The sequence below is a fragment of the Fundulus heteroclitus genome, unplaced genomic scaffold (assembly GCF_011125445.2).
Source record: "Fundulus heteroclitus isolate FHET01 unplaced genomic scaffold, MU-UCD_Fhet_4.1 scaffold_68, whole genome shotgun sequence".
NCBI lineage: Eukaryota > Metazoa > Chordata > Actinopteri > Cyprinodontiformes > Fundulidae > Fundulus > Fundulus heteroclitus.
In genome coordinates, this window is record NW_023397121.1 from 1,474,344 (window position 1) to 1,546,432 (window position 72,089).

Sequence of the window (72,089 nt, forward strand, 5' to 3'; positions counted from 1 at the left end):
ACGCCTATCACCAACATAGGCCAATCAGCTAACCAGTATTTTCGCCCCTTCCCAAAATTACTTCAACGGAAGGTTGAAGCAAATCTATCTGGCGGAGTCAGGTAAATCGGAAGGCGCAGGGACCATGGAGAATTTCTTCGTAAAATTGTTCGTTTACAAACCGCAATCCCACTCTCGAATAAAACCTACACCCCGCTATAATTACTTTAGTAAGTTGTCCAGACCAATCACAATGTTTTGCGCAATTGTGCAAACGTTAAACCAACCATGTATAGTGACGTCATCAGAAGGCGCAGGACCCTAAGTCAATCTGACCACCCGAGTCGATCTGGTACCTGCACCGGAAAAATGTCCAGGGTGCAGCAGGCATCACTGCACCCTAACAGGGGCTTGACTGCATCGTTACATCTCTGCACGTCACTCACCTGTCAAGGCAAGGCAAGGCAAGGCAAGGCAAATTTATTTGTATAGCACAATTCAGTACAGAGACAATGCAAAGTGCTTTACATGATTAAAATACAGGAAAAGAAAACAGAAAATGTAGAAACAAAATAGAACATCAATAAACAGTTGGACTAAAAAAGTTGAACTAATGCTGTTTCAGTAGAACAGTTAAACTAGAACAGTCAAAAACAGTCCTAAACAAATGTGTTTTTAATCTTTATTTAAAGGAACTCAGGTTTTCCGCACTTTTACAGTTTTCTGGAAGTTTGTTCCAGATAAGTGGAGCGTAGGAACTAAATGCTGCTTCTCCATGTCTGGTTCTGGTTCTAGATATGCAGAGAAGGCTGGAGCCAGAAGACCTTAGTGCTCTTGAGGGTTGATACACTGATAACAAGTCTGTGATGTATTTAGGTGCTAAGCCGTTCAGGGATTTATAGACTAACAGAAGGATTTTAAAGTCTATTCTCTGAGATACAGGGAGCCAGTGTAAGGACTTTAGAACTGGGGTTATGTGCTCTACTTTCTTAGTCTTAGTGAGGACGCGGGCAGCAGCGTTCTGGATCAGCTGCAGCGTTCTGATCCACTTTTTAGGCAGACCTGTGAAAACACCGTTGCAGTAATCAATTCTACTAAAAATAAACGCATGGATTAGTTTTTCTAGATCCTGCTGAGACATCAGTCCTTTAATCCTAGAAATGTTCTTCAGGTGATAGAAAGCCAATCTTCTAATTGTCTTTAGATGCTTTTGGAGGTTCAGGTCTGAGTCCATCACTACACCCAGGTTTCGGGCCTGATCAGTGATTTTTAGCTGAAGCGACTGAAGCTGTGTGCTAACCTTTGATCTTTCCTCTATTGGTCCAAATATTTGACTTCTGTTTTGTTTTCATTCAATTGAAGAAAATTGTGGCACATCCAGGCATTGATTTCTTCTAGGCATTTACTCAGTGCCTGAACTTGTTCATAGTCACCTGGTGACATGGTGATGTAGAGCTGTGTGTCGTCTGCATAGTTATGGTAGCTGATGTTATTTTTTATTATCTGAGCTAGAGGGAGCATGTAGATATTGAAGAGGAGGGGACCCAGAATGGACCCTTGGGGAACCCCACATGTGATTTTTGTCATTTCTGATGTAAAGTCACCCACTGATACAAAAAAGTCCCTGTCCTTTAAGTAGGATTTAAACCAGTTAAGAGCTGTACTAGAAAGGCCGACCCAGTTCTCCAGGCGCTCTAACAGGATGGAGTGATCAACAGTATCAATGCTGCACTGAGGTCCAATAGAACCAGCACGGTGGTTCTTCCACAGTCTGTATTTATATGGATGTCATTAAACACCTTGATAAGGGCGGTCTCTGTACTGTGGTGAGGAAACCTGACTGGAAAACATCAAAGCGGCTGGTCGTTGTTAAGAAGGTGTTTAATTGTTGAAACTCAGCTTTTTCAATAATCTTACTGATAAAGGGGAGGTTTGAGATGGGCCTGTAGTTCTAGAGTAGTAGTTTGTCTAAATTGTTCTTTTTCAGCAGTGGTTTGATAATTGCTGTTTTTAGGGACTGGGGGAAAGCACCTGACAGAAGGGACGTGTTTATTATCTGAGTCAAATCAGACGCTATGACAGGTAAAACTTTTTTAAAGAAAGCTGTGGGTAGAACATCAAGGCAGCAGGAGGAACTTAGCTGCTGAATGATCTGCTCTAAGCTTTTGTGGTTTATTTGGCTGAATTGGGACATTTTGTCAGGATAGGTTCCTGCTGGATACAGCTTTGGTTCTAGAGCTGGTGTGGATGTACAAACTGATCCTCTAATTTTTAGGATTGTTTCAGTAAAGAAGTTAGCAAATTCATTGCAGGCCCTGGTGGAGTGGAGTTCAGAAGCCACGGACACAGGAGGATTTGTTAAGCTGTCGACTGTGGAAAATAAGACACGAGCATTATTGTTTTTCTTGATGATCTCTGAGAAGAAAGATTCTCTTGCATTTTTCAGTTGTAAGTTATATCTGTAAAGTCTCTCTTTATAGATGTCATAGTGAACCTGGAGTCTCGTCTTTCTCCACCTGCGTTCAGCTTTTCGACACTCCCTTTTTTCACCTCTAACTACTGGAGCATTTCTCCAAGGAGATTTTTTCTTCCCGGAAAGAACTTTCACTTTAACTGGAGCAATGCAGTCAATGATGTCTGAGACTTTAGAATGAAAGTTATCTTCATGAAACAGGTGGCTGTTTAACATGTTGAGTTAAACCAAAGTTTCTAAGTGTGTCACACAGTTCTTTTGCACTTCTGTCTTCAGGGTTGTCAACGTGAAAGTTAAAGTCTCCCACAATAATTAAACAGTCATAATCAACACATATCACAGACAGCAGTTCACTAAAATCATTAAAAAAGTTTGATGTGGACTTAGGAGGCCTGTAAACATTCAGAAACATAGTTCGTACTGGGCTCTTTACCTGGAGAGCCAAATGTTCAAAAGAGTCGAATTTTCCCAAAAACACCTTTTTACCCTTTAGTGAATCATTAAACAATGTTGCCACTCCTCCACCTTTCCTTTGTTGTCTGCTCTCACAAAGAAGAGAGCAGTTTGGAGGTGTTGACTCTATTAGTATAGCTGCTTCACTATATTCATGCAGCCATGTTTCTGTTAAAAACATAACATCAAGATTATTGTAAATAATGAAGTCATTAATTAAAAGGGATTTTCCTGACAGAGATCTAATATTTAATAAACCCAGTTTATATGACTTAGTGGTTGATGATGTCTCTGTGACAGGTTGCATCTGACAGTTTATGACTTTTAAGTATTTGTTCCTGTTTATCCTTTTGTTTTTCTTATTTCTGCCACGTATTATCACAGATATTCCTAAATCTCTGGCGAAAGGCCCCGGCTGATGCTGGAAACTGTCATGTCTGATAAACGTGCGGCCAGGGCCCGATCTGTATCACAGCGAAGTAATCTGGAGGTCCTGAGCACCTGAATGTTCTGTGATACGTAGAGGAGGAGGATCTGAGGCTCTGAGGCCTTTGGAAAATGCTGGTTTATTCACAGCAGAATGGCTATGTGGAGAGTATGTCAACTGTAGACCAATCTTAAAGACTTTGTTCATGTTCTGAGAAAATTCCAGAAAAGGAACTTCTGGGCTTTGTGGAGAAGAAGGGGAGGCGGGTGCAGTCTGGACCGGTGTTTGTGGGGATGGAGGTTCTTGGTCCTCTCTTTGTCCTGCTGGGATCTGGGATGAATCCTCCTGTAGCTCTGACGAAGCCTCTTTCTGTGTCATCTTTCTGGCCATCTTTATCTTGGCTTGTTTGGGCTGCACTGGGCTTATCATTTGTTTTGGCACTGGTTGTGCTTTGTTGTGGGACAAAGCTGATGGCGCATGGTTCACAGAATAGAAGATGTTTGAAATCAGTCGTTTTGCACCTGACCTATTTAGAGAGAAACCATCTCTGTTGAACAGAAGTCTCCTCTCCCAAAAGATGTTAAAGTTGTCTATGAAGGTTACAGTTGTTTGTTTGCATGTTTTTTCCAGCCATTTGTTTAGCATCAGAACTCTGGAAAAAATCTCGTCTCCACAATTAACAGGCGCTCGAGGGCCGCTGAGAAATACCTTCACATTAAGGCCATCAACTAAGTTCAACAGACGAATGTAATCCTCTTTCAATACTTCTGATTTTCTTATCAGGTTGACGTCGCCCAGGGCTGCAGCTTGTATTATGAGTTTTTCCAAGGTCGGGCGTTCTTTCAAGATCCTTGGAAGGATGTCTGATATATCAGACACCAGGCCACAGTCCAAAGGGTTGTAAATCAGCACCTCTGTGTTTTTCTTGTTACAGAAATGTTTAATCCCGCTAACAGATTGATTGCCTAATATCAGGGTCCTTGGCCCTGTGGCATGTATTTTCTCTGGTAGCTTAGTGTTGACATACCTCTGAGTGTTGTCATGATCCTCCTGGGTCACATTTTGGAGCGGAGCGAATCTGTTTCGTAACGGAATTCCAACATTTCCAGCAGGCTTACTCCTATCTATTGTTTTGAGAACAGCCCGTTGTTGTTTCACTTGTCCTGGGACAGTTCTCTGTAGTATCCGCCAGTTTCCTTTGCCTAGGTGTGGGGTTCGTTGCTTTGGTCTTGCACCCAGAGTGGTCCAGGGATTCTCATTTTCCTCAGGGAGTTTCTGGGCTGGTGGTCGCCGTTCTGAGTCACAGGCAGGGTTGTTTCATTTCCATACGCGCCGTTTACATCATAATTCAGTTCGAGTCGGCAGATCTTCTGTTCCATAACAGCTATCTTCTGTAGAAGCGTGTCAAAGTCCACTGTGTTGAGGGTAGGCATCTTTACAAAATCAAAAATAAATAAAATAAAATAACTAAATCCAACTTTCTGTGGTTTTGGCTAAGAGATAAAAAGGAGATAAAAAGTAAAAAAGTAAAAGGCAGGAAAATGCAAGCAAGCAGGGAGCAGAGAAAAAAGCGTCCCACTCCTATCAGAGCGCAGTGTGTTAGTTCAAGGCTTAACATTCATGTTTCTACAACTTAGATTCTGAAGTTCGCTGTAGCTCAGTCTGAAAAATTAAACAAATTAAAAAACTTGTAATGTTTTTAAGCCAACTAAAAATTAGCTACTAGAGAAATGCTGAAACTAGCAGGTAAAGGCCCTGCGACAGACTGGCGACCTGTCCAGGATGTACACCGCTTCTCACCCATTGAAATGCTGGAGATAGAATCCAGCACCCCTCGCAACCCCATGAGAGAAAAAGCGAGTAAGAAAATGGATGGATGGATAGCAAGTAAAGATTGTTGCCTTTCATGACAACAAACATCTCTCAGTAAACAACAGCTGTGCGGTTTAGGGGGTTAGAGCAGTGTGCTTGCACTCAGAGAAGGATGCAAGTACCCGGTTCGATCCCAGTGCCGGCACTCTGGGTCCCTGAGCAAGACCCTTAACCCCCAATTGCTCCCCGGGCGCCGCACATGGCTGTCCACTGCTCCCCAAGAGTGATGGGTTAAAAGCAGAGAACAAATTCTGTTGTAATGTATGTTTCAATGACAATAAAGATGATATTACTATTATATTTTTATTATTGAGTAAATATTCACAGCTGAGTAATATTCCCTCCTGTGTGCGTCGTCATGTGTTTGTTTAAATTAGGTTTGTTGCTAAATCTTTTTCCTCACAGATCGCAACACAAAGGCTTCTCTCCTGTGTGAATTCTCATGTGTGTGTTTAAACCTGATTTATCGATAAATCTTTGTCCACATAGATCACAACAGAAAGGCTTCTGTCCTGTATGGATTCTCATGTGTTTGTTTAAACCTGATTTATTGATAAATCTTTGTCCACATAGATCACAACAGAAAGGCTTCTGTCCTGTGTGGATTCTCATGTGTGCGTTTAAACCTGATTTTTGTCTAAATCTTTTTCCACATAGATCACAGCAGTAAGGCTTCTGTCCTGTGTGGATTCTCATGTGTCTGTTGAAAGTAGATTTTTGGCTAAATCTTTGTCCACATAGATCACAGCAGTAAGGCTTCTGTCCTGTGTGGATTCTCATGTGTCTGTTGAAAGTTGATTTTCGGCTAAATCTTTGTCCACATAGATCACAACAGAAAGGCTTCTCTCCTGTGTGAATTCTCATGTGTGTGTTTAAACCTGATTTTTCGATAAATCTTTTTCCACATAGATCACAGCAGTAAGGCTTCTGTCCTGTGTGAATTCTCATGTGTCTGTTGAAAGTAGATTTTTGGCTAAATCTTTGTCCACATAGATCACAGCAGTAAGGCTTCTGTCCTGTGTGGATTCTCATGTGTCTGTTGAAAGTTGATTTTTGGCTAAAGCTTTGTCCACATAGATCACAACAGAAAGGCTTCTCTCCTGTGTGGATTCTCATGTGTCTGTTTAAAGCTGATTTTCCAATAAATGTTTTGCCACAGTCTTCACAGCTAACCTTCCCTCCTGTGTGGCCTTTCCTAGATGACTCCACATTTTTCTTCTTTGTAGAACATTTCTTATGTCCAGAGTCTGACAATTGTTTCAGCTCAGAGAGAGGGTGTTCTACATCACTGTCCTCTTCATCCTCCTCAGTGTCTTCAGTCTCTGAAGAAGTGGAAGCATCTCCATGGTCTTGTATCCTGATGGATTCTTCTCCATCCTTCTCTTCTGGAAGCTCTCTGCCTTTAATCTGGTCTGGATAAAGCTGTGAGAGCAGCAGAGACTGTTCATCATCCAGACTCTTAATGGGAGGAGCAGAGACTGGAAACCTGATGGCATTAATCACCTCCTTCCCATTGAGCTGCTCTCCTGGCAGACTGATGTAGACTCCCTCCTGTTCCTCCTTAATGTGGGGGGGCTTTGGGTCATGCAGGTCATCAGGAGGTCTGTGGTCTAAAGAAGCTTCTTCTTTAACAATCAGCTTCTTAACATCTGCAGGAAACATTGAAACAAATTATGCACATTAGAAAGTGTTTTGATCCCAGCTTGAACTGATGCACATTTTAATAAAGAGATATTTAGGTAATTTAGTTAGAATTAATTTTTTTGGCATTTACAATGTTCTTTTGCCTAACAAACTGCCACGTAATATGGATTGTTGGATGATTTATTTTACACCATTTCATTTAAAGAACATGCAGCAGAGTAAAACACAGAATAAAACAAAAGAAAACGTCATTAATATAGAGATATAACGAGCAGTTCACCTTGATAACAATTAGTGGACGATAAAACACAAAAACCACAAGCTACTTTTTTTTTTTTTTCTCCGTGTCTTGTCTAGCAATGTGGCTATAAGAATTGATGTTTTATTGCCAAATGAAGCTTGACAGCTTTTGCTTTCACAAGTGGAGCAGTCAGCTATTGACCTAGTGCTCCGCTTGATTCATGCTTGCAAGTAGCTTTATTGTAATTTATGTAATATGTAATCAACTTATGTGGACAATGGGAAAGTGAAATAGTAAAGGAAGAACAAGAAGAGAAAGAAAAGAGGTGAAGGAAAGAGTTTAAAAAGGGAGAGATTGACAATACGGCTTCAGTCTGCTTCGTAACCTGCAAAGAGATATGTAAAAGGAACAGTAAACAGATTTAGTACAACAGAAACAGTGAAGTAACACCACAATGTTGCCGCTGAGTTACATGTATTATTTTAAACTAATTATTAAAAAGGATGACGGGCATTCTGTATAGAAGTGAACACCAAGTACCTGGAGCCTAGCCCCCGTAGGTGTTTGAGAGTGTGTTTGTGTATGTAAAATTTATACAAGGGAAAGGTGCTCAAAAGTGGATGTTTAGAACCAAAGAACTGCCTTCCTCGAGCGCAGAGGACTGCCCCGGGGGACCCATAACCCCGGACCCCAGAGGGGCCCCCAGAGCAGAGCGCCCAGGAGGGTCCAGCCCCGAGGCACTGCCCCCCCCCAATCCGAGGCCGAGGAGAGACGGCCCCGAGGAAAACCCACAGCCGCCGCAGTGCCGAAGCCCCCCAGGAGTCGCAAAGGCGAGCACCCGGGCCCCGCGGCAGCAAGCCCCGCCGGAGCGGGACCGGCCATGGGCCCCAGAGCCCCCAGGCCCCAGGGGCGCTCCGCCCCCCGCCGGGAGCCCCGACGGAGCCCCGGAGGGCCAGGCCCCAAGAGGCAGCCACCAGGAACGAACCGGCGCCCTCCCGGAGATCCGCCCCGACCCCAAGGGCCACCAATGCACCAGCGAGCCCAAACCCCAGCCAGCAGAGGGGGCCAGGACAGGGGAGACTTGAGATGTTCTTGGGAGGGGGAGCGGACCCGACCCAAACCTGTCAAAAATAAATAAATAAATAAACCACAAGCTACTTCAAAGCCAGGGATATTGATGGTATAATCCACCTTGACAATCATGGCGACTGCCCTTGTCCCATCTTAAAAAATGGTTTGGGTCACACCGCAGTTCATTCCTCCTCCAGCAGGGTTGGAATGGCCCCAAAAAGCTAAAGTCCAGACACCAGAGAAGAGAAGGAAGCTAGGAGGCTAGGAGAGGAGCAGCAGAGCAGGGGCCTAGGACATCAAAAACTGTTTCTTCTGTGAATGGTGAGAATAAAACTACAGAGGGCAGCTGAAACAATTAGCCTAGATGTTCATTTTATCTCTAACATTACCAGAGGACGAGGAGGTTATTGTTCTAATAAAACATTAGAACAATATAAACTAATACAAAATAGATACAATGATAGAACAAAAATAAATAAAAAAACTTCTCAAACTGAGTTAAAAGTCAAGGAGAAATAATGTGTTTCAAGAGTCGATTTAAAAACATTTGTAGCAGCTTATTCCGCAATTTGGTAGTAGATTAGTGATCTAAATGGGTCGTAATAAACTGTCAGGTACTGAGATTGGTGAACCAGAATTCAGCCGCACACAGAGTTTGGTTTTCAACAGTTTATTAAAGGCGATGGTTGGTGGGGAAGGAACTGACCCAGACTGGAGCAGGTGGGAGATGATGGCAGGAGCAGGCAGACGTGAGGCCAAGGAGACGGCGAGGCAAACGACGAGGGACGAAAGACAAGGAAGAAGGCTGGTGAAAGGTAGAATGAAGGGAGAAGACGTTCCAGCGGGGATGAGCAGACTGAGGAGGGATTATGTAGGCAGGTTGACAGGTGGACTGAGTCTGACTTGACTGACTGAGTGGCAGGTGGCAGTGATCAGGCGTGGAACCTTTATTCTCAAGGATGTAATTCTCCTGAAGAGGACCCACTTTTTAAGTCTTTGTTCCTTCATGATCTACATGAAAGTCTACGATATGATATGATATAATGTGACCATGCATTGCAGGGAAAATAACTTTTCCATGCTGGAGACGTGCAGATATGCTCAGTTTTTTTTGAACACTTGTTGGCATTTAGACAGAAAACAAAGCAAGTTTAGAGACTTAGACATTCAAACAGGAAAAAGGCCTAAGAAAAGACACAAATTCAGTTCTCCAGTGATCCAGCAGACTGAAAAGTGTGGAGACAGGCTGCAGCGAATGCCTAAAGAGTCAGATAAATATCAACCTTATCACAATGCAAAACCAAAAGGTAACATTGGTAAAAGGTGGAGCCATTCCAGAGAAGTGATCACCAAGGAAAACCTTGAAAGTATCTGCAGAGATTTTCTCACAGACTTTGACGTGTGTTTAACAAAAATCCAAAAGCAACCCCAAACTCATCATGCCCCAGCGTACGATAAGGTTGAAAATAATTTCTAACACGGTTTATCCTGTTTTAACCCTTTCTTATCGTTTTGGGACTTAAGACATGATGAAGGTTATATTGCTCAGCTGGAAAAAAGCTGCCCCTCCAACTCAAACGGTGGATGGAAGATGTTATGAACCATCTAAAGCTTGAAACATACTGTCAGCGACTCTGTTCATAGATTTAGAGTAAACTGTATTGAGAATTAAAAAATATATCTTAGTAGGGGTGTCTCCCTTCTCTGTTGCTGGATAGAATAACAGGGCGGTTTATTGCCCTGAGGGGGATGGTCAGAAGGAGAGAGTCATCCTCCCCGTGACCGAGCAGGAGGAGTTTTAAAGTTGATAAAAAGAGTCTTTGTTCAGAGTTTAATTCAGACAGACTTCTCGACCGCGCAGTGAAATCATCTTGATTCTCTGTCTCCGTATTTAATTTCTATGAATTAAATATGCATTTAAACTGATCTACCTTATGATTAATGTCTTCTCACTTGCAGCCAAATCCGGAACTGGGGAAAGATGGGTTTTCAATAGACATGTAACAGCAGGCCAGTAAACCCGATCTTCATCACCTGGCAGGCATTTATTTCATATTTTGGGACTTAATTCTCTTAAGAGTAACATCTTACCCAGCCCCTCCTTTTTACCTCTTTGTTGAACCTGATAGCTGAATCTCATCTGTCAGCACGTGCTGTTGGGATTGTATTACCCTATTTATTATGTTCTTTAGGCTGTTTTTGAATCTTTAAAATCAATAAAAATTATTTGAATATTTTTTTCTGTTTCACTTTTCAGTTTGTGTCCATTGAATGTGAAATAAGCCCAAAATAACCCCTAATAAAGTTTTTATCAAAGGTATCACACAGAGCACTATAGTGAAAGCAGTAATGCTCCACTTGTGAAAGTAAACCTGTTGGCCTCTCCTTGGCATCAAGACAGCAATTCTTGGTGCTCCACAACCAGACAGGACACGTAAAAAACTGACAGAATCAAGGCTGCCAGACAACCGGCGCCACCGGGTCCTCTGACTACCACCAGCAACCAAAGCAGGTGGAGTGTCTTGCTCAAGGACACAACGACAGAGGATCGGTGTGGGGCTTCAAACTGCCAACCCACCAGTTAAAGGAAAAACTCCTAGCTCAGATATTTTGTCTGATGAATCAGAGAGTTTTGGCCCTTAGCTGCAACACAGGACCCAGAAACAAAGTAAAGCAATCCTTACTGTTGATAGGAGCAGCAGTTAATGGAAAGCTGCTATCAGTCTCCTCCTTCACAAGGAGCTGCTCTCCTTCCTGACGGGCCCCGGGTTCCTCCTGTTCCTCCTTTATGTGGAGGGGCTCTGACTCCTGCTGCTCCCCCTCAGGACTCTGTTCTTCAGGAGCCTCTTCTTTAACATCTGCAGCCAACACTGAAACACATTACATGCTTTATCAACAACTAGATCTTTACAATGTTACAACCATGGGAAAGATTCAGTTTAGAGAAAAAGATTTGATCAGCAGTGTAGAGAAAACTGAACCTCAGGAACTGACAGTTTCACCCTAGAAATGATCACCAGTAACTTTAGGGTCATTCTGTTGTGGGAATTTAATGTAATTATTCCTTTAAAACGTTTAATAATGGCTAAATTGGATAAAATATGACAGTTAAACATTGATTTATAAGTATATATTTGTTATATGAATAAATATTTGTAGCTGATTAATTGAACAGTTATGTCTTGTTATTGTTTTGTTGCATTTAATGACACACAGTTTTATATTATTAGCTACTTTTGGCTCAGTATTTAATTAAGTGAGTCATTGATTTATTTGACCCTCTTTCTAAACAAGATAAACCAAAAAGCGTTTTTTGGGGGCATTTTTTCAAGCACAAAGAAACGCTTGATACTGAACGTTGCTTCATGCTAAGCTAGCATTAGCTTTCCTAAGCTACATGTTAAACTAGCATTAGCACCTCATGTGTCACATGCTAAGCTAGCATTAGCACCTCCTATGCTACATGCTAAGCTAGCATTAGCACCTCCTAAGCAGAGCTGCAGGCTTAGCCAGTTTTCTGGGGGAAAGCCTGCAACGAGTTGTGATGAAGAGGAGGAATCCATCAGCTGCTGAAAACGGCTCCTAAACTTTAGCTCCATGCACACAGTTAGCATGAAGAAGGAAATCTCCAAACCTGATGGGTGCAGCAGAACTCTGGGCTGGAAAACATCCCCCATCATTGGTGTCTCCTCTGCTGCGTCCTGCCGCTCTTTGAGCTCCTGCTTCCCTCCAGTTTCTCCGCTGTGCCTCCAGCTGCTGGACTTCTTTCCAGACTTCATCACCTGCAGCAGCTGCTGCTCTCTTTCAGCCTCACCAACACTCCCGCTTCTGGCCTCACAGCAACACAAGGACAAACAACCCGGAAGTGATCAACGTGGCTACGCTTTGGGGAAGAGGCGCATAAACACGGCCGCCATCTTGGTGCGGTCATCCTGCAAACAGCACCAGGATGCCAGAGACGGATTCTCAAGATTTCTCATCAACTTGTTTGTAAAACGAAAGATAATTATGTCAATGATGTCCCTTTGCTTTAATCTAAATGTTGTTCTTGAAAATAAAATAAATAATTTAGCTTGTTTTTGTAGTGTTTTTGAGTCATTCTGTTAGAATGGGTAAAATTGGACATAAAATTGGAGATAAAAGAATGGAATAAAAATAAAATAATAAAAGGAGGGGAAAATAAAAAATAATAGATAAGTAAAGATAAATAAGACGCATAATATATAATATTAAATAAATCAAATAAAAATAAACAAATAAATGTAAATTTACTGCATTAGTATGGTTTTGGCAGGTTTCCACCTATTAACAAATATGTCTTTTTGAAGCCTCAGGCATTAAGTTATTTGTTCCATATGATAGATTTCCCAGACTTTTTCAATCCACATTTTGTAGGTTGGCGGGTCGGGCTTGAGCCATTTAACTGTTATGCATTTAAGAGCCGCAATCAGTAATATATGTAGAAGGTATTTTTTTTCTTTTCCAGTAATGTCAGTTGGTAATAATCCAAGCAGTACCATCTCAGGATTTTTGTTAAAGGGTTTCTGAAATACTTTTCTAAGTGCCTCGAATATCTCGTCCCACATTTTTCTCAATTTATGGCATGTCCAAAATATATGAGTTAAATTACCAATGTGTGAGCCACAACTTCTCCAGCATTTATCTGAGTGTATGGATCCCATTTTAGATATGACCGCTGGTGTCCTAAAGAATCGTATTATTACCTTCCACCTGAATTCTGGCCGTGTATTAGAGTTAGTGACTTGATGTGCTTCAGTACATATTTCCTCCCATCTGTCTTCCTGTATATCTATATTCATTTCTCTTTCCCAGTTTTCTTTGGTCTTCAGAGTTTTGTTGGGATCCATATCTATAAATAGTTTGTAAAAATGGCTGATAATTTTCTTATTCCCACTACCTGTTTGTATTTTATCAAACATTCTTCCATTGGGGTGGGCTCTAGGATTTTAGTCCACTCTCTGTGTTTTATTACAAAGTCCCTTAGTTGTAAATACGTGAAGAAATCTTTATTGGGGAGTGTGAATTCAACTCTTAATTGTTCAAATGATTTAAAGCACCCATCTTTATGAAGTTGGTGTAGATTTGTAAGGCTGCGCTTAGACCAGTTTCTGAATCCTGAGTCCATCTGTGAGGGGACAAAGTCATTTATAAAACCAATGTTGGTTAGTGCTGAAATTGCTTTAGGCAGTCCATAGGTTATCTTTATTTTCCTCCAGATCTTCAATGTGGTCCTAGTCAACTCGCTCATCTGAATCTCCCCAAGCGGGACATCCAAAAAAAGCAGAGACTGTAAGGAGCGTTTGCATGTGCCTTTCTCAATATTTAGCCATCTTGTGTATACAGAATCCTGCAGCCACGCTATTAGGGGTCTCAGCTGCTCAGCCCAGAAATACAATCTAAAGTTTGGAAGTTTGAGACCCCCGTGTGATTTAGGCAGCTGAAGTATTTTTAGTCTGACCCTCGGGCGTTTTGATTGCCATATAAACTTTGTAATCAACTTGTCTAATTTATCAAATATAGATTTAGGAACGTCTACAGGCAGCATCTGGAATGGGTAGAGCAATTTAGCTAATACATTCATTCGTATACGTTCAACGCGGCTTATCATGGATAAGGGAAGTGTCGACCATCTGTCCAGCTCCTTACTAATGTTTTGAATTAAGGTTCTGTAATTAACATCAAGTAGGTTTTTGTAACTTTGGGGGGATTCTGATACCCAGATATTTAATTCCCTCTTTGGGCCATTTGAAACCACTCTGGGCCTTAACTGTGTGGGACATTGTATTACCTATATCCATAGCTGTTGTTTTGTCTATATTAACTTTATATCCTGAGAAATACCCAAATGTGGAAATAATGTTCTTTATATGTGGGATTGTTACTGTAGGTTCAGCCAGGTAAAGAAGTACATCATCCGCATATAATGATAATTTGTGTTGCTCTCCATTTATTGTCAGTCCTTTGATGTTATTATCGTCCCTAATAATCTGTGCCAGTGGTTCAATACTCAAATCAAACAATAGAGGTGAAAGAGAACAACCTTGCCTACATCCTGGCTCTGATAAAAAGCCGTTCACTTTAACAGCAGCACTTGCAGATAAACTGCTGACGTGTTGAACTCATGCAACTTGCATCCAGAAGCATCAGTTCTCCTGGAGCCAGAGTAATGAGCTGCTGGATTCTCATGGTTCCAGGAACAGCCGCTATCTTTGGCATTTCTCCATTGCTTCTTCAACATCTTTTCACAAAGAAGAGTTTAACTCTTGTGTTTGCTTCAGACAAGGTCCTGAATAACTCTTCTGCATCTGGGATGTCACGGCCTTTTGCCACCATCTTGTCAGCTGCTCTTTTTAAGGCTCCCCCAGCACCATCTGCTCCTTTTCCATGACTAGCCTCAAACTGACTGTTCTAAAAGTACTTGCCAGTTTGCCAAACCTACCGAGCTCATTCTCCAACAGGTTGTTCGGTATAAACGGTGGAACACGGATGGGCGTGGATGGCACTGACAGCAGGGAGACCTGCAGGAATAAATCCCTGACAACCACCCCAGCCTCCATCAGCTGATGGACAGTAGGCTCATCTTTCAGAAACACCACCACTGCTTTGTTCATTGGTGAAGCATGAGACAGTTTATCATGTCCTACCTGCTCACCAACAGCCACCAACACCTCCTCCACAGTTACAGAGCCATCCGGAGGGACTATCCGCACTCCCTGCCTGATAGACGGAGGAGGAGGACGCCATGCCTCCTGGAAACAACTAACTAACCAATCCACCGTTCACCTGGCTAAACCTCACTGAAAAACAGGAATAAAACTGCCGTCATGGAGCTTTTCCATGACGCCAGAGCCACCAGGAGCATACGGGCGATCACTGAATACAACACGCCCTCCCCCCCGGTGGGTGAAGTTGATGCTGACTTCCTCAATGGACTAAATAACTTCTTTGGAGGTTTGAGGCACTAAACAGACTCCAGCAGTGAAAGCTGTCCCCCATCAGGAAGAGGAGGTCCTCTGCTTTGACACTGCCGACGTGAGGAAGACTCTGAGGAGAGTCAACCTGCAGAAGGCCCCAGGTCCAGACAACATACCTGGGCAGGTGATCAAGGAGTGTGCAGGTCAGCTGGCTGGTGTCCTCACAGACATTTTAACAGCTGCTGGACCAAGCCACAGTGCCAGCATGCTTCAAGTCTGAGCTCAGCTTTGGAGAGCAGCTTAGAGCAGCAAGGCTGAGATGGTTTGGACACGTGTAGAGAAGGGAGAGATTTACTTGGTAAAGATGATTAAGATGGAGCTGCTAGGCAGCTGATGAGGCAAAAGCCCATGGAAAAGATTCCTGCATGTAGTGAAGGAGCAAATGCAGAGGCTTGGTGTGATAGAGGAGAAGCTCAGGGATTGGTTGACATGGAGTCACATGATCTGCTGTGGTGAGCCCTAAAGAGAGCAGGAAAAAGAAGAGGAGCTCCTCATGTGGAAAAGAAGGATTTATTCTGCTGCCTAGTAAAATAAAGTCAAAGTCTGAAAGTCCTTCTAGTTTAAGCAGGAGAGGTAGGATGTTCTCTGGAGGAGGAGGATGAAATGATGGTAGATAAAGAGTTTTCTAATGATCCTAAAAAGAGGAAAGCAAATGAAGAGCGTCAGTCTGCTTGTAAAGTGCAGAAAGTTTCTCCTAATAGTGAATGTCAGCAGTCAGGTGAGAGTGAAGGTGATGAGGAGAGTGATGTGGAGTCTCTGGCCTCCTCACCAGAAGAGAGGCGACTCTTTAACCAGGATTAAGAGTTTCCTGCAGGACACAAAGGCAGCCAGAAAGCTTAAAGTGGACAAAGTGTTTCCTGACTGCAGCTCTTCCTGGACTCACTGAAGGTTTTTCTGACAAGTCCTGGAGTCCTGGCAGAGAAAGCTTTCACTGAGCAGCAGATCTACCGTATTAAAAAACTAGAGCAGAAGGTCAAGAAGCAGTTAGAAGATGATGAAGAACCTTCAGAATCTTTCTCTTTTCTTTGCTTTGCTCTTTGCTTTCTGTGTCACTACTACTGTTCTCTGCTATGGGAGATATACGGATAGGCAGCTAGAACTTAAATGGAGCAAAGGATGCTGGGAAAAGAGCTTCTCTCTTCAAGCTGTGCTCTCTAAAACAGTTGTATATTATTTTAGTCCTAGAGACTGACAGTAGTGCTGATAATGAGGCTGACTGGAGGAGAGAATGGACTGGTGAGTCCTTCTGAAGTCATCAGACTAGTAACAGTGGTGGGGTTGGAGTTCTCTTTGCTAAAAACTTTATTCCTCAGTGGCTGGAATCTGAGGAGCTCATTAAAGGCCGTCTGTAGAAAAGAAGAGCAGTGGATGAGAAAGTAAAAATGCTGTTTATTACTATCTATGCTCCTGCTGTGGGAGTGGAGAGGCTGGTGTTTCTAGATGCTTTGAATAAAGTTGTAGAGAAATGTAGCAGTGAGGAATCTTTCTTTCTTGGAGGTGATTTGAAGTGTCCTGAGGACAGCAGCTTAGACAGGAAGCATGCAGAGCCTCATGCCGCCTCTGGCACTCGCCTGATTCAGCTTCTGGAAGCTCAGGAGCTGTGATGTGTGGAGAGCTTTTCATGGTGAGCAGCAACACGTGGACTCATGCTGCACATCATTTATTCTCTATGGCCAGGCTCCATGCTTTTATTGTTTAAACATCATTTTAATAGTTTAAAAGTGGTTTAATCAGCCCTGTTGGTTTTTCTGATCACTCACCTGTAACAGTCTCTGTCTTTATAAAGTGAGTAAAAGCCAGTAGTGCTTATTGGCATTTTAACACAGCCTTATTGGAAGAGAGGAACTTTAAAGATACATTTGCCTTTTTTAGGAAAAACCACCAGAGCACTAAATGTGATTTTATTTCTTTCCAACAATGGTGGATTTTGTCAAAGTGCTGATCAGACAGTTGTGTCAGCAGTCCACTGAGAATGTGACCAAAGCCTTGGTGGTTCAGTCAGGGCTCTGGAGTCTGAGGTGGAGGAGCTCAGAGACTTCTTTGAAGCCACAGCAGACCAACGCCACACTCACATACTTGAAGCTAAGAAGTCTGATTTAGCCAACTTGCTGGCTGTCTCAGCTCAGGGGGTCTCGTTAGGTCCCGTTTCCAGCATGGAGCCCACATGGATGTTCCATCCAGTGTTCCCCCTAATTTTTCATGTGTCTTAGCAAACACACAGACTCCCTGAGCGATCACCTGACCTCAGTGAGCAACATCACACGTGCACTGAGGCTATATCAATGTTCCGCCTGTCAAAAACCTGAGATTGTATGATTAGAACAAGTTACCTGTAGATGGCCTATAATAATCAGATTAAAGCAATCATTTCTTTTAGATTGCTCAGTTTAGATAAAACTGATTTAGACCGATTACCTGAAAAAGACTAAATCTTCTTTATGAGCTGTTTGGTATATTTTATGTCAGAGTAGGAGACCTGCTAAGGAAGAACTGACAGACATGTCTTTCAAAGTTCAAATTTTACTGCCATTAAACTGTTTACATTTTGGCCAATGACATTTAGCACAAGCACATGGTACATAAAATAAGAAAGGTATAGACAGCTGCTTTTGAACATGGAGGTAGAATAGAAGAGGAAGTAAAAGATTCTGTGATATTATTCCAGTTTGATGCCAGCTCTTCTACAACTTCTAACTTATTAACAACATTTAGTGATTAATATCCATAAATGAAAAGCCCTTATTAACACAAGAACACAGAATAATCTGGACTGTAATTTCAAGTTTGCCTTATTTTTCTCGTCTGTCCTTCTCACTTCTCCAGTGGTTGTAGACTTTGTCCAGGTTGATGGCTTCACCTGCTTCTTCTGTTGACTTTATGCGCATCAGCTGCTCCAAATGTTCTACTTCAAGACGATTTCTGGATGCTGTTTTGATGCGATTCATCAAACTAAAGCCTCTTTCACAATCTGCACTGGATGCTTGAAAAGTGGCACAAATATCCAGAAGCTGTGAGGTTTCTGTTAGCTCCTCACATCTAAGTGTTGCAGCCACCATATGTGAGAATGTGCTGATTGAGCCTTGTTTAAGTTGTTGCTTCACTATGTACTTGAACTCAGCATATTCACTGTTCATGGTCTCTAAGGAGCATGAGAGGCAGAATGCCCTCATGTTTCTTTGCCAGTGTAGCGATGCCTGCTGATCCATACTCACAACTGATGTCTGAGCTTAGTGCTTCAATGTCAAATGCAGACCACTCCCTTAATTCACCTTCAGGGAAACCAGCATCCAAGTGATCACAGAGCTTAGGAATGAAAAGAATAATCTGACTGGTGTTTATCTCATCAGCTGATGAGGTCCTCATCAGCTCTTTGACACGGTCACTCCACTGCACATTCTTCTCATCATTCAAGTATTGAGAAGTCAACTTCTCAGTCTCTGTGTCCTTCCCTCACAGATCAAGTCTTTGGAAGGAAACACAGAGATGTGCCAGCTCCCCTAAAACATCTCCCAGAGCTGTTAGAGTAACTTTGAACCACTCAGCTTTTTGTAGCAGTAATTTGCCAGCGGATCCCTGTTGTCATTGCTTTCTCTTCTGCAGTATTCCTCAAGCACCGTGTCGTTCCTCAGAAGAGCATTCAAAGCTGTGACAGCCATCACACTTCACTCAGAGGCCTGGATGACAGTATCTTCATGGAGAATCTTTGCTAGTTCCTCCATTTCTTCACAGTGGACAGAGAGAAAGTGGAATATCCAGTTGTAAGAAGAGTTTGCACATCTGGCATCAAAGGCACATCTTTCCAGGCATCATCAATGCCCAGGTCCTCTCTATGGGCCACACAATGTTGTTCAGCTAGGTGTGCTATATGTCTTTTTAATAATGCTGCAGCTCCATTGTGCTTCCCCAGCATTACTGAGGCACCATCACATGTCAGCATCACCATCTTCTGCAAGTCCATCCATGGTTGGAGTAGAACTGGCTGATAGGCTGCACAATATCAGCAGCAGTGCATGCTGGTAGCTGGATGATGTTTTATAGTTGACATCATTTTCCTCCCTGGATTTAATAGACAAGACTAGCATCTTGTGCACCGTTATGTCTGTGCTCTCATCTACTATCAGAGTATGCCAGGGTGCATTTTAACACTCTGCATAGTTTTATTCTGCATTTATTCTCATTGATCGAGTTCACAAATTCAAAGGAATCATTTTTGCTTGGCCAGCTTTCTGGTCCACTCACATACTCTGCCATGTGATCATGTGTTTGCTGCACCGATAGCATTGATGCATTTATTTTGATGGCCAGTAGAAAGTCATCAATGAGAAGTTTAACTTGCTCAGGGTCAGATTTCTTTTTCTGGGACAGCTCATTCCTTTTTTCTCCATCTTTTGAGCTCTCCTGCAATAATCTGCTGATCTCCATTCCATCTTAAATCTTTGTAAAATTCCAACAGCATTCAGATGAGTTTTATGCTGAATGTGACCTTTAAGGAAGTCCAACTTCCACTCAGTCCACACTTTTCCCTCTGAAAACTCGCTTGCTACTTTAGCTTGGCAGCATCCTTTGCAGCGCAGTCCTTTCTCACCTGAAACAGAAAGAATCTCCCCCAGTTTCACCTCTCCTTCTTCTATTTGTACATGCTCCAACAGCCATTCCACTTTAAATGTTCCGCATTTCTTTTTAGCTTTCCCTTGATCAGCGGATGCTCCACAGCCGGCTCGTTTGGCCATAATTAGAGTGGCTTACCAGGATTTACTTCCTTCATCTCGTCTTTAGCGTACGCTTCACAAAAAAGCGGCACATCCGCCTAAAGTTCTGCTCATGACAGTGATTGGCTGCATAAGTTTAGGCATGAAGCGCAGCGTATCATTGGCTGACAGAGACGCACAGCGCCACAGGCCTAGAGTCTCTTCTCCACCTGATCAGCACCTGGCGCTCACAAAGCGGGAGGGAACAGCATCTCAGCAGAATTACTAAATGGTCAAAAATAACCTGCTTCATTATTATTTAGTTTACAGTTCATAGTGGATTTTATTTACTGCGCAGCATAGATTTGCTGTGCGCTGAAGCCAGATGCCGTGCAGCTTAGAGGGAACACCATCTCACTTTTTCTTTGCTCTACAGCGTAAGAATGGACAGAAAAAGTTCCTTCACAGCTTAAAGGGCGACACTGGGCAGGTGCTGACTGATCATCCAGCAACTGGTAAGCATGCTGTGACTTTTTACAGCAAGCTGTTTAAATGTGAGCCCAGAGAGGAGCAGGCAGTGTCCCAGAGCTTCTACACTGGTCTTCCTCAGGTGGAGCAGCAGAGGAACATAGAGCTGGAAGCAGCTCTGTCTGCTAATGAACTCTATGCAGCTCTGCAGAGCATGCAGAGTGGCAAAGCTCCTGGAATAGATGCTCTACCTGTGGACTTCTACAAGTCTTTGTGCTCAGTAGTGGGGGAAGATCTGCTGTCAGTACTGAAGGACAGTCTGGCTGGAGGCCGTCTGCCACTGAGCTGCAGAAGGGCGCTTCTTACTTTGCTGCCCAGGGAAGGTGAGCTGCAGTTTATTAAAGACTGGAGACCTGTTTCACTGCTCTGCTCACATTACAAGCTCCTCTCTAAGGTGTTGGCAGCCAGGCTGAGCAAAGTGGTGGAGAAAGTGATCCACTGTGATCAGACATATTGTGTAGCGGGCAGCTTGATCTCTGATAACATTGTCTTGATAGGAGATTTTTAGAGATCTGTGAGCTGTATGGCCTGAAAGCTGGAATCATGTCTATTGATCAAGAAAAAGCCTTTGATGGTGTTGAGCATGACTACTTATGGCTCACTTTGAGTGCTTTTGGCTCTGGTCCTGGTTTTATTGATAAAGTTAAGGTTTTATACTGTGACATTCAGAGTGAGCTAAACATTAATGGTGGTCTGAGCGCTCCTTTTCAGGTCCACAGAGGAATTAGACGAGGGTGTGGCCTTTCTGGCATGTTCTATTCTTTAGCTTTGAGCCCTTGTTACATAGACTCAGATGTGACCTTCAGGGGTTGATCATTCCAGGTTGGAATAAAGCTTTAAAGCTGTCGGCCTATGCAGATGACCTTGTCCTCTTAGTGAATACTCAGAAGGATATTGACATGTTGGTGAGAGATGGAGCTCAGTTTGGCTCTTTATCCTCAGCCAAAGTTAACTGGGACAAAAGTGAAGCTCTGTGTGTTGGAGGTGACCTGGAGAACCAACTAAGATTGCCTGGGGGGTTAATTTGGAAGAAGGGAGGGTTTAAATATTTAGGAGTTTTTCTGGGTGATCAATCTTTTGGTTTGAAAAACTGGGAAAATGTTCTAGATAAGGTGAAAGGTGGTTTAACAAGGTGGAAGTGGATTCTGACAAAGATGTCCTACAGAGGCAGAGTTCTAATTGTTAATAATTTGGTTTCATCCACTTTCTGGCATGGCCTGTCATGTGTTGACCCCCCACCTGACCTGCTGTCAAAGATCCAGGCTCTTCTTGTTGACTCTTTCTGGGACAAACTGCACTGGGTGCTGCAGAGTGAAGGACGATGGAGGACAGGGCCTGATCCAGCTCAGCAGCAGGGGGGCTGCTTTCCGTTTCCACTTCCTACAGAGGTTCCTGTGTGGTCCTACTGATTTAGTGTGGAGGCCGTTGGCTTGTACTATCCTGAGTGGGTTAGGTGGACTTGGACTGAACAAATCCTTGTTCCTGATGGACTTAAAGCAGCCTAACGCATATTTTTTACCGGCCAAAATATTCATTCTGACGAGAACTCTCAACTTTTATCAAAAGTTAAGAGTGAGATTATGTTAATTTTCGGGGGGCGTGGCTGACTGGACCCTGGAAGAGAAATCTTTGTTTCCTGACTTTAAGAAATAATTGTAGTTGATTATAAAAGGCACAATATGAATTATCAGATTCACATCCAGGCAATAAAAACACTACAGATTATCATTATTCTATCCATGTTGGTCTCATTTGTGAATGAGGCAGAGTTTCATCAAGCCTATACGGTCCAACATTTTTCCCTCAGCTGCCACACTTAAAGCACACAGGGGTTCACGCTGCGTCTTTACGCTGATCCAGCTGCTGGATTTTAACCTCATGGGCTGTGAGGGATAAACAGTGAGGAAAATTCATAAAGGAAGACTGTAAAGGGCTCCTTTAGAGGGAAGAGAAGGAATAATGGGTCTGAGCTAAAGCCCCTGATGTTACAAGTTCCTTAAAATGACCCTTAAAAGTGCGCACCTAAATTACATGTAACGTCATTTTGCGCACCTGAATTCAAGCTCAAGGGACCACGCCCACCGAAGCACCGCTGGTTCTGTGTGGTTAGAAACAAAAGAGCATGAAACACAGCTACTGACTCTCCTATTGATTTTAATTGGGACATTTTGGTACGAGTGGAAGGACATTAAACGTAGTGATTCACGTTTTAAAGGCTGGCCGCTGATAAAAGCACCTGGCTCCTAGGAGGGGAGGGGGGCAGTAAGAGCGGTGAAGCACAGAAACACGGCGCATGTAGTTAAAAAATGCAGAACAAATGAGAAGAAAACTTGTAAAGAGACTAATTGGCGTTTTAGACTGCATCTGGTTAGCAGAAGTGATCCAGCGTGCAGCCATGACTGCTTCTGAATGAAGGATTTATCTGGGAGCTGCTCTCCCCCTTTGCCTCCTGCTTCCTACTTTCACCGCTGGTTAAGACCAAAAAAATCAGGACTCTGATTGTTCTTACTGCTGCTCTGTTAACTGGATCATCCATGCATTTAAATTTTAGTTGTAGTTCTCTTAGCCTAGCGCTTGTGCTCAGTTACGCACTCTATCTGCACCATACACTGTTGCCAATTAAGACACTATTTTCTCTCTGTGAAGTATTTGATAGAGTGCAGGTCAGAGAATCTGGGCGCTGTTCATAGGGAAACTAGAAACGTGGTTCCAAACACATGCAGTGTTATTGAGGAAAACTAAAATAACTGCGCTCATTCTTAGTCTGTCATCATGGTCCCAAAGGCAGCTGCCATGTGCCTCAGCGCTGCGCACCGATGGCAGGACGCTATGTGGAGAAATGCAGGCAGATGGAAAGAATAGCAATGAGCTTCTCTGTTCATGTGAACATCTTTAAAATAATAGAAGAAAAATGGAAGGAGGACCTGTGGCAGCCTGGGCAGGTTATGGTTTCATTTTCTGAAGGCAGTCTCAGTCAGAAACGGCTCCACATGATCTCTGCAGAGACCCAGGAAACTGTTTTAATGGAGAACTTCTGCTGGTTGACCTTTTCCTTTATTAAAGACATTATTTGGTATTATTAAAATAAAGGAAAACGACTGTTTTGTCAACAGAAGTTTAACACAAACTGTTTTAATGGAGAACTTCTGCTGATTGACCTTTTCCTTTATTAAAGACATTATTTGGTATTATAAAAATAAAAGAAAACGACTGTTTTGTCAACAGAAGTTTAACACAAACTGTTCAACAACATTTCAACAAAGCAGAAGAAAAACTTTTCATTTTATTTTTAATTTTCTGAGTTTAATCAGAAAATATTGCAGCTGCCAAATCCAATGAACAAAGGCAGTGAAAAGGCATTTTTCTCCTTATTCTAGCGGTTGGTGGATCAGTGACGGTCCTCATGTCAGACCAACAGCCTCCGTGGACTAAAGAGCTCCTCTGGTCTCCAAAGTCCAACCAGCGTCTTCATCAGCTCTTCATCCACAAACTGCTGCCTGACAGCCTGGAGCTGAACAAAGATCAGCGCAGCTGCTGCTTTGCCTCAGAAGGAAAGAAGGGAAGATTCTGAGCAGATGTGGACTTGGTAATAGTTCACAGCTTCATAGTCACTTCCCACATCACTTCATAGGCCACATAGTTGCAGACTTGAAGAAGTGGGACAGAGGCCTTGATGGTAGCAGCATGTTTGTGAGGATGATGAAGATGGAGAAGAAGATCTGCTGTCACATCCTGATGGCTCCAAACCAACTGAAGGGAGAAAATATTGTCATATTTCTGCTGTCATTGCTGTCATTAGTCCTCATTGCCTCTAAATGATGTTTCTGATAGAGAACAAACTGATTTCTGCATTCAAAGATGTTCAGTGTTGGGATCCTGAGTTTCTTTGACATAATCTGCATTTTGTTCCAGTTCTAATAGCTTGACTGACGACCTCTGTTTTCTCCATTGATCAGGACTGTAGCAACTTCAAAGCTGCAGATTTACTCTGATCCAGAACCAGCAAAGCAAACGTGACGTAACTGGTGGATCTGGAGCTGCTGCTGCCATGAAATACCATTAATGTTGTTGAACTGGTGGAGAAAGGTGCGTTCATTAATCTGAGCAGAAGTCATTACCTGTGGTTAAAGATGGAAAACCCTCAGATGCTGTCCAGAAATGCTGAATTCTCTGTTATTTTCATATTTTCTCATGTATTTATCAGTTTTTTCTTCTTGAAACAGGCTTGCAGATCCAGAATGTGTCATCAGTGAGCTGCTGAAAAGATGTCAGGACAAAAACATTCATCTGCATTTCATAGACGACGCTGCGTGGGAACTTTTCTCACAGATGCATGTGAGCATCTTCCTGAATGTTTGACTCAATATTTCTGTTCATATTAATAACTCACTGTATTGTGTTGATTAGAAAACCAGAGAAGCTCTTCCTAAAGGTTTCTCCATGGCTGTAGCAGCATTTCATGTTTACGGACATAAACTGCTGGCTCAGCTTATTTTTATTTGCTGGGACTAAAACTATTTAGCCAAATTGTAGCAGATGTTTCATCCTAGGTACATAGCTGCACATGAAGAAATGATTCACTCCATTCTTTGTGCCACAGTTTCCAACAATGTGCTCCGAGCTTTTCTCTTCATCCCAGATCATGTAGAGAACACGAAGGCTGCCTGGATCTGGCCTAACAGTTTGGATCCATTTAAGGTTCTGCTAATGTGGCTCCATAGAAAGCTGAAGCTGCTCAGCAGCGCCACCTGCTGGTCTCCTATCCTGATGGAGACAGAATGAAGGCTGGAAACCAGAGGAAACATCCAGAGAACAAATGTTTCAGAACAAATGAACAGAGAAATGTTCCTCTAAGGTTCCCACGCTTCCATCAGAGGAATGGTCTCTAAAGCTGCTCTGACTGAACCACACTGACAGTCCAGCTTTTCATTTCCACTCAGGGATTTTTAGTGGGAATCAAGTGAGACACCACCTGCTGATCTTTGGTTCTAATGGATGTTTTAAAGCTAGAAACTGAACCAAAGGATCCAGATAACTTGTTAAACTTCTGCTTTTAAACTCAGTTCTGACTAAATCTAGTAATCCCTGTTTGATGCAGGAATCATTTTAATAATTCCTCATTTTAACCCAACTTTAACTTTAAAATTCAACACATCTAAAATGATTTTCTATCTTTCTGCCTGTCTGCTGGGATGCCAGATGTCGTCTTTCTCAGGTTCTAAAGTTATTTATGTAACAGGGAGACGATCTGAGGATCCAGGTTCTGTAGATTCTGGTTCTGGTCCGTCTGAAATGTCCAGGAAACGAGAAAAAAGGAAATGATTCATGTTTGAATTTCTGATGAAAAGAGAAAATCTCTTTTCCTTCTCCAACGTCCACAGTGGACTTGATGAGGAGCTGCAGGTGAAGGTTTTACCCCCACAGTCCCTAAACAGGATTAAAATCTATGTTCTGACCTCAGCAGAGCAGAGCTGCATGATGAGCCTCAGATCCAACAGAACCAGAACCGTTCTGCAGGAAGAACAGAGAAAATCCTCCAGAGAAGATCTGAAAGTCTCTGAGCTGCTGCAGAAAGTGTTTCCATGCTCACCAAAGGAGAAGCTGGAGCAGATCAAACTTTATCTTTACTCACTTTTAGATTTTACCTTCAGAAAGAAGGAAATAAAAAGATTTGATGTAAAATCCTGAAGAAAAGCTTCATCCTCTGATTGAAGAAACCATCATTTACTCACTGAGCTGTTTGCAGCAACAGATAAAAGGAGCAGAGCTGCCCAAACATTTGCAGAAAACATCTAAAATATGCTGAAAAACCTGCAGAAACTGCATCACAATGAAGCAAACATGCAGCCTGAAAACTTTAGAGTTGAGCTTTATTTCAGATTTCTGGCTTACAGGCTGAAAATGAAGCAGAGAGAAAAAAGATCAACTTTGCAGTTTCATCAGATTCAGATCAAAACTCCATGGAGCCACTAAATGCAGCTTAGTTTTCATTTGATCCTCATTGGTCCACAGAGACAAACAATATCAGACACTAAATGACAGACATGATCAGATAAACAGGATCAACATCTCTAAGGTCAGAGTTCATCATCAGGATCCAGTCAGAGTCTCTTTAAAGTCAAACTGCTGCAGCTTCAACCTCTGGATCATCAGGACAGCTCAGCTTCTCTCCTCCACTAAGATCATCAGGACCTCCACTCCCTGCAGAGAGAAGAAGGAGCAACAGAGGAGATCAGTGAGTGTTTCAGCCTCTGGAAGCTGAACATGAACATCTGTTCCTGAAACATCAGCTGACTAAGAAACATGGAGGCTGTCCCTGAACACATCTGGATGAAACTAGTGAGAGAAGGACACATGTCCAGATGTGCTGAGTGGACTTCAGCAGAGCTTGTGCTCTGTAGAAAGACCACATGGTGACTAAATGGAATGATGGGCTGTGAAATCAGTGATTTGCAGGCTGCAGTCAGACTGATCTCAGAGCTGTGACTAAGATGAAACTGATCAGCTGTTTGCTGTTGAAATGAGAGAACAAAGAGTCTGAGATCAGATCTGATGCTCCACAGCTTGATGAATGAGGACCACTGTCTCTAGACATGGTGGAAGGCTGTCAGCTGGAAGACATGAACACAACAACAACAGTCATCTTCACATGGACACAAAGACAGGAAGACAACAAGCTGCTGGCTCCTCTGATTGGCTCATTGTTGTCTTTGTGTCCAATCAGGAAGCCTGTCACCATTCTCCTCCCACTGAGAAGCTGCAGCTTTACTGGAAACACTGGATCTTTGCTTTGGTACCAACTGGGTTCAGAACAGTTCTGCTGACAGCAGCTGGACTCACTCCAACCATCTACTTACAGAGTTTTCAGTTTGTAGTCTGGACTCTTTACAAGATCCTGCAGCTGCTGAACATCTGACTCCTTCAGGTTGTTCTCTCTCAGGTCCAGGTATGTCAGATGGGACGGGTTGGACTTCAGCGCCGTTACCAGATGTTTACAGCTGATCTTTGACAAACTGCAGCCATACAATCTGAATAAAGAATGAAAGATGTGAGCTGAAGCCACCAGGATGCAGGTTCTAACAGTCCAACAGAACCAGTTAAAGAACTCTCATTAATATTAATGACAACAAGCTGCTGCTTCAATAAAGACCTGCTGACTTCAGCTCTTCAACAATCAACAATATCAGAACTTTCAACAGTTAAAACTTGTTTAGCAGTTTTTACAGTCCTGGCTCTCATTTAGAAACTTTGTGTGGAATCCGTACTAAAAGTGAACGCCAAGAAAAAGAAAATGGAGTATGGTAAAAATATTCAGATGAATCAAACCATGCTCAGACACAGCAGCAGCCATTTTCCTTTCTAGATCCCAGCTGTAGCGATACATTTGGTACCAGGTTCTGGCTCAGGTTCTGCCCTCTACACGCCAAGATTCAAGCAGAAACGCTCGATGCAAAGCACCTCATGAATGTTAATGTGTAGAAAATGTGTCAGCTGATCATTTTTTCATCATGGTGACGTGGCAGCCACGGAGAAAAAGCAAAGAAACGTTGGGAAAATTTCCCAGAGAGGCGTTTATTAAATGTGGAAATCAGAGGTAAAAGCTCAGATGTTGTCCACATTAAAACAAGTTGTTAAGAAGCTGTTAGAATAAGTTGTTAAAAAGTAAACCACGCTGTGCTCCGTGTTGAAATTCCCCTGTGGCTGTGGGTTCAGATCCACATTCAGAGGAGAGAGGCCCCCCCCCCCTAAAAAGGTGAGCACTGCCTGGGTGTGAGCAGAAAGCCTCCTTCTCTGCTCTCTGGGGGGTGGAGAGCTGCCTTTCACCTCCTCACAGGGAGGTGGAGCCACTTTCCCCTGTGGGGAACAGCACAATGCATGCTGGGAGTCAGAAGCAGGATATTGGCCAGTCCTCATTATTGGCCAGGAAATCTTTGATCCCTGAAAGCGCGTTTCCTCAATTCTCCATCTGCACGGTCTTCCAGCAGTGCCAATGCATCCAGCCAGCAGCATTACGCACGAGTGTGTTTGACTGTTTGCAGCAATTAAAGTGATTGCTGCTCACCTGGTCACAATAATCTGTGGAACACGTCACCCTGGTGATGATTGGAGAGAGGAATGTGAAGGTAGAAAACCCAGAGAAGATGTTAGCAGACTTTGATTTAAGATTTAAGATGGCTTATGGGCATTTAGATTTATCTGAAATGTCCCAGATGGATTTAAGAGTCACCAGCAGCAGAATGAATAATACTGAGGTTTTAATGCTTCTGATCAAGATGATCTCTGATTAAAGTCTGATATGGAGTGAAAGTGAACGTCTGAGAGGAATCCTCATGCAGGTTGGCTGTAATTCACCACTTCACCATCTGCGTCTCCAGTTTCCCCGTCTCCAAAATGAGCGTACGCCTGGGTCAGAGCTGGCATGAGGACCACACATTTTCCCCTAAGTTCATTTTTAGAGATCCTAACTTCTGGTGGAAAGTGGCGTACGCACATTTCAGCTCCATTTAGTGTCAGCAAGCTTTCTAAATGACAGCCCTGCTGACTTCAGCTCTTCACCTCTGTCAGCTCCACCAGCAGCTCCATCAATACAAACTCAGCTTCTGCAGCCAAATTATTCAAGTTTCACAGAAAACAAACAAGTCAGCAGCAACTGTGGAGCAAATATGAACAAATGGAGATTAATGCAGATAAATGAACTATTTTAATGATTCCACAGCCATAAAAACATGATGTGATGGAGAATATTTCATGTAAACTGACTTTAGGAGCTGAAGCTCCCAGAAGCAGAACCTGCTACTGTGACATGTTGTGTCTGAGTGTTTTAGTCAGTAAAATCCTTGCAGAGCTTCTAAAAGTGCTGAAGCATCAATCAGGGATTATAGATTTGTTCCTGTCACACAGATTCCAGGAGCTGAAATTGACTTTTCTAAACTGGCTTGAATCCCCTCTGAGCCGCTTCACATGAGGGGCATTTCTACACACTGGGGGTCCCAATGCTGTCCGCTTCTGACCTGAGATCAGGGCTCAGACTCAGTTACACAGAGAGACAACATTAAAAACTGGCTCCAAGTCCAGGAACAAACTCAGCAAAGATTTATTACAATACAAGATCTGAACTTTGCTTTTCAGCTCAATTACATCCACTTATTCAATTATTTTAACATCATCCTGTAGAAAATGGAGAAAAACTGACCTGATGAAGGTTTAAAGAGATTAAAAACCTTCAAATAAATGAAACATCAGCATTTTATTTCTTCTCTCTTCCTCTTCCTCAGTTCTGGATAAAAGCTGCAACTCTAAACTGAAATTCAGCTCATTGTTTCATGTTTTCTGCTGATTATTGAATAAATGCTGACAGGAAGTTAGAAAAAGAAAGAAACTTTAAGTGGAGCAAAGCAGTGAAGAAGAAAGCAGACTTTACCATGAAGATCCTCAGTGTGGATCAGTAGAATATCAGCCAGATGTCTGCAGTTTAGTGTCAACACAACTTTCACATCACAGATATCAGAACTAAAACATGGAGTCTGACCTCAGTGTCTGTAGTTTGCAGAGGGGAGTCTGGAGGAAACCACAGAGCTCCTTCACTCCACCATCTTTCAGGTCGTTTCTGCTCAGGTCCAGTTCTGTCAGATGGGACGGGTTGGACTTCAGGGCAGAGACCAGATGTTTACAGCTGATCTCTGACAAACTGCAGCTCCTCAATCTGAATAAAGAATGAAAGATGTGAGCTGAAGCCACCAGGATGCAGGTTAAAACTGAAACATGAACAAATAAATGATCAAATGTAGAAAATGAATGTCCCTGAATGTAAAAGTGCCAGAAACATGATGAACTGATGTCTGATATGTGATCCAGTAGAACTGATTTAAAGAGTTAAAGCCAGCAGAACCAGAACATGTTATCATGACGTGTGAAGGTCCAGATCAAGGTGTGGTTCTCAGCAGTGGCGGCTGCTGATGAAGATGTTCTGGGCTTAGGGTTGGGGGGGGGGGGGCACTAGAGCTTGGAGATTAGCAGCCAACAATAAACTCTCCTTGAACATAAATCCATCCATGATCACTTGCTGCTGCTGGATATTTAAGTCTGATGGCTCTGGCGTCTGTTTAAAATGCTGCTGTCTTCTAGTCTGGCTCAGGGTTCTGCTAGAACAGTGGTTCTCAGAGCCACAATGTTCTAAACATGGATCATTTAACAGAGTTTCAGCTCACATTGTTCTGGATTCATCTTCAAGCTAAAGCAGCAGCCTTGGCGCTTTATGCCGCTGCTGTGAGCCTGTTGTGGGTGTGGATCAGAAGCTGCTGGTCCCGCAGCAGATGAGGAGCAAAATGCTGAGTCAGCTTCAGCACCTTTATGTGGAGAGACATGTGGTGTGGCCACTTCTCTGCCACTACCTGGGACAGACACCTTCCTCCCAGCCTGACAGCGTCTGTGAACACCGGGACGTGTGACTCTGGTCTGCTGAGGGCAACTCCCTCTGACACAGTGGGGGGGTTTCCCCAGTGGGCCAGGTGGGCTCCCACTGACGGAGGGACTGCAGTCATCCTCTGCCTCTTCTGGCCACAGGGTCTCTGCGCAGGCGGGTGAAGCATCTCTGCAGGCAGGCGCCTCCTATGAAGCAGAGCCAGCGGAAGCAGCAGGTGGGCCGCTGACGTCATCCCCAGCAGCCGCATGACGGACAGAGCTGTCACTGTGTGGAGGTGTGACCCGGCGGAGCAGCGCTGACAGCGTCTGCTCTGGGCTCTCATGGTGGCCCAGTTTAGCTCCTAGCAGCTGGGACGCAGAACACAACCTTTTAGCACTTTATGGAGAACCCAGTTCTGTCAGCTGTGGAGCCAGAGCTCTGGTCTGCACCGCCGCTTCCTCTCTGGACCGAGCCAGCAAGAGCAGGTGGTCCACATAAAAGAGGATTCTCATCCCTGCAGAGCGCAGCGGCATCTGGAGAACGTGCGTGGAACCAGAGAGGAACCCAACGGCAGGTTGTAGTGACAGGGAATCCCCTGGAAGGAGAAGCGCAGATACTTCCTGTGTTTGGGGATGATGGAACATGGAAGTAGTCCTTCAGATCTATGGAGGAGAACCAGTGGTTCTGGAGAACGTTCTCCAGCAGCTGTCTGACTGTCAGCATGTGGACCCGTCTCTCTGTGATCAGAACCAGTAAATAAAGGCAATAGAACCCCGTGGAGAACCCTGGAAATGACGTCTTTATCCAGGAGTTCCTGCAGTTCTGACAGGAGAGCAGCGCTCTGCTCTGGAGACGCTAGAACCGTCTCCATGACTCCTCTGAACCGTGGAGGAGAGAGGAGGTGCAGCGTTCTGCTCTGGAGACGCTAGAACCGTCTCCATGACTCCTCTGAACCGTGGAGGAGAGAGGAGGTGCAACACTCTGCTCTGGAGACGCTAGAACCGCCTCCATGACTCCTCTGAACCGTGGAGGAGCAGAGAGGAAGTGCAGCGCTCTGCTCTGGAGACGCTAGAACCGTCTCCATGACTCCTCTGATCCGTGGAGGAGAGAGGAGGTGCAGCGCTCTGCTCTGGAGACGCTAGAACCGTCTCCATGACTCCTCTGAACTGTGGAGGAGAGAGGAGGTGCAGCGCTCTGCTCTGGAGACGCTAGAACCGTCTCCATGACTCCTCTGAACCGTGGAGGAGCAGAGAGGAAGTGCAGCGCTCTGCTCTGGAGACGCTAGAACCGTCTCCATGACTCCTCTGAACTGTGGAGGAGAGAGGAGGTGCAGCGCTCTGCTCTGGAGACGCTAGAACCGTCTCCATGACTCCTCTGAACCGTGGAGGAGGAGAGAGGAAGTGCAGCGCTCTGCTCTGGAGACGCTAGAACCGTCTCCATGACTCCTCTGAACTGTGGAGGAGAGAGGAGGTGCAGCGCTCTGCTCTGGAGACGCCAGAACCGTCTCCATGACTCCTCTGAACCGTGGAGGAGAGAGGAGGTGCAGCGCTCTGCTCTGGAGATGCCAGAACCGTCTCCATGACTCCTCTGAACCGTGGAGGAGGAGAGAGGAGGTGTAGCGCTCTGCTTTGGAGACGCTAGAACCGTCTCCATGACTCCTCTGAACCGTGGAGGAGGAGAGAGGAGGTGTAGCGCTCTGCTCTGGAGACGCTAGAACCGTCTACATGACTCCTCTGAACCGTGGAGGAGAGAGGAGGTGCAGCCCTCTGCTCTGGAGACGCTAGAACCGTCTCCATGACTCCTCTGATCCGTGGAGGAGCAGAGAGGAAGTGCAGCGCTCTGCTCTGGAGACGCTAGAACCGTCTCCATGACTCCTCTGAACCGTGGAGGAGAGAGGAGGTGCAGCCCTCTGCTCTGGAGACGCTAGAACCGTCTCCATGACTCCTCTGAACCGTGGAGGAGGAGAGAGGAGGTGTAGCGCTCTGCTCTGGAGACGCTAGAACCGTCTACATGACTCCTCTGAACCGTGGAGGAGAGAGGAGGTGCAGCGCTCTGCTCTGGAGACGCTAGAACCGTCTCCATGACTCCTCTGAACTGTGGAGGAGAGAGGAGGTGCAGCGCTCTGCTCTGGAGACGCTAGAACCATCTCCATGACTCCTCTGAACTGTGGAGGAGAGAGGAGGTGCAGCGCTCTGCTCTGGAGACGCTAGAACCGTCTCCATGACTCCTCTGAACTGTGGAGGAGAGAGGAGGTGCAGCGCTCTGCTCTGGAGACGCTAGAGCCGTTTCCATGACTCCTCTGAACCGTGGAGGAGGAGAGAGGAGGTGCAGCGCTCTGCTCTGGAGACGCCAGAACCGTCTCCATGACTCCTCTGAACCGTGGAGGAGAGAGGAGGTGCAGCGCTCTGCTCTGGAGATGCCAGAACCGTCTCCATGACTCCTCTGAACCATGGAGGAGGGGGGGGAGGTGCAGCGCTCTGCTCTGGAGACGCCAGAACCGTCTCCATGACTCCTCTGAACCGTGGAGGAGGAGAGAGGAGGTGTAGCGCTCTGCTCTGGAGACGCTAGAACCGTCTCCATGACTCCTCTGAACCGTGGAGGAGAGAGGAGGTGCAGCCCTCTGCTCTGGAGACGCTAGAACCGTCTCCATGACTCCTCTGAACCGTGGAGGAGAGAGGAGGTGCAGCCCTCTGCTCTGGAGACGCTAGAACCGTCTCCATGACTCCTCTGAACCGTGGAGGAGAGAGGAGGTGCAGCGCTCTGCTCTGGAGACGCTAGAAGCGTCTCCATGTTTCCTCTGAACTGTGGAGGAGTAGAGAGGAGGTGCAGCGCTCTGCTCTGGAGACGCTAGAACCGTCTCCATGACTCCTCTGAACCGTGGAGGAGAGAGGAGGTGCAGCGCTCTGCTCTGGAGACGCTAGAACCGTCTCCATGACTCCTCTGAACCGTGGAGGAGGAGAGAGGAGGTGCAGCGCTCTGCTCTAGAGACGCTACAATCTTCTCCATGACTCCTCTGAACCGTGGAGGAGGAGAGAGGAGGTGCAGCGCTCTGCTCTGGAGACGCTAGAACCGTCTCCATGACTCCTCTGAACCATGGAGGAGGAGAGAGGAGGTGCAGCGCTCTGCTCTGGAGACGCTACAACCTTCTCCATGACTCCTCTGAACCGTGTAGGAGAGAGGAGGTGCAGCGCTCTGCTCTGGAGACGCTAGAACCGTCTCCATGACTCCTCTGAACCGTGGAGGAGGAGAGAGGAGGTGCAGCGCTCTGCTCTAGAGACGCTACAATCTTCTCCATGACTCCTCTGAACCGTGGAGGAGGAGAGAGGAGGTGCAGCGCTCTGCTCTGGAGACGCTACAACCTTCTCCATGACTCCTCTGAACCGTGGAGGAGAGAGGAGGTGCAGCGCTCTGCTCTGGAGACGCCAGAACCGTCTCCATGACTCCTCTGAACCGTGGAGGAGAGAGGAGGTGCAGCGCTCTGCTCTGGAGATGCCAGAACCGTCTCCATGACTCCTCTGAACCGTGGAGGAGAGAGGAGGTGCAGCGCTCTGCTCTGGAGACGCCAGAACCGTCTCCATGACTCCTCTGAACCGTGGAAGAGAGAGAAGGTGCAGCGCTCTGCTCTGGAGATGCTAGAACCGTCTCCATGACTCCTCTGAACCGTGGAGAAGGAGAGAGGAGGTGCAGCGCTCTGCTCTGGAGACGCTAGAACCGTCTCCATGACTCCTCTGAACCGTGGAGGAGGAGAGAGGAGGTGCAGCGCTCTGCTCTGGAGACGCTAGAACCGTCTCCATGACTCCTCTGAACCTTGGAGGAGAGAGGAGGTGCAGCGCTCTGCTCTGGAGACGCTAGAACCGTCTCCATGACTCCTCTGATCCGTGGAGGAGCAGAGAGGAAGTGCAGCGCTCTGCTCTGGAGACGCTAGAACCGTCTCCATGACTCCTCTGAACTGTGGAGGAGAGAGGAGGTGCAGCTCTCTGCTCTGGAGACGCCAGAACCGTCTCCATGACTCCTCTGAACCGTGGAAGAGAGAGGAGGTGCAGTGCTCTGCTCTGGAGAAGCTAGAACCGTCTCCATGACTCCTCTGAACCGTGGAGGAGAGAGGAGGTGCAGCGCTCTGCTCTGGAGACGCCAGAACCGTCTCCATGACTCCTCTGAACCGTGGAGGAGAGAGGAGGTGTAGCGCTCTGCTCTGGAGACGCTAGAACTGTCTCCATGACTCCTCTGAACCGTGGAGAAGGAGAGAGGAGGTGCAGCGCTCTGCTCTGGAGACGCTGGAACCGTCTCCATGACTCCTCTGAACCGTGGAGGAGAGAGGAGGTGCAGCGCTCTGCTCTGGAGACGCTAGAACCGTCTCCATGACTCCTCTGAACCGTGGAGGAGAGAGGAGGTGCAGCGCTCTGCTCTGGAGACGCTAGAACCGTCTACATGACTCCTCTGAACCGTGGAGGAGAGAGGAGGTGCAGCGCTCTGCTCTGGAGACGCTAGAACCGTCTCCATGACTCCTCTGAACCGTGGAGGAGGAGAGATGAGGTGCAGCGCTCTGCTCTAGAGACGCTACAACCTTCTCCATGACTCCTCTGAACCGTGGAGGAGGAGAGAGGAGGTGCAGCGCTCTGCTCTGGAGACGCTACAACCTTCTCCATGACTCCTCTGAACCGTGGAGGAGGAGAGAGGAGGTGCAGCGCTCTGCTCTGGAGATGCCAGAACCGTCTCCATGACTCCTCTGAACCGTGGAGGAGAGAGGAGGTGCAGCCGCTCTGCTCTGGAGACGCTAGAACCGTCTCCATGACTCCTCTGAACCGTGGAGGAGAGAGGAGGTGCAGCGCTCTGCTCTGGAGACGCTAGAACCGTCTCCATGACTCCTCTGAACCGTGGAGGAGAGAGGAGGTGCAGCGCTCTGCTCTGGAGACGCTAGAACCGTCTCCATGACTCCTCGGAACCGTGGAGGAGAGAGGAGGTGCAGCGTGGAGGAGGAGGAGGAGGAGGAGAGAGGAGGAGGAGAGGAGGAGGAGAGGAGAAGGAGAGGAGAAGGAGAGAGGAGGAGGAGAGGAGGAGGAGAGGAGGAGGAGAGGAGAAGGAGAGAGCAGGAGGAGAGGAGGAGGAGAGAGGAGGAGGAAAGGAGAAGGAGAGAGGAGGAGGAGAGAGGGAGGAGAGGGGGAGGGAGGAGAGGAGGAGAGAGGGAGGAGAGAAAAATGAGAGGAGGAGGAGGAGATAAGGAGAGAAAAATGAGAGGAGGAGGAGGAGATGAGGAGAGAGGAAGAGAGAGGGAGTAGAGGAGGAAGAGGAGGAGGAGGGAAGGAGGAGAGAGGAAGAGAGAAGGAAGACAGAAGAATAAGAGAAGGAGAATATAAGGAGGGGAGGAGGAGAGTAGGATGAGGAGGCTGATGGAGGAGCAGAGGGAGGCTGATGGAGGAGCAGAGGGAGGAGGAGGCTGATGGAGGAGGAGGCTGATGGAGGAGGAGGAGGAAGCTGATGGAGGAGGAGGCTGATGGAGGAGGAGGCTGATGGAGGAGGGTCCTGATGGAGGAGGAGGCTGATGGAGGAGCTGATGGAGGACGAGGCTGATGGAGGAGGAGGAGGAAGCTGATGGAGGAGGAGGCTGATGGAGGAGGGTCCTGATGGAGGAGGAGGCTGATGGAGGAGCTGATGGAGGACGAGGCTGAAGGAGGAGGAGGAGGAGGCTGATGGAGGAGCAGAGGGAGAAGCAGGCTGATGGAGGAGGGTCCTGATGGAGGAGGAGGAGGCTGATGGAGGAGGAGGCTGATGGAGGAGCAGAGGGAGGAGGCTGATGGAGGAGGAGGCTGATGAAGGAGGCTGATGGAGGAGCAGAGGGAGGGTCCAGGAGGCGTGGAGCGCCTGAACTCCTGACCTCCTGGCCACGGTGCTCCAAGCAGCCGGCAGACCAGCGAGGGACGTCGGCCCGGAGCGAGGCCTCACCAGGTCCTGAAGCGTCTCTGACTCCTCGGCGTTCTTCTGGATCTTCTCCAGCGCCGATTTAAAGTGAGGAGCCAACAGAGCATCCGGGCTGATGGGGCTCCCAGCACCTCCTTTTTCACATCCTGGGAGGAGGAGGATGGAGGAGAACAGCTGGAGCCAGATGTTCCTCTGGATCATGGTCTGCCAGGCAGAAATGGTCTGCAGACTAATAGAAATGATGATTCTTCAGTTTTTCTTTGCTTTCCTTCTTGGTGCTCAAACTTGTTGGCTTGTTGCTGAACGGTAGCGCTGAGTCCAGAGAGCGTCTGCTGCAGTAGAGCTTTTTACTTTTCAATATTGTGCTGTAGTTTTAATAGCCACACTGCTGGCTCCTGGTTCTGGTTCTGTCTGATTGAGCTGTCAGACTGAAGAGGACGGTTCCTCTCTGAGCCGCACCAACAGAACAGCAGCTTCAGGACAAAGCTGAGCTGCTGGAACCTGCTGGTGCCGTCCATCCAACCATTTTCCACCAGGCTTATCCCTGCTGGGGTCCTGAGGGCTGCTGGTGTCTATCTGCAGCTGTCAGTGGCTGAGAGGCGGGCTTCACCTGGACAGGTAAGCAGCCTATCACAGGACAACACAGAGACAGACAGGACAACCAACCATTCACACACACACTCACACCTAAGGAGGATTTAGAGAGGCCAGTTAAGCTAACAGTCATGTTTTAGGACTGTGGGAGGAAGCCGGAGTACCCAGAGAGAACCCACGCATGCACAGGGAGAACATGCAACCTGCTGGTGCCGTCGCTTTGATTTAGTTTACATTTTCTCTCTTTGTTCTTATCAGACATTCATTTGTTGGATAATGCTGTTTTATTATTGTTATTTTACTGTTTATGTGTATGAATGTGATCCTGGCACTACTCTGGAGGAACAAAGATTAATGTTTCATGTAAAGATGTGACAAAGAAATTAAAAATAAAGCTAAATGATCTGATCTTGTAATCTAAATCTTTCCCAAATAAAATTAAAACATCTCCATCAATAATTCACATCATTTGACTTATTTTCATAATTTTTGTTCTTCAGTCCAAAACATTTTAAGTGTTAAATGTTCAATACTGAAAATATCAAAGAAGAAAATAAATAATTGACAAGGCAAAACATTTGGACAGCAGGTTGTCTGTAAAGAAAAAATGTCAGAACAAAATTATTAATTAAAATAAGTTTTAAAGTAGCAGTGAAGATAAAACCTACTCCAGCGTCTTTACTTTACAGAATGGAGTCTCCAGGATCTCACAGAGATGCTTCATCTCAGAGTTTCCAAAGGTTCCATAATTATAGATGTGATCTATTTCCAGGTCAGTCAGGGAGGGGTTGGACTTCACAGCTGAGGCCACAACTTCACATTCAGTCAGTGAGAGATCACAGCCCACTAGTCTGTGATGAGAGAAAGAATCAGATCAGTTGTAGTTAAATCAGACTAATAAACACTGATAAAGAGACTAAAAGATGATGACTAAACAGTGATGTCATCATCAGATGAACATCTGCTCTTCACATCAATGTCCTGTTTGACCCACACAGAGAATCTCTTCAGTCTCTTCAGGTCTTGGTTCTACTGCAGAGCTGCTGTGTCTCTGCTTTGGTTAAAAGCTTAATTTAATCACAAAGATGAAGAAAGATCATCTAGAGTAAAACAACAGAACTGACTAAATCTATCTGGATGTCCATGGTAGCATTTGGCCGTCTCCTCTATGGAAATTATCACCAGATTATCTCTAGACATATGTGAGTCTAGTGATAATACACTATGGTTGTTTTGGCTTCATCTCACTTCCAAATCATCTCTAACTATACATACAAGTGACGCCTCTTCCTTTTACTGGAAGTGACCAAACTGGGTAAAATTACTGGTAATGTATCAAAAAGAAACCAGGAGGCTCCAGTTTTCATTTAGTAAAGAGAGTCATGACTTAATGTAACAGATAATGGCGTTACGTTACTTCCACTAGAACACAGTGTGTTACTACAACTGCATCAATAAAGCAGCTTTTCTTCACAGCATGCTCTCCGCCAGTGTGCGATTTGCCAAAAAACAGAGCGGGGGGGGGGGGGGGGGGGGGGGATAACTTCAAAAGTTGTATTAATGAATCAAAGTTTTATTAATAATGGTTAGCTAGCAGCTGCTCTTTCAGGTAGCTAGCTAGATCCAGTAGGTTAGACTATTGTTTTTAAACTTGCGCCATCTACTGTCGGGACTCGGGAGTGGGTCTTAGTTTACTTTAACCGCTTTGAGCAGAAAACGTATTAATACTCTTTAAAAACAGACAACAAAATTAATTTACAAATGTGAAGGACACAAGACATGTATTAATATAAATCCATAATATTCAGGGGTTAAAGCAAAAATAATCAATTTGACTGAAAACATTTTCTAGTCAGCTCATATATTCCCGGGCCGTGGACATCATGCCACCTTAGTAACCTCATTTGCTTATTGTAACAAGTCCACTTTAACCAAATCTGACAGTTCCATTGACAATTCCTGTATCTCTCCACCTTCCAGCTTCAAAGCCTTTTCACCATCAAGGATAGCCCTCTGCATAATCTTCTTCACTTTCCACATCCATAACATCACCTGGTTAACTTTCATATTTACAGCATCAAGTTCTTCCTTCACACTTTTGCCAAACTGGTCCACAGTCCACTCAGCTTTCCACTTTACAATTTCAAAACCCTCCATAAATTGCAGCTAATTCAAAAGACAGCAGCTTGCATCATTACATCATCTTCTTCACACCTGTACATTAACTCCACTGTAACATTCAATATAAATCAATCCTATATACTCTGTGTCCCCACCTCTCACTCATTGACTGCTGGGGATGGTCAACAGCCCCTCCACGACCTTCTTTGTTACAGAAAAGCGCAGGTGGAATAATATTTATGATTTGTTTTTACTTTTTCCGAATCAGACCCAGTCAAACCTGGACATCGTTTCACATTCCGACCCTCCTTCTTCTTTTTTTAAAAAAGCGGGTCATGCTAAATGAGCCGAGCTACAGCGTTACTCTTTCAGTTTTAAATAAAACATAACAGCAACAGACACACTTACCGAGGGAAGTTGTTGTCAGCTGTTTTATGCATTGAACTTTCTGACCTGCTGGTTTGCATAAATCCAAAGAAAACCTTTGACCACCACTACGTTCATTCATGCATCTGAGGTCAGTTTGAGATGTTCTTCCAAAAGTTAAAATGATTGAACACCTTCTTCTTCTTCTTTCCTTTTATTGGCGGATTGCAAACAACTTATAGGTGCATACTGCCACCTATGTTCATGAGTGTGTAGCTCTATGGTTCCACCTACTATATTGTATTTTTTAATTTTGTGTTATGTAAAAATAAAAACAATGCTTTATTAATGACCATATTTTCCTCTCTGTCTCCATTTCGCCCTAATAGTCCTTTAATACTCCATTCTTTCCCATTTTCCATAATTACTTTCCTCATCCTCTCTCTTTCGGTTGCATATTTAATGCATTTCATCAGAACATGATCCACATTCTCTTTTCCTCCACAACCCTCACATATATCATTATTTCTCTTCCCTAGTAAATACAAAAACTCATTCAGATATGTGTCCAGTTCTTAATCTAGTAAAAATTATCTCTTCCCTTCTGCTTCTTTCTCCATAATTTTCAATTATTACAGATTTTTGAATCCTATATAATCTTCCTTTCTCATCTTCACCCCATATTTTTTGCCACATTTCTGTTTCTTTCTTTTTAATTATTGATTTCCCTTCCCCTTTCCCAAATGTAATCTCAACTACATTCTGCTTTTTAAAGCCTTTTTAGCGAGCTTGTCTGCTTTTTCATTTCCTATCACCCCTTCATGTGCCGGTACCCAACAGAACTGAACATCTATTCCACATCTAAATAACCTAAATAAACTCTGATAAATTTCTAACACAAGGTCTTTCCTATTATTTCCTCCTGAGTGAATACTTTCTATTGCAGCTTTTGCATCTGTACAAATTACCACCCTATCCGGTCTAACCTCCTCCACCCACTGTAAACTAAAAATAATTGCAAACATTTCTGCTGTGTATATAGATAACAGGTCTGTTAATCTTTTACAGATACATTTATTAAACTCCGGAATGAATATCCCTATTCCCACATTTCCCTTTGAATTTTTTGAACCATCTGTGTATATTTGTAAATAACTATAATACCATTGTCTAATATATATGCTAGTTTTAACCCCGACTTCATTATGTTTCCATTCTCTTTTCATATCATGTATTTTAAGGTCAACTTTGGTTTCTGGAAACAACCATGGTGGCACAGCACTAATTGGGTTATTTTTTGAAAATGTCTTATCATCTAACTCATATATTTTTGTCCATTTATTCACAGTCCAGCCAAAACCCTTTCTTGTAAATTTGGAATATTCACAACAGTTCTTTATAATGCTTGTTGCTGGGTTTTCTTCACTACTACTTTTAATTCTGATCCAGTACGAAAGGGAAATTCTGACCCGTCTCGTTTCTAAAGGAGTTTCTCCAGCCTCTACTAAAATAGCATTTATGGGGGTAGTCTTAGTTACTCCAGTAGCTATTCGTAATGCCCTATATTGTAATTTGTCTACTATTTGTAATGATGATTTTGCTGCTGCTCCATATACCATACATCCATAATGATTGAACACCGATAAACCTCAGACTGGTAGATTTCCGCATTGCAAAGACCCGCCTTACTCTCCTGATTGGCTAATGTCCTGGCTCTGCCAGATGTCATTGGTTGAGCGCAGCTTCTGTTTAAAATCTTGAATAAAAAGTCTACACGGGAGACTTCCGGGAGCGTTTCAAGATGGCGGGTTGAAAACGAATCCTGACCTGATCAGAGTTTAAAGAAACTCCACCAAACTCGATAAAGAAATTCAATTTTTCTTCAAAATGATATATAATGCGTGGAGTTAGATCGAAAAAGAGACCAGGGGGTGTTGAAGAGCAGGACCGGGCAGGAACAGCTCGAACAAACGTCGCACGCAAAGTCAACATGAGCCAGGCCTCGGACCCTAGCGAGGAGGGGGAGCTAACGACTGCAAAGGCTATCCAGAATCTATGCAACAATATTAAAGAAATGCAAAATGACATTAACGCTATGAAAAACGACATCAAGCAAGACCTGAACAGCTTTAAGAGTGAAATGAACAAGAAATTGGAGGAGGTCAGCGCAGACATTCGGAATCAAGCTGCTAAGCTAACGGAAGCCGAACAACGAGTGAACGAACTGGAAACGGTGAATATGGACTTGAGAAACTCCCTGTCTTGCTGCCTCAAACAGCAGAAAACTCTCCTGGATAAAGTCACTGACTTAGAAGGGAGATCCCGACGCAATAACATCCGCATTTACGGCATTAAAGAAGAAGCTGAGGGTACCGCCATGCAGACTTTCATTGAAAACTTTCTGAAAGAGCAGCTCTCAATCAACCAAGACCTTCAGATTCAACGAGCACATCGATCACTGGGTCCGAAACCCCGAGACGCATCAATCTCAAGATCCATACTCGTCAACTTTCACAGATATGACATAAAAGAAAAAATCCTCAAAGCAGCGTGGGGAAAGAAGATATTTTATGAAGGCAAACTGATCTCATTTGCGCACGACCTGCCGACTGAGATAAACAACAAGCTTAAGGAATACAAAGACATTAAGAAGATTCTCAAAGAAGGGAAAATACGCTTCCAAACACCTTACCCGGCTAAGATGAGGATTCACTGGGAAGACGGACCACACCTGTACGCGAGTGCTTCAGAGGCGGCCGACGACATGAGGAAGAGGGGATACCGGGTCAACACGCCGCGATCATTCACCGCTACTGAGGAATCGGCAGGCAACCAGGACGCGCACTGGAACAAAGTGGGCGCATCGCTCTCCAAACGTGTACAAGAGACGCTCCGAGAGTTTCAGAGAGAGCAAGTATAAGATAACATTCCCGTCCCTGATGTGGTCCCTCAATTGTTCTGTAGGTAATAGTATATTGCAGACGATCTGAGTGCCGCGCGGTATTTACCTCTAGTTTTAAAATCCGACCCCCCCCCCCCTCCCCTCCCCCCAATAAATGTAAGAAGGTTACTCTGATCGGGAAAGATGAAGAAATGACTCTCAAGCGTGAAGGAACTCTGTCTTTTGCAGAGAAGGAGCCCCTAGTTAGAGTAGGGCTGTTTCTCCCACTAAGTCAGAAAGAAGGTTGTAGGATGCTGGGGCACAGTGAAGCCCTGAGGTTGGAAGTCATCCTGTTTGCGTTATGTTCTTTAAATCTCTGTGTTCTGTGTTCAAACTGTCGACATGTTCAAAGTTGTATACAGGTATGATTAATGGTAATATTAGAGCAGCTTCATGGAATGTTAATGGTCTCAACAACCCTATTAAGAGGAGTAGAGTAATGTCTAAGTTAAAAAGGGAGAAAATTCAGATTCTATTTCTTCAAGAAACTCACTTATCCCCAACAGAGCATGAAAAACTACAAAAATTCGGATTCGGGAATATTTTTTATAGCTCATGCAAGACAGCTCATAAAAGAGGAGTCGCGGTGCTAATACACAAGTCTTTACATTTTGAACTTATAAAGCAAATACGCAATAATGAAGGCAGATATATACTAGTTCAAGGAAAAATTGAAGGAAGTTTAACCACCCTCCTTTCTGTATATATGCCCCCAAATTATGACACCTCTTTCTTAAGAAAAGTGCTGGAAGTCATCTCATTAGAATCGCAAGGCATTTTAATTTGCGCAGGTGACTTTAACACAGTCTTGAATAAAAATGACACATCAAATCACAAAAGAATAAGCACACCGCAAAGCAAAATGCTCAAGAGGGGAATCGATAACCTTGGCTTATTAGACGTTTGGCAGGAAATGCATCCAACGGAAACAGATTACACCTATTTCTCCCCGCCTCATGCAGTATTTTCAAGAATAGACCTATTCTTGGTTTTTAAGAATGACCGACACAGGTTAAAAAGCTGTGATATCGGTACTAGAAATCTGTCAGATCATTCACCAGTTTACATAACACTTGATCTAGATGCTCGACCAAAAAGAAGCATATGGAGGCTAAATACAAGCTTGCTAAATAATAAAAATGTCATTAAAGAAATAAAAACAGAAATAAAAAACTTCTTAGAATTGAACGACAACGGAGAAGTCAATCCAAATATTTTATGGGATACATTGAAGGCAGTTTTAAGAGGTAAATTTATATCAATAAGTACTGCTATTAAGAAAGAGAAGGAAAAGGAGTTAAACAAATTGGAAACTAAATTAAAAGAATTGGAAAACATCCAAATCAAAAATCAACTCGGTAATATCAATGCGGAAATCAAAGAGACAAGGAAAAAAATTATGGAAATATGTAAGAGTGAGGAAGATAAAAAATATAAATACCTAAAACAATCATATTATGAAACAGGACCAAAGGCAACAAAACTACTCGCAAGAAGAATTCATAAACAACAAATAATGCAATCAATCTGTTCCATTACCGATCCACAAACAGGAATAGTAGAAAACAGTTTGGACGGTATTGACAAAACATTTCAAACATATTATAAAGCTTTATACGCACAAAAGGAACCAAGCAAAATAGAAGATATTAAAACATTTCTTAATTTATTGGACCTCCCATCAATTGGGGAATCTCAGAACAATAGTTTTACCAAGCTCATCACTGAAAAGGAACTAAGATCGGCAATAAAAAAACTAAAAAACAATAAATCACCCGGTACCGATGGTCTCCCAAGCGAATGGTATAAAATATTTGAGGAAGAACTATCCCCAGTATTATTAAAATCATTAAATTGGACTTTTGGGAAAATGACAACACCGCCATCATGGTCTGAAGCAATAATAACAGTATTACCAAAAGAGGGGAAAAACAAAACACTATGCAGCTCATATAGACCGATCTCAATACTTAACCAAGATTATAAGCTGTATGCATCAATCCTGGCCAATAGGCTGAACACGTTTGTTTCGGATCTGATCGACGGGGATCAAACTGGATTTGTCCCTGGCCGACAAACTCACGATAATATAAGACGCTCACTACACATAATTCAAAATATTCAAACAAACAATCACTCTGCAATAGTGGCGAGCCTAGATGCAGAAAAGGCTTTTGATTGTGTCAATTGGGAATACTTATTCCTAGTTTTGGAACGATTTGGTTTTTCACATACTTCAATCAACATTATAAAAACATTATACGCGTCTCCGACAGCTAGAATCAAGATCAATGGCCGCTTGACAGACACAATAAAACTAGAAAGATCCACTCGACAAGGATGCCCGCTTTCCCCAACGCTTTTTGCACTTTACATAGAGCCCCTCGCCCAAGCAATTAGAGAGAACAATGATATACACGGTATAATAATGAATTCAAGAGAACATAAAATAGCACTATATGCTGATGATGTCCTTCTTTACCTGACAAACCCGGAAGAATCCACCCTGGCCGTTTTGAAATTACTAGAAATATTTGGCACTTACTCAGGATACAGACTTAATATGGAAAAAACACAGATTATGTGTTTTAACTATTACCCTTCGCCAGAGCTAAAAGATAAAATACCCATTGATTGGTCAAAGAAAACTATCAAATACTTGGGCATATGGTTGACTTACCGGTTGAATGACTTGTACGAAAAAAACTTTGAAACCGTGAATAGGAGAATTAAACAAGACCTCACACAGTGGTCCGAATCTATAATTGACTTTAATTCAAGAATTGAAGTTATTAAAATGTCAATATTACCTAGGTTATTGTACTTGTTTACCTCACTACCGGTCAGAATCCCTCGCTATCAGTTTAGTCAGTGGGACAAATTAATATCTCGTTTTATTTGGAAGGGACGGAAACCCAGAATTAGATACAGTACTCTTACAATCAGGAAGGAAAAAGGGGGGTTTTCACTCCCAAATCTTTATGATTATTATCTGGCAGCTCACCTCAAAACAGTAGTACAATGGTGTGACCATACCTTCGAAGCTGGATGGAAAGAATTAGAAAATAGGTGCGGTAACACTCCAATACAGGCTCTGATTGGGGATCAAAAACTTGCAGCAACATGCCAAAAAAAACTAGACCCCCTCGTATCGTTTACCCTCTCAACCTGGTTTGAAGTGGTTAGGGAATTGAATTTGGGTAACCAAATACAAATTTTCAGATGGGTCGCTTTTGACTCAGATTTCACCCCTAACCGACTAGATTCTAGTTTTAAAATCTGGGCACAGAGAGGAATAACTGCATATTGCAAGATACTGGAAAAAAATGCGCTGCCAAGTTTCCTCACATTACAACGAAAATATGACCTAGAAAAAAGGGACTTCTTTCGATATTTACAATTCAGACAATATCTCTCTACAAACATATTAAAGGACTGTACCTCAGAACCAAACGAGATAATTCAATTGATCTCACAAACTTACTCGAAACCTGGCAAGATCACAATTTCTAAACTCTACCAAGGGTTGTTGAGATCTAGAGGAGGCTCAACAGACTATGTTAGGAGAAAATGGGAGGAAGAGTTGAATACCGACATATCACAGGATCAGTGGGACAATGTGTGTGGATCTGCCGCCTCAACCTCTTCTTCGAATTACTGGCGTGAGTTCAGCTGGAAAAACTTGATCCGTTATTTTAGAACACCAAAACAGCAGTCTTATAGAAACCCAGATGCTTCTAAGTGCTGGAGGGGATGCGGAGACACCGAGGCAAATCATACCCATGTTTTCTGGTCCTGCAAAAAAATCAAGACTTACTGGAAAGAGGTCACAGAAAAGATTGAGTTAATTATGTGTCTTAAACTACAACAACCTACCATGTTATTACTGCTCGGAGCCGTTCCAGACGACTCGAATATGAGTGACAAATATTTACTAAAAATCTTTAGTGCTACAGCCAAAAAATTGATCACTAGGAAATGGCTTCAATCGGACCCACCTACTTTAAAGGACTGGCTGGAACTGGTGGAAGAAACCCACAAAATGGAAAAATTGACATTCATGCTGAGACTGCAACCAGATCTTTACAAGAAGAAATGGAGCAAATGGACTAGATTCCTTGAGAACAATAACTGAAAGAGATCTTTATCTCTGCCACCTGTAATCTGCTCAAAAAACTGAAAACTAAATTAATGTGCTACCTCTCATCCTGTATCTGTTCATATTAGTAAGAAGATAAGTAATCCTTGTTGTCGACAGTTGTCTCGCTGTTTCTCTCTCTTTTTTGCCTTGCTGTATGTGTTGTAAATGGAACAAAATTAATAAACATAAAGTAAAAAAAAAAAAAAAAAAAAAAGTCTACACGGAACATTTTGCGCTCATTTTCCAAATGGCGAAAGTCCCTCACAGTGACGGAGAACTTTAAACCCCTGAGAGTATTACTTATTCAGATCAGAAGGAGGAGGAACAGTGGGGGTTCTAGACCAAATTTAGCAGGGGGGGGGGGGGGGGGGGGCAGAGTTTTTTCACAGGGGCACAAAACAAAAGATTTAGGGAGGGGGGGGGGGACTTAACAGGTCAACATTTCATCATTTAAAATATTAAGCAAGCCAAAGAGCCAATTGTGGCTCTGGAACTGCAGGTTGCAGACCCGTGATCTTTTCTCAATACAGCGGGAGCTTAACGTGAAACAGCTTAATTTTTAAAAATGTTTTTTTTTATTTATTCTTTCATTATTTTGTTATTTTATTATTGGGTAAAAACATAAACGAAAAAAATACAACTGATCCAAATGACCAGTCATGGTATCTTTTTCAGCATTTATCATCCTAGGAAATTTAATATCATGTCTTTAGTACAGGGACCAGGAACAGTTCTACAGGGGCACAGGCCCTGTTGGCCCCTGTCTAGAACCGGAGGAATGTATCCCCCCCCCAGGGATAAAACATGAATGACCAGAGGGGGACATCACAAACAGAGAGGGGGGGGGGGCTTACTCCAAGGGTTGAAGATGTCAGTGACAGTCATAGACACTGGCAGACAAACATAGTTGTGGACTGTTTCAGAGAACAATGAAAGCTAACCTATTACTTAGAGGTTAGGAACTGAACAGCAGACAAACCAAGGCTGTTCAACCATGCCGCTCATCTGGGCTGTTTTTCACACAATGTTTCTGATCTTCTCTGATTTATTTAGTTTCTACAAAGAAGTCATTTACGGCCCAGATTACCATCACCAGCGGACCAGAAGTGGCCCACAGACCATCAGTTCAATAGCCCTGACCTAAAGAGGGATTTTCTAAAGAGGTGAATTATGGGTAACAGCCCAATGAGTGAAGAGCTGTTTAAAGTTTAAAATGTGTCTCTGGATGATTGAATCTTTCTAAAAGATCAAAATCTCTAAATACCAAAAGCTGCAGCAGAGCTGACCTGAATGAGCTGAAGATTTAGAAATCTGATGGTTGAAATAGTCCAAAGTATGAAGGAAGTAGTTAAAGGTCCAAAAACGTCCAGAACCGACTGAATAATGAAAAATAAACCGGACGGCAATAATGCTGAGTCAGCATCAGTCAATGAAGACATCTGGACTCACCGAGCCTTTCTGCAGTTCCTCACAGCTGGAATCAGCCTCCGTCGTCCTGATTCTGATGTGTTGTACTTCTCCAGGTCCAACTCATCCAGAACCTCCTCTGACATCTGCAGCATGTAGGCCAGAGCTGAGCACTGGATCTCTGAGAGCTTCTCTGATCTGTTCTCTGATTTCAGGAACTGTTGGATCTCCTGATAAACTGAGAGGTCCTTCATCTCCATCAGACAGTGGAAGATGTTGATGCTTCTGTCAGGAGAGATTTCATCATCAGTGTTCATCTTCTTCAGGTTGGTGATGACTCTCTGGATGGTTCCTGGACTGTTCTCTGTCTGACCCAGCAGGCCTCCTAAGAGTCTCTGGTTGGACTCCACAGAGAGGCCATGAAGGAAGCGAGCAAACAGGTCCAGGTGGCCATTTTTACTGCTGAGGGATTTATCCATGATTCTCTTCAGGAAGTCATCCAGAGATGTTTCACCGTATTTATATCCCAGGAAGTTCTCCACCACCTGTGTGTTCCTGCTGGTGAAGCAGTGGAACATGTAGACTGCAGCCAGAAATTCCTGAATGCTCAGATGAACAAAGCAGTAGACTGCTTTCTGGAAGATCACGCTCTCTCTCTTGAAGATCTCTGTACAAACTCCTGAGTACACCGAGGCCTCTGTGACATCCAGACCACACTGCTGCAGGTCTTCTTGGTAGAACATGATGTTTCCTTTCTCCAGATGTTCCAGCGCCAGCCTCCCCAGCTTCAGGAGAACTTCCCTGTCAGCCTCCATCAGCTCCTGTGGACTCCTCCCATGTCCTCCATGGTACTTGTTCTTCTTCCTCCTGGTCTGGACCAGCAGGAAGTGAGAGTACATGTCAGTCATGGTCTTGGGCAGCTCTCCTCTCTGCTCTGTGGTCAACATGTTCTCCAGAACCGTAGCAGTGATCCAGCAGAAGACTGGGATTCCACACATGATGTGGAGGCTCCTGGAGGTCTTGATGTGGGAGATGATTCTGCTGGACAGCTCTTCATCACTGAACCTCCTCCTGAAGTACTCCTCCTTCTGGGCGTCGCTGAAGCCTCGTACCTCTGTTACCCTGGCAACACATGAAGGAGGGATCTGATTGGCCGCTGCAGGTCTGGAGGTGATCCAGACCAGAGCCGAGGGAAGCAGGTTCCCCTTGATGAGGTTTGTCAGCAGAACGTCGACTGATGACTTCTGTGTGACGTCAGAAACCAGCCGACTGTGGCTGAAGTCCAGAGAAAGTCTGCTTTCATCCAGGCCGTCAAAGATGAAGAGAAGTTTGTGGCGAGCCAGCCGCTCTGCTGGGAGCTTCTGGAGGGTTGGATGGAAAACATGGAGCAGCGTGAGAAGACTGTGCTGCTCACCTCTGATCAGGTTCAGCTCCCTGAACGACAGCAGAACCACCACACGGACATCTTGGTTCTCCAAGCCCTCGGCCCAGTCCAGAGTGAACTTCTGCACTGAGAAGGTTTTTCCAACACCAGCCACGCCGTTGGTCAGAACCACTCTGATGGCTCCATGTTGGTCAGGTGAGGCTTTAAAGATGTCGTGGCACCTGATTGGAGAGTCATGGAGGTTCTGGATCCTGGAAGCTCTCTCCAGCTGCTTCACCTCATGTTGGCTATTAACCTCTTCACTCTGTCCCTCTGTGATGTAGAGATCAGTGTAGATCCTGTTGAGGAGGGTTCTACTTCCTGGTTCATCACTTCCTTCAGTCACACGTTCACATCTCCTCCTCAGACTGATCTTATGTTCCTCTAGAACCTCCTGCAGACCAACATCTGCTGGAACAGAGAAGAAGAGACAACTGAAGGAAAAAGCTGATTTAGTGATGAAGTTGGAGCAGAAACATCTGGAACATCAGGAGGTGTCATCATTAGAAGGTCTCTTAGTTCACATGATGTGATGCTAACCAATGGGATCCATCCTTAGAAGCAGAACCTTGTTAGATGGTCAGACAGCAGAGTTGTGCCTCTGCTTTGTGGCCAGTATCTGTTCACTGTCAGGATCTGATTCACAAAGCAGATCAGATGAAGAAATGCTGACAGAAACATGCAGCAGCTTTCAGCAACATCAACTCTTTAGCATCAGGTCACCATTGTCCTCATTTCTCTGTTTCTATCTGACCTTCTCCCACAAACACAGCAGCTACAGAAGAGGCAGAGAGACAGAAAATGCTTCCTGGCAGCATTTTCAGCCTTAATGAAGGAAATCTGGAGGAAATGCTCTAATCTGCCAGAGAAACAGCTCCTTGGATCAGCTAGTGTTCACATTTCAGAAGCTTTTCTCCCTCACAGACTGGATTGGATGTTTTTAGAGAATAATTACAGATTAGAAATGACATGGGACTGATTTGGTCCTTTAGAAGTAAACAGCAGATAGAAATATTCCATGTTTCTACAAATCTATCTGCTGTAATCTGGGATCTATTGTCAGAGGAAATAAAGCTTTCTGTCTCTCAGACTTTCCTTCCCTCTTTCTGTAAAGCAGCAGTGCAGCAGCTTGTTTTCTCCACCTTTTTGTTTCCATCAAAATGAGCTGCAGCTTTAAGGAGATCTTCAGTTTTAATGCATTTAGCACAAAGGGCTGAAAACAGAAGCACTTCAAAGCAAACCCAATAGGTTGTTGGGTTGAACACAGACGTTACATTTACAGCAGCTGGAAATCCAGAGATTCAGGGCAAATAATCGATCCCAGAAAGACTTTAAACACTTAGATTCCCAAATGCCAACTAAAGACGAGGAATTAGTCCAACAGAGACGATAGAAGGAAGTTCTGATTGGAGATGTTCAGTCTCACCTGGAGCACAGCTGCTCTGATTGGCTGCCAGCAGTCCAGCTCCTCTTCTGGGTCTTTTCCCACACTGGGGGCAGGAGGAGGGTCCTGATGGAGCAGACTGGACCCAGTATGACGTGAAGCAGTGTCTGCAGAACCAGTGTCCACAGCTGGTAGAGACCGGGTCCATCAGGACCTTCTGACACAAAGCACAGCAGGACCTCTGCTCCTCCACACCAACGCTGCTCCTCTTCCTCCCTCTGTGGAGACATTTCTTCATCACTGAAACATTCACCACCAACAGGGTGGAGCTCCTCCTGAAGCTGGAGATGTTCATGGAGGTCCACCACCAACAGCGGACCAGAAGCTGGGCCAGAACAGAACCTCAGCTTTGCTTTCTCTTCATGGAAGCACGATGAGTTCACTCAGATGTTCTCTGAGTTCTTCATCACTTAATCATTTCTTGAAGAAGATCAATCTGTACTTTATCTCTCTTTAAACAGTTTAGTATGGCTTTCCTCTTTATCACATTATTAATGTTCCAAGTACAAAACCTAAAGGTGACAGAAATCACAGTATAAACCATTTAATTTAGTTGATATTGCTGCATATGTAACTTTTCCAAAGAATTTCATTTTAATAAATAACGTAATTTTGTAGTTTTATCAGGCCAAACATCCTCCTCAGTAAAAGGGTTGTTATGGTAACGATATGCAGATCTACCAGGTTGACTTCACTCTGATTGGCTGCAACAATGTCATGATTTGAGTTTGTTATGGTTTATGTTTGTTATTTGATTGTTAGTTCTCTCTCCTGTCTTAGTATTAGCTCAGGTTTTTATTATTTATAATTAGTCTTAGTTTGGTTCTCTAGCTTAGGTTTGGTCTTTATGGTTATTTCAGTTCTGGATTAGTCTAGTTTAAGTTTCTGTTTTGGTTTAGTGATTCTCTTCATTTAACCAATTCGGTCATAGGTTTAGTTTGTTTTAGGTTGGGTTTGTCTTGATTTGTCCTGAAACTGTTTTAGTTGATCTGTTTTTCACCTGCCAGTCATTCAGTTCACATCTTAGTAAACATCCTGTCTGTTTGCCTGCCACGCCCCTTCACCAGTCACCATCCAATCAGCTTCAGTTTACTTCCCTCCTGATCAGCTCCACCCCTCCTGGTGATTAGTTTCACTCCTCTACTCATACCTGCCTCTGTCTCCTGCACTCTGACACATCATTGTCTTTCCTTGCAAATTGGTGAGTTTAGTCCAGCTTTCTCTTTCCTCTGTTTACCTGTTCTTGCTATTCTGCTTTACCTTTTTTTTTTTTTTTTTACTATTTTTGCTTTTTGGACACAGTCCTCCTGTTTTTGGCTTGATGCCCATTTTGTTTCCACCTGATTGTTTTCTGTTTAATAAATCCCTTTTAAAATATCATTATTTTTGTCCGTCCTGAATACTGGACACCTGTCCCTGTTTCATGACACAACCCCCCCCCCCCCCCCCAACATCAGCACCACCTCCCCTCCATCCACACCTCCCTCCTCAGAGCAACACTCCGTTATAAATCCATTATGGTTTCATGGCTGGTTGAAGTGTTTGTGTTGCAGCTTTTCAGACACCTTAAAGCCTTAAACTGGCTTTGGGCCAAAGACTTTAAACTGGCGGCTCCATTCAGCAGTGAAACCAAATATAAAGCCTCACAGACCGCGGTACGGTGGGGGGGGGGGGGTCACTACGGTGCACCGTGACACAGGAATATGCAGCTGGGACCCAGTAATTCACCTCAGTACTGAAGCAGAGAAGGAGAAGTCACTGCCAGCATTCCTGAAACACAGTTAGGTTATGTAGCTGTCTGCTGGCTCTCCACCACCGTTACACTGACACTGGTGGTCGTCAGTCAGATGGATTTTATACCTACAAACACGCCTTTATTACCTTTACCACCATTTAGAAATTAAATAAACCACAGACCATATTATACCCTAAAACCTCAGAAAAGTTAAATTTACTGTCATGGCCCCTCTAACACTCATCTGTCACTTGGCAGAGCTGCTGCTGGATCTCACCACTGTCTGGGTCTGTTATTCATCACAGAACCTGGCTGGACAGATCTGGTTCCAGTACTCCACTGATACCTCAAAGCTATGTTAGCCATATCAGAATCAGACAGAATTTAATAATCCCAGAGGGAAATATCTTTTAATGCTGCTATGGCAAAGCACTGACTTCTTCAATGTGATGCCAATCAGTCTTAACAACTGTGAACTGATTTAAGCATTGCTATTATGCATTTAATCCATTTTTGACTTGTTTTATTTTCATTTACTTCCTTGGCATGTTCTTTTGAGTAGCCAGTAGTGTTTCCTTGTGTTTTAAGTAGAATAATTTCTGTAACAGGGAATTATTAGAATAATATATGTGAAATTGTGGTTGTTTATGGTTATTTTGGTCCAGAAGTAAAATGGTTTCTAAGACCAAAAAGAAGTACCTCCTTTCTGAGTTAATAACTGAATAAACTGAGACATTTTTATTGGTTTGTGGTAAAAAAGTACAGATTAAAACTCCAATTGCGATTATAATCTGAGTTATCATCGTTTGCTGGATAAGTCTAATCATTTAAACTGGTCAGATCACATTTTTCAGCATGTATAATTTCATAACTGCTAATTAATAAATGTTAGTGTTAATCACTACAGGCTCATAGCCCTTGGATCACAAGCATTCTAATCAAATTTGTTATAGCTACCATTTGAGTTTGAATGATCTATTATTAAATTATAATAGCAAATTATGATTATTAATATTATTCATATTAAAACATGTCTGTGGTCATAACAGCCATTATTGATTCTCAGGTCTTCATTTCAACACTACTGGTTCGCTGACTGACATCCTTCAGAATTATTTAGCTTTAAGTTAAAAGAAAAATAAAGTTACTTTGGATTAAGATGCTGAAGATCAACCAGTTAATGTTCTAGATATTATATCTCTGTGGAATCACATGGATCAGTTAGAAACTGGGTTCTTACTCTGAGTCTGAGGGTCCAGGTTCTTCACTGAAGTCTGGATTCTGACCTTTGGACCGGTCACTCCTGATAGACGGACAGCTGGATCCTGGAGGTTCTGCTCTCTGTCTGTGGTTCTGACCTCTGAAACACCAACATGTTGTTATTCAGATCACATCAATCAGTGAGAAACTCTGATAAAAACCAGAGAAGAAGCTCTGAACACAAACTGCTGCAGAGAAGCAGAAGCTTTAAAGGTTCTTACTCTGAGGGTCCAGGTTCTTTGAAGTCTGGAGGTTTATCATTGGACCGGTCACTCCTCATAGACGGACTGATGGGTCCTGGAGGTTCTGCTCTGTTCTCCATCTCCTGGACTTCAGTCAGCCTGAGAGAGGAACCAGAACCAGTCAGTTCCCAGTGGTTCAGGTCCAGTCAGTGTTCTGTAGAGCAGAAAGCTGGTTCCCATCATGTGTGTAGAGGACCAGAGGAACCTGAGTTCAGCAGGTACCATCTGGGTCTGGATTGTCCTCTCCTTCACTACTTCATGCACCTCCTGATGTCTGCTGGCTGATCTCCTCAGAACCATCTGGAGAAGTTCTGCTTTCTTCAGAGAATGAAGCTAAAACTGAGGCTGAAACCTTTTCAGGTCTGAACTGGAATCCTGTTCCAGGTCTGTAGAAACATCCAGAGTGAATGAAGGAGGGAACATTTCCTCTGAAGTTCTGATGTGTTGGTTCTGAACACAGCGGCCCACAAAGATGAACAAAGATGCTGCAGCTTCACTGCTAAAAGGAACTAAAAGCAAGTAAAACTGGATTGAAATGAGTGTTTTTGTCCTTGATCTGAGCAGCTAAATAGGATTATCTGCCAACTGAATACGATTTAGCTCTTAATATAGGATCAACTCATCTCCATCGTCTTATTTCATGGTCAGTATATCTAATTATCTTATTTTAGGGATCAAAATACTCATTCCATTGGCAGATAATCTGATTTAGCTGCTCAAATCAAGGACAAATACACTCATTTCCAGAAAGTTTTACTTCCTTTAGTTCTCTTCTGCAGCTTGTAACTCTTCTCTTGGACCATCCTGCAGGTCATTCTCCAGAAGAACAGCAGAGATGGATTTATCTGATTGAAGATTTTACCATGATGAGCTCAATCAGAACCAAGATGTTCCTCTGAAAAAGATTTGATTTAGGAGGAACATCTTGGTGTTTCAGCTCCTTTATGACCAAAGTTATATTCAGGTGACCTGAAGCTTTTCTCTATTTATTTCTTTGGCTGTAGAATCCAAACTGTGCAGGGAGTGTCCTTCTGCCGTTTTCTCCAAGACTTCTTCAACTTTCACTATCTGACAGTTATTCAGCATTAATTGTTTTTCTGACTGAGCAATAACTGTTTAAAGGGCAAAGCAACAAACTTCAGGCAAGTCCTGTCTGCTGAATAAACGGCAATGAGAGGGTTAAAAGTGACGCTGTTACAAACTAGTCTGCATGAACTGCTGAACAACATTTCTGGCTCCTTTTCATTCCATAGAAACTTTGATATTTGTCAATTAGGGCAGCCATTTAAAAGTATTAATAAACTATATGAAGCCTATGTGGAAATTCAACTGAAGAAACTGAATTACTTACATTCATCCAATCAGAGGCTCATCCCCTCCGACGTAAGCCAATCAGCTTTGAACCAGACCTCCACGAAGCCCAATCAGCATCCAGAGTTCATCTTAAAGGTCTTCAGATCACGTCTCAGCCTGCTACCCAGCCAAAGCTCAAGCAGTGGTTGGCCAATGTCTGATTAGGACTCAGATGACCTGATTCAACCCACCTCCATCCCTTCTCCACCATGGTAGCCAAGCTCCATCTGGCTTTCCCATGGTGCTCCTTCAACCTCGTCCCTATCAGAGTGGAATTCCTCCTGGACTCTGACTGCATTCCCTGTCACATCTCAATGGGTCCGGCAGAAGACCGCCATGTTGAGCCTGGTTCTGCCACAGGTTTTCTTCCAAAGGGGAGTTTTTCCTCTCCACTGTCGCCTCATGCTTGCTCATCATGGACAGGTTGATGCAAACCTGTGTTTATCCAAGCTGGACATCTATCTTTGTGGGTCCCTGAGTGAAGCACTAGTATCAGCTCTCCCAGTCTACTGGATCTCACCAATACAGCTCAAACAGATGGTCTCACCAACCAGCGTCTATGGACTGAACCAACTTGGTCTATCTCCACTCCACCACCAGTTTCAGACCTGGGGGGAAACATCCCTGTTCTCATACACCTGCTTATGCATATTAAAGGAAAATTCAGCGCTAATGTTTCCTGCTGAGGTCTGAGCGCCAAAGTCTTAAAATAATTGTAGCAATAAAATTCTTCTAATTGTCTTTTTCTCTCCAGGTGAGTTTTTCAGATTGAATTAAAATATAATTTATGTGAACAAAGACAACAGGCGATAATAAAGCAGATGCTAGACAACTGAACACATCTGGATCAAACATGGTGCAGCCGTAGAGAAAACCAGGAAACCAGGAAATACAAGGAAACGCCTCTGAAGGAGCAACTGGATCCAGAACCAGGAGAAAAAGGAGAGAAAAACTGCAAATGGCCGTATTCTAAAGGACTCTGATTGGTGGCCTGCTGTGATGTCATCAGAGGCTGGTTGGAAAAGAACTAAATAGCAACCATGACATGTTGTTCTGCAGGAGACAAACTGTCTCTAGAGAGATTTTACAGAAAGGTGCGGCTGCTGCTGCAAAGAATCAGAGATCAACTGAGAACAAAGTTTGATTTTCAGCTTTTATTCAGCAGCTAAATCACAATCTGCAGACTTCAGAGTTTTCAAAGCACTTTTCCTGATTCAGCTCAATTCTTCATCTAGAACAGGATGTGAGTCTCTGACGTCAGCATTAGCTAAGATCATGAGGAAGAAGCAGCAGAGAACCGGTACCGGTTCTACTGAACAACTGGAGCTGCTACATGTGGAGAATGCAAAGTTCCATTTAGTGAAACATCTTTTGGTAAAAAGGTTTTTTTCTGTCAGAGGAACCAACCTGTGGGATGGTCTTCCCACAAATCTGAGTCTGACTAGACGTTCCACTCAGAAAGCAAACGATGCTAAAGGCGCTTTTACATCATTATTCAGTTTTTGTCTGAAGAAAAGAGACAAAGGAAGGAAACTGAGCGTTTGTTGGTGCTGATAAGCAGGAAATCAGAGCCTGACCAGCACCACGGTTACATGAAGCAGCAGCTTGGTTCTGAAGGAGAACCAGACTGAGTTCTGTTCCTGGTTCTGTTCACAGTCCACAGAGAGAAAAGCAGAACAAGTTCACACTCACCCTGATCCAGAGTCTTCTCTCTGTTCTGTTCTGCTGCTAAATGGAGTCAGAACCTGTTTCTCCTGATCTGATACCTGACTGTAACTGACTCACCTGAGGCTCCGCCCCCTGTCCAGGTGAGTTTACCTGACTTTAAACACCTTTCCTCTCAGTTCTTCTCTGTTCTGTTCTGCTGCTAAATGGAGTCAGAACCTGTTTCCCCTGATCTGATACCTGACTGTAACCGACTCACCTGAGGCTCCGCCCCCTGTCCAGGTGAGTTTACCTGACTTTAAACACCTTTCCTTTCATGCCTTTACATGCCTGCATCATTCCTTTCAGTTCTTCTCTTTTTATCAGCAGTGAACTGAGCTGTAAAACTCTGAGGTCAGGTTGTAACTTGTCTGTTTTTCAGGTTTCTTCTCAGTCTTCAGCTCATTTCCAGTCAACATTTTATTGCATTCAGTAGTTTTGTTCTCTGGAAACATTTTATAAGGTCCTCACCCTTATAGAGTGGTGGTAAGGGACTTTCTGAGAGACAAGAAAAAAGACCCCCCCCCCCCAAAGCAAAAAGCCTAGCTCCTCCTGGTTAATTAGTTTCAGCAGCCTGATGGGTTAAAGGTGCAGCTCTAGTAATGTCATTTACTGAGGATCAATAAACAGAAATATAATGAATAATCCTGAATAACAAGTGGAAACATCTACAAAGAATATATATGTACATCTCCTTGTTTCTGATTGCTACACGGAGCACTTCTCACCAGGCTGGTGGTAAAAGTAGAGAAAAAGAGAAATTAATCTGCAGCAATAAGCTTTAAAGTGCTTGTATTTGCTCTGTGATCCAGGGACCAATTGACTTTTTAAAACTCCTCTATTCACCTTCCAGAGCTGTGCCCTGGGCAGAGCTGCTGTCCTTCTCCTTTTTGTTCTCTCCTTCTTTTTCCTCCATTCTCTGTTGGTCCTTTTACAAAATCCAACAGCTTTCCTCCCAGAAGGCAAAGCCAGTAAGATGCTGACAGGTGAGAGCGCATTAATATCAGATAGATAAAAAAATGAAAATGTAACACTTGTTAGTGCTATCGTAAGGGTTAAAACTCGATTGATCAGTCAATATAACACGTTATGAGAAAGTAAACGGCTCTCTGGTCATTTACAGATGTGTCATGAAAATATTAGCTTTATGTTATTAGATTGTCGCATGTCTGTCTGCTTAAACCATAAATCCCCCTTCCTGAGTTCATCACAACTGTCTACTTGTTCGTCTTTTTTCTTTTTCTATTTTTGACCCGCATGAATGGATCATATAGAGTGGATTTCACGTGTGATCAAATGAACACTGAATAAAGGTTCAGCCAAAATGATCAGATCCAATAAGATTTTAATTCAACCAATAACCATATAGAGATATTAACCATATTAAGAAAATGAGATATGTCGCTTTTAAAAATAGAACAATGTATTAGGAGTTTAAAAAAATCTATTTCATTTTATTAGAATGTGATGTCTAAAAATAGACTTCACAAAGCTGAAGGTTAAAAGCTTTATTGATTTCAAGCACGCTCCCGACGCAGGGGATCCAAATTCTGGCGTGGATAAGTCGTTTGGCACAACGACACCTGTCACCTGTGTTATCCTAGCGCAGCAGGGGTCTGTTTCAGAAAGGAGGTTAAGTGAAAACTCTGAGTATGTTAACCCTGAAATGAGGGACACTCTGGGTTTTCTGTTTCAGAAAGGGAGGTAAGTTAAACCTGAGAAAGCAGAGTAAGTCAAGCCCGTTTCTGAAAGAGAGGTAACTTATACTCAGAGTCAGTTACCATGGCAATTTACTCTGTGAACCTAACCTGGTTGGGAGCAGGTTTTCTTCAGAAAACCCAGATTTTATTTTGGTCTCCTCTCCTTTTTTAAAGAGGAAGTGGTGTTTAAACACCTCATTGATTCTTTGGGGACATATTCATTGCACACATTTCAGTCACGCAGAGCGCATCAAAGGGAATGAAATGACATGACCTTTTATGGATGATCCTGTTGACGAAGAGGTTGTATTACTTCGTAGGGAGTTACATTTACGTCAGGAAAGGATTTTGAGGCCCAGAGTGGATTTTTTGTCATATCCCTATCCTATCACAGCAATTTATATGGTGTTCTTCATTTGCTAAGAAAAAAAAAAGATTTTAAAATAGTTTCAATACTTCCTAGAATTCACCTGTGACCATACACTCACCTCTAGCTTTAGTTTCAGAATGTGGATTTAAAGATCTGCCTTTTGGATCTGGCGGTCCAAGTATACAAGTTCTTTGCTGTTTTTTTCTATCTTTTTAATAAGAAGAAGTCTATATAACTCCTTAACTGGCAACTGAAAATACATTAGATTAGACTCTAATCTAATGTATCTAATCATTAGAGTTACATCATGAATGTAGTCTAAAATTCAGAATGAAACTGTGGCATTTACTGTAAATCACTGAACTGTGTCCATCTGTGCACCAGAAGTTTATGGACCTTCCTCCTGCCGTTCTTCCATAACTCTGGGGGGGTAGAGATAAGAATGACCATTTATAGATATAAACTTGGATTCTATAGGCTACTCCACAAATAAATGTGAATGTGTAGATTGTTTGATGTGTAGACATATAATATTAAAATTACCTCTGTAGGCCTGTCTGTGGCAGCAGAAACGGTTTCTTCATCCCCATCATCCTGTGAAGATGAGCATTTCATAGAGTACACTTTATAATTCTATTTGTCATAATTGATGGTGTATGGAGTAGGCTACTGACAACTGTATGGGGTACTGTTGGGACAGGAGGCTCCAAGAGGCAGATATTACCATCCGAATCTGTTGGGACCAACAAAAAACCCAACCCAAAGTAATATAAATGGAAATATCTCATTTAGTCTATAAAAATAACACTGTAGGTAGACCTCTTACATTTTATGAAGGCACTTAAATCTTCTGGAGTGACTGGCTCTGATGAAGTCCCTCCAGGAATTCCCTCAGCCATTGGCCTTCCAGCATTTAGGCTCAGGACCATCTCTTCTGCATTTGTCAGGGGTGGTGGTGCAGGTCCTCCCCCTGTTTTACGAGCCTCTGCTTTCTTTCTGTTGGCTGAGTAGAAGTCAAATGAGAATGAACATTTAGACCCATGTCAAAAAGGCTGCTGCACTGCTAGACACTGAATGCCATTTAGTCATTTAATTTGTCAAATGTTTGTAAAGCCAGGTAGCTACTCTACTCCTATGATGTGCTCAAGGCTTACCTGCTTGAAGTATGTTTTTATATTTCATTTTCAGCTGCTGCCATGTTCTTTTGATGCCTGCAGGATTGCACCTATCCATGAAAATTAAATTAGGTTTAATAAAATACTGTTCTTCCAGTTTCACCTCTGATATTATAACAGTTGGGTAAGTTACTCTAAAATAGTTCTTAATTACTAACTACAAATTTTATCTTCAACAAGTCTAATTAGATTAATGTAATAATTACTGTCTCGAGAAAGTATTGGTCTACTTACTAATTTGTTTTATTTACTTATTAATTACTTTCTAAATCCCAAATCAACCTCAACCACTTGAACAATACAAGGAGAGACAAGAAACTGCACTTCTAATGCTTTCAAATAAACAATATTCAATTGCATAAATTAATCCTAAATTGACCAAAGTGTATTATAGAGGGAGAAAGTTAAATTAAAAATATACCTTTTAAAATTTGATATTAAATCCACTATTGTTTTATAGTCTTTAATTTAATTACAGTATTTAGATGACTTAGCAACTTAATTCATTACACCCAACAGTGTATAAAAGTAATTAAAATGTAAACTTACGCATTGACTCGAGCAGCTATTTTCACCCAAGCTAACTCTCTCTCCTTCGCCGCTGCAGCCGTGTTGCTTTTTTTTTTTAAATACGTGTTCAAATTCTGCATATGCTTGTATAAACACATCCAGTTCTGCTGGTGAGAAATATGCAGACCTTTTTTTGTCTGACACTGTTGCCTTGGTGACTCGTAATATCTGCACTCCATTAATAATGGCTTTTTATAGTTGTGGTGCATGCACTTAACTCAGAGTCAGTCAACTCAGAGTTGATTAAACTAACTCATTTCAGCTGTTCTGAAACCCAAAACTCAAAGTTTCCCATCTCAGGCTAAGTTAACTCAAAGTTCAAGTTTTAACTCAGAGTTGGTTGAACCTCCTTATTGAAACAGGCCCCAGGTCTGTGATATCACAGTAAATTAAGTAATACTGGTCCTCCTACCTTAATGTTTTTGTTTATGGGAATTTTAAAAAGTACTTTTACAGAATTCCCATCAGAAGGAGAATAGCTGCTGTTTAAAATTGTGATTTAAGGCTAGACTGGATCAATGTTAAAATTGCTTAAACCTAGACTGCAATGGAACAATGTTGTTGATTAAGATTTGTTTTCTTTTCTGAGTAAGTTTAAAGACATCAGAAAAAAAACAAATGGAACAACAAATAAACTGAGAACAGTGGTGCTTTGCTGCCAGGAGCTTTCATTCATAAATTCTGATATTACCTTTTGAATTTGCAGCAATGATAATCGATTATCAGTTTTTGCTTTTCCCCTTATTAAAGCATGTCAGTATTTGACTGGGTTTATTAATGAAGTTCATATAAATAGTTGTCCTTCACTGGCTTGTGAATTGTCCCATTAGAAAGCTCTGTATTCATATCTTTGTTTTGACACAATAAAATATGGATAAATGTAGCTTTATCTAGCCTCACTTTTATTGTGTAGAATACACATACTTTTAATTAGCCTTACAAGTGTCGAATTAAAATTTATTTTAATTACATTTAATTCAAATACATAAAGGCATAGGTACTTTTGCAGTCACAGGCCCTGTTAAAGGCATACTATGCAACATTTTTCAGTTAATTAATATGTTCCATACCGTTTTGGATGATTAAATGAGTCATTTCAGGTTGAACTAAGGTTTTCTCGGCCGCCCTGGTGGTCTGTGGGGGAAATACCGCACTTGCAATTGCAGGAGCAGTCGGCCCGCAGTCACAGGCTCAGTAGTCTTGTGTGCATCATGAGAGTCGGTCTTGCTTTACGGCGAGAACTGCTACACGCCCGCAGTGAAAGGTGTGCTCGTTGGTAGCGCAGTGGCGATATTTGTGCAGTTATCATGGCGGAACCAGCGAGAAAACAGTGAAAGCCCATGTTGGAGCAGGCAAGAAAGAGGAAAAGGGCTCTGGACAGAGAGAGGAGTCGTACACGGGTGAACATAGAAGGCTGCAAGGCTGACGCGGACCTCGCGTTTCTGCTGATGCGATTGTAAGTAACATTGTAGGGTTTCCCTCACGCTACCGCCTCGCCGACATTCCAAAAAAATAATAATAAAAAAATAAAACTAACTCGATATGCGCGCCGCTCCGCTCAGCCGGTCAGCGGTGCAAAGTTTGTTTCCCCCCCCCCCGCTCCGCTCCGCTCAGCCGGTCAAATAAACATGCAAGCATATTGAGTTTTATTATTATTATTATTATTATTATAATAATCTTTTTTTATGTTGGCGAGACGCTACCGCGGCGGCGGCGGCTGCGGCTTGGCGAGGCGGTGGCGGTAGCGTCTCGCCAACATAAAAAAAAAAAAAAAATAATAATAATAATAAAACTGGCGAGGCGGCGGCGGTCGCGGCTTGGCGAGGCGGCGGCGACCGCCTCGCCAAGATAGCGCTGCAAGAAGCTTGATATTCATACCTTCACTGTGTTAGTCATTGTTTGTACTGCCGTTTTTTCCACTTTTCGTTGCGTTCGCCTGTCTGCTAAGCTCAAAACAACCGCGCCTGTCTTGACGGAGAAACCAGAACAGCTGAGCATCTTTACAACAGTGCACTTTTACTTTCGCCCTCTGGGGGGAGCCTCGCTGGAAAATCAACCCCGGTTGCATAGTATACCTTTAACAGAGTACTTAAACGGTGTAATTCCCATTCCGCACCACTAGTAGTGCTGTGATTTTTGAAGCTCCGCGTCAAATTGCCCAGAAGAAGAAAACAGCGGCTGGCGGAGGACTGTTTCGGCTGCAAACTGTTGTAAATAAACCCACAGCTATAGCTGAACCCCCCCCCCCCCCATGCAACAGTTAAACCTTGTAGTGTGTAAATGGAGAGTACAAAGGCAACGCAAACCTGTTTTCACCGTGTAAACAGAGCCAGAGACTGTACTACAGTAATGCAAGTGTTTCCACAGCAGAGTTGTTAACTATAAATAACTGCCGAATTGGTCAAATTTCAAGTAGAGGACTTGCTGTATATTTATGACTTACCTTGTCACTCCTCAGTGCAGAAATACATTCCTCCGACAAATGACGACTTCTTAAAAAGTAATAAAAGGCGCCCCTCCGTCTCTCCTCTTCTCCATGACACTCAAATATCCCGCGAGCTGATGCCGGGTTATGTTGCGTTGTTATGAGACGAAAATGATGTCGTTTAAGCAAGATAAGTCTCTCATTAAAACAAGAAACTTTGCCGTTAAAGAGAGAAAGTTATATAGTTATAGGAAGTTGCCTTGTCAGCCGTCTGTGCGGCATGTTTACAGTGTCCTCCACAGATGGATCTCATGGCTGATCCAAGGTCGGTGGTGTGGGCGAGAACCCAATAGTGGGCGTGGTCAATTTGCATATTTTCGAAACATTTAGATATAACATTTAACATTTAGATATAGATTTAACATTTAGATATAGATTTAACATTTACATTTAACATTTAACATTTAGATATAGATTTAACATTTACATTTAACATTTAACATTTAGATTTAAATTTAACATTTAGATATAGATTTAACATTTACATTTAACATTTAACATTTAGATATAGATTTAACATTTAGATATAGATTTAACATTTACATTTAACATTTAACATTTAGATATAGATTTAACATTTAGATTTAAATTTAACATTTAGATATAGATTTAGCATTTAGATTTAAATTTGACATTTTGATATAGATTTAACATTTACATTTAACATTTAACATTTAGATATAGATTTAACATTTAGATATAGATTTAACATTTAGATATAGATTTAACATTTACATTTAACATTTAGATATAGATTTAACATTTAGATTTAAATTTAACATTTAGATATAGATTTAACATTTACATTTAACATTTAACATTTAGATATAGATTTAACATTTAGATATAGATTTAACATTTAGATATAGATTTAGCATTTAGATATAGATTTAACATTTACATTTAACATTTAGATATAGATTTAAAATTTAGATATAGATTTAGCATTTAGATATAGATTTAACATTTACATTTAACATTTAGATATAGATTTAACATTTAGATATAAATTTAACATTTAGATTTAACATTTAGCATTTAGGTACGCCGTACCTGTGGGATATATATACCCACAGGTACGGCGGACTTCCTGTTTGCGGTAAGGCGTATTGCGTCACTTCCTGTTGTTGCTGTGTGAACGACGGAGCTTTGCTCCAGGCTCTCTCGCTTTTTATCTTTAAACCTCTTTGCTGTAACATCTGTTTCCAAACATAAGCACTTTTAAAACATTGTCTGTGGCTGCTCATCACGTTTGGGAACTCCTCGTGTTTCACACGGTTTGTTCTTTGGCGTGATAATAGGGCGTTAGCCTAGCTTTAGCCTAGCGTTAGCCTAGCGCTAGCCAAGCCTTAGCCTCATAATGGCTTCTCCGGCTCTGACTAAGTCTCCTATCTGCTGCTCTCTGTGTCAGATGTTCAGTTATTCCTCTGCCTCCTTTAGTGATGATGGTACATGTAATAAATGTAGTGTTTTTGTAGCTTTGGAGGCGAGGGTGTCAGAATTGGAGACCCGGCTCCGTGCTGTTGAAAAACCAGCTGATAGCCGCTCTTTTGCTAGCGCGGAGCCGCATAGAGTAACTTCACGTAGCGAACCTAAAGCAGTAGCACCCGAGCAGCCTGGTAACCAGGCTGGCTGGGTGACAGTTCGTAGGAAGCATAGCTCTAGATTACAGACCCCAGATCACCACCAACCCATCTGCGTTTCTAATAAATTTTCCCCTCTGAGCGACAATCTCGCCGAGGAGCCGACCTTAATTATTGGCAGCTCCATAATGAGAAATGTGGCACTAAAGAAACCAGGGACCATAGTTAAATGCCTACCAGGGGCCAGAACAGGCGACATAGAATCCTACCTAAAACTACTGGCTAAGGATAAGCGTAAATACCGCAAAATTGTTATTCACGCTGGCGGTAATGACACCCGGTCACGCCGATCAGAGGTCACCAAAGTTGGTGTTGCTTCGGTTTGTGAGTTTGCTAAAACTATGTCGGACTCTGTAATTTTCTCTGGTCCCCTGCCTGATCTGACCAGTGATGACATGTTTAGCCGCATGTCATCATTCAACCGCTGGTTGTCTAGGTGGTGTCCAGAAAACGACGTGGGCTACATTGATAACTGGAGAACTTTCTGGGGAAAACCTGGTCTGATCCGGAGAGACGGCATCCATCCTACTTTGGAGGGTGCAGCTCTTCTTTCTAGGAATCTGGCCGGATTTATTAGTTCTCCTAAATGCTGACAACCCAGGGTCCAGACCAGGAAGCAGAGCCGTAGTTTAACACACCTCTCTGCAGCTTCTGTACTGTTACCCACCCATTATCCTATTGAGACGGTGTCTTTCCCACGGCCAAAACTTAACAGATCAAAAACTGATCTAAAAGGAACAAATCATAAAAACCTAATAAAAATCAATATGGTTCACCTTGAACCTAAAAATAAAATAATAAAATGTGGTCTATTAAATATAAGGTCTCTCCCTCCAAAGACTTTGTTAGTTAATGAATTGATTTCTGATAATCAGATTGATTTGTTTTGTCTCACAGAAACCTGGCTACAAGAGGACTACGTTAGTATAAATGAGTCAACCCCCTCCAGTTATTCAAATTTCCACATTCCCAGATCTGTGGGAAGAGGAGGAGGAGTGGCAACTATCTTTCAGTCTGATTTATTAATTAGTCCCAGGCCAACTAATAATTACAGTTCTTTTGAACATTTAACCCTCAGTTTCCCTCATCCAAACTGCAAAGCAATAAAACCTCTTCTGTTTGTTGTTTTGTATCGTCCACCAGGCCCTTACACTCAGTTTTTGGATGAGTTGTCAGATTTCTTATCTGATTTGGTGTTAAATACTGATAAGGTTATTATAGTGGGTGATTTTAACATCCATGTTGACACTGAATGTGATAACCTTAGTGTAGCCTTTAAAACTATCCTAGATTCAATTGGTTTTGTTCAAAATGTGCATAAACCGACGCACTCTCGGCTCCATACTTTAGACCTTGTTCTGACATATGGCATTGATTGTGAAGAATTAACAGTATTCTCTCACAACCCTGTCCTGTCTGATCATTTTTTAATAACATTTGAGTTTAATCTAACTGAATTCTCCACCCCCAAAAGAGGGTTCCATTATAGTAGATTTTTATCGGATAATGCTGTATCAAAACTTAAAGAGTCTGTCCCCTTCTTAATATCCTCAGTATTGCAGAAATGCTATGTAGATGGCAGCATTGCTGTTTCTTCCCATTCACAAATCGATACCTTTGCTAACAATGTGACTTCCTCATTGCGTTCTGCATTAGACAATGTAGCTCCCTTAAAAAAGAAGGTGATTATTCACAGGAAGCTGGCTCCTTGGTTTAATTCAGAGCTGCGTTCCTTGAAGCACAATGTTAGGAAATTGGAGAGAAAATGGCGCTCTACACACCAAGAGGAATCCTACTTAATCTGGAGGGACAGACTATTGTTGTATAACAAGACCCTCCGCAGAGTTAGAGTAGCATATTTTTCATCATTAATTGAAGAGAATAAAAATAATCCTAGATTTCTCTTTAGTACAGTTGCCAAACTTACCCAGAGCCACAGCTCTGTTGATCCATCCATTCCCTTAGCTCTTAGTAGTAATGATTTTATGGGATTCTTCATAAATAAAATTGATGCCATTAAAAATAAAATAATTGGCATCCTCCCAAACATGATTACCTCGTCCTCAGTAAGTGAGGCAGCATTGGAGGAATCTTTAGAATCTGCGCAGTGTTTGAACTGTTTAGAAGCAGTAGAGCTTTCTGAGCTATCTAAAATTTTAGCTTCATCTAAACCTTCTACCTGTATGTTAGACCCAATCCCAACCAAGTTGTTTAAGGAGATATTCCCTTTGATCAGTGGCACTATTTTAGACATGATTAATCTATCCTTAGTAAATGGATATGTACCACAGGTTTTGAAAGTAGCTGTTATTAAACCTTTACTTAAGAAACCTTCTCTTGATCAAGATGAGTTAGTAAATTACAGACCTATATCTAATCTTCTTTTCTTATCTAAAATTCTTGAGAAAGTAGTTGCTAATCAACTTTGTGAACATTTACAAAGTAATGACCTACTTGAGGAGTTTCAGTCAGGCTTCAGAGCTCATCATAGCACTGAAACAGCTCTGGTGAAGGTCACTAATGATATTCTCATGGCCTCAGATAATGGACTTGTGTCTATACTTGTCCTGTTAGATCTCAGTGCTGCGTTTGATACAGTTGATCACAATATTCTCCTACAAAGACTTGAACATACTGTAGGGATTAAGGGGAAAGCATTAGGCTGGTTTAAATCTTATCTGTCAGACAGATTCCAATTTGTTCATGTTAATAATAAATCTTCCTCAAACTCTAGGGTCACCTGTGGAGTACCACAGGGTTCAGTCCTTGGACCAATTCTCTTTACTATATATATGCTTCCGATTGGCAAAATTATCAGACAGCATGGGATTAATTTCCACTGTTATGCTGATGATACTCAGCTATATTTATCCATAAATCCTGATGAATCCAATCAATTACTTCGACTGCAGTCATGTCTTGATGACATCAAAAGCTGGATGACTTTAAATTTCCTGCATCTAAATTCTGACAAGACCGAAGTTTTAATCTTTGGGCCAGAGTCCTCAAAAAATAAACTTCTTAACCAATCACTTAATCTGGGTGGCATTAACCTGGCCTCTGGTAATAAAGTAAAAAATCTTGGTGTTATTTTTGACCAAGACATGTCATTTAAATCCCATATTAAACAGGTTTCCAGAGTTTCCTTTTTTCACCTCCGGAATATCGCCAAAATTAGAAACATTCTGTCCAGGAGTGATGCTGAAAAACTGGTCCATGCATTTGTTACTTCAAGGCTGGACTATTGTAATTCTTTACTATCAGGAAGTCCACAAAATGCAGTTCAAAGCCTTCAGCTGATCCAAAATGCTGCAGCAAGAGTTCTGATGAAAATCAACAAGAGGGATCATATTTCTCCAATTTTAGCTTCCCTTCATTGGCTTCCTGTTAAATCAAGAATAGAATTTAAAATTCTTCTTCTAACGTATAAAGCCCTTAATAATCAAGCTCCATCATATATCAGAGCTCTGATTACCCCGTATGTTCCTAACAGAGCACTTCGCTCTCAGACTGCAGGTCTGCTGGTGGTTCCTAGAGTCTCTAAAAGTAGAATGGGAGGCAGATCCTTTAGCTATCAGGCTCCTCTCCTGTGGAACCAACTCCCAGTTTTGGTCCGTGAGGCAGACACCCTGTCTACTTTTAAGACTAGGCTTAAAACTTTTCTTTTTGACAAAAATTATAACTAGTGACTCATGTTACTCTCAGCTACCTTTATAGTTTTACTGCTATAGGCTTAGGTTACTGGAGTATATCAGGATCTAATTTTCTCACTATATTGAGTTCTACTGTTCTTCAATTATGCATTATGTGTTGTCATTTCTGCTTTAACTTTCTGTTCTCTCTCTTTTCTCTTCATAGTAGGTACACCTGGTCTGGCGTTCTGTTAACTTTGACATCATCCAGAGAAGACGACTCACCTGCTACTACCATCTAATGTAGAACAGATTACTAGATCAATGTGTGCTTCTGTGCTTTTTTGTTTCTCTTGTTGTGTCTCTGTTCTGTCTTCTGTAACCCCAGTCGGTCGAGGCAGATGACCGTTCATACTGAGCCCGGTTCTGCCGGAGGTTTTTTTTCCCGTTAATGGGTGGTTTTTCTTCCCACTGTCGCTTCATGCTTGCTCAGTATGAGGGATTGCAGCAAAGCCATGTACAATGCAGATGACTCTTCCTGTGGCTCTACGGTTCCCCAGGAGTGAATGCTGCTTGTCGGGACTTTGATGCAATCAACTGGTTTCCTTATATAGGAAATTTTTGACCAATCTGTATAATCTGACCCAATCTGTATAATATGATTGAACTTGACTTTGTAAAGTGCCTTGAGATGACATGTTTCATGATTTGGCGCTATATAAATAAAATTGAATTGAATTGAATTGAATAGATTTAACATTTAGATATATATTTAACATTTAGATATAGATTTAGCATTTAGATTTAACATTTAACATTTAGATATAGATTTAACATTTAGATTTAACATTTAACTATTTATTTTACTTTATAAACATATTGTTGACAATTGCATATAAGATCTTGTTTATTGTGAATTTCTGTCTTAAATGTGAGAAAATGGAGTTAAATGTGAGAAAAGTGAGCTAAATAATCAAAATATATCAGCTATAGAATTTTATCTGAAATTTTACATTCGGTACCCCATAGCAGATTTAACAAGTTTCAGCGAGGAGTAATACAATTTGAAATTATTAAAGAAAATATCAAAACAAGGGGGAGAGTCTTTCTACTTAAAGATTTCATGCATCATTTGTAACTACTTAGGAATATTTAGTTGCTTTAACGTAATTGTTTCATGTCCTATCCTGCTAACATGAAACAATTGTGCTAAAGTAATGATGCTTAAGTAGATGGAAATGTGCATTTTTGTTTTCAGGGAACAGCAGTGGATGTAATACTTAGCTAGCAAGAAATCAATATTTTCCTCATCAGACGTTTGATTATCAAGACCATCAACATAGAACAATATGGGTGATTGAAAACTGGGGAATATTTAGTCATTTTAACATAATGATTCTTTGATGTCTCTCCATAATGTACTTGAAATAGGAAAAGTGAAAAAGTTGTTCAGGGGAATCAGCAGGACAATCACAGAAGGCAAATCCAGGGAGCATGAAGAAGATGGAGGGAAAATATAAGTATTGAAGTGGGAAAATAAACAAACCAATAATAATCCTTTGAATGAACAACACACCCACACTGTGGGACCTCCACAGGGGCCTGTTTGCTGCTGGCTGGGCCTGCAGTTATACCCTTCTCAGTTTTCCTGTCAACTTGTTTGTAAAACGAAAGATAATTATGTCAAGGTTGCCTCTTTGCTTTAATTTAAATATTGTTCTTAAAAATCCGATAAAATAAATAATTCAGCTTGTTTTTGTGTTTTTGAGTCGTTCTATTAGAATGGGTAACTTTAGACACTGATATTTTCACGTTTTGTACCCAAAAGTATTGTTTCTATGTATATTTGATTATATTAGGGAGATATTTGACTTTCAGAAAAATTCCCCAACCCCGTTATAGAAACTTTAAAGGCTCTCTGAATATTATCATAAAATAAATTGGGATAGAAATCAACATTTTCACATAGATAAAATGTCCCCCATACTAATTAAATCATTTTAAACTGAAAGATGACATAAAATCACACATTTGTGTCCTCTTATTTCCTGAAATGTGACTAATCAGGGAAAGCACTATTGTCATTTTTCATCAAAAATGTTTTTCAACCTAAGAATTGTAATCAAAATAAATTTCACATATTTTAGATAAAAGTCAACAGACATTAAATTATTTTTTTTGCATTTACTTTTTTTTAATGAAAATTGTGACGGGGTTGAGACCAGCATAACAGGGTTGAAGATGGTAACGGTGTTAAAGGGACAAATACAATTTTACATATTTACTTCAATGTACAGCACTTTCCGTTGGCATTATACTGCATTTAATTTGGAACCATAGCAAGGACACCAGATATAAATTGCTATTGAATTGAGCTTTATTAATCTAAAGTAAAAAAACAGCATATTACCAACAGTAAAACATTAAGTGAAATGATTAAATGCAACATAATGTGAACTGTGTGTGTGTGTAGGTATAACAAAGTCTCATGGGAGATGTGCTAAAAGTAACCTCTTCCTAATTCCTAACATACAGTTACACTTGTAATTTGATATATTAATATTAATAACAACAATGATCAGACAGTGAAGGATTTTAATGTGTCTGTATCAGTGTTTGTGTTCATGTTAAAGTGATTTTGCATGTGTTCCTGTATCAGTGTGTGTGTCTGTATATATGCATGAATGTGCCTTTTGTTTCATTAAGTTCATATTGTGAGTGGGTTCCACACCTCTTTAAAGACTTCCACATGGCTCTTTGTCACTAACACTGGACATCCACCAAAAGACGGGTTAATGTTTAGCTATTACCTGTTATTCACAGTAGAACAGTTATATAAGCGTTCTTTCCAAGGATGACAGCAAACATCTGGTTTGGGTTGAGGGGTTCAATGGTCAGTAAGAAATCCTGTCCAATCACAGGCTTCGGTGTCTGGCTCCAGATCAAGCTGCTCTTCTCTTTTGTGTAATTAGAGCTTGCAGTGGGGATGTGACAAAAAAAAAACAAAAAAAAAAACACAAAGAACAACAAAAAGCCGAATGCCTCTAGCTGCTGCAGGTTTCTGAGCCGCCATCTTGGAAAGATCATTAGGTGA

The 72,089-nt window shown here is 42.8% G+C and overlaps 1 protein-coding gene across 1 annotated transcript; it reads right to left on the reverse strand.

The window, feature by feature from the left end:
• Positions 1–26,439: 26,439 nt before the first annotated feature.
• On the reverse strand, positions 26,440–54,987 carry LOC118561614 (NACHT, LRR and PYD domains-containing protein 12-like). Its single transcript, XM_036133849.1, has 9 exons — positions 54,569–54,987; positions 54,343–54,462; positions 54,102–54,221; positions 51,109–51,344; positions 48,302–50,090; positions 37,952–38,134; positions 29,901–30,074; positions 27,229–27,399; positions 26,440–26,572 (listed from the first exon to the last, which is right to left on the reverse strand). The coding sequence occupies exons 1-9, from the start codon at positions 54,661–54,663 to the stop codon at positions 26,557–26,559; spliced, it is 2,904 nt and encodes a 967-aa protein (XP_035989742.1). The 5' UTR covers positions 54,664–54,987; the 3' UTR covers positions 26,440–26,556.
• Positions 54,988–72,089: the final 17,102 nt, after the last annotated feature.

What these genes read in the sequence shown, in the direction of transcription:
- LOC118561614 (XM_036133849.1), bottom strand. Translation starts at nt 54,663, where the DNA reads ATGGTTCTGAGGAGATCAGCCAGCAGACATCAGGAGGTGCATGAAGTA. An exon ending in AAAGAACCTGGACCCTCAGA is followed by an intron (nt 54,222 to 54,342) that starts GTAAGAACCTTT and finishes TTGGTGTTTCAG; the next exon opens with AGGTCAGAACCACAGACAGA. An exon ending in TCAGAGCAGCTGTGCTCCAG is followed by an intron (nt 50,091 to 51,108) that starts GTGAGACTGAAC and finishes CTGTTCCAGCAG; the next exon opens with ATGTTGGTCTGCAGGAGGTT.